Here is a 72,089-nt window from a genome sequence, read left to right on the forward strand (position 1 = left end):
TGCTCTGTGGCTGCTGGATTGGATCCAACTGACCTGGGGTCCCTTTTGGATCAGGTATCCTTCTATTGCAAGTTAATTTAAGCTTCTGGACCCTGTGTGTGACTGTTCATGTCATCCACAAATACTGTTTTTAACAGGGACAAAAAAGATTAAATAAATTTGAAGGTGAATTTACCCAAATTTTCATTCATTCGTTCATCCATCCATTCATTCACTGATTGGTTTATCGACAGAGTGAGCCATTGTTTTCAATAGACGATCTCTGCGCGAATCAGACAGCGTGCTTAACCGTGACCGAGAGAGAGAGAGGGGGGGGGGTGAGAGAGAGAGAGACAGAGAGAGATGGTGAGAGAGAGACAGAGAGAGGGAGAGGGGGGTGAGAGAGAGAGAGGGGGAGAGAAAGAGGGAGAGAGGGGGGTGAGCGAGAGAGAGACAGTGAGAGAGAGACAGAGAGAGAAGGAGAGGGGGTGAGACAGGGAGAGAGAGACAGAGAGAGATGGAGAGAGATGGAGAGGGGGGTGAGAGAGAGAGGGGGGGGGGATGCTGAGAGAAAGAGAGAGAGAGAGGCACACAGAGTAAGAGAGAGATAGAAAGAAGAGAGAGAGACACACACACACATAGAGAGAGAGAGACAGAGAGAGAGACAGAGAGAGAGAGGGAGGAAAAGGCGTTTCCATGCTCCAGCAGCCGGTGACAGAGCAGCGGACCGCCGAGCACACGGACACAGAGCGGAATCACGATCATCCTCAAGCCGCCACTTCTGGTCTCTTGTTCCCGGACACTGCCTGACAGGTGAACCCGCCCGTGTCCCCTTCACGGCCGCGTCTCCCCACGCCGATGAGACAGCCTCAAATCCACCAGTGAACGACTTAAAACCGCCAAAGTGAACCAAATCTGACCGAGTGGACTTTTTTTTCTTCTTCCTCTCCTGCGGCACGTCTCTCCTCTCTCGGGCCGAGATTCCCACGGAGCCGCTTCCTGCGAGACCCGGAGGAGCTCATCTTCCCGCAGACTCCCGCATCTCTCCGCGTCTGTAGCTGACTCATTTCGCCGCGCTCGGGGTGAGTACATCTCCGTTAAACGCACCGCTTTCTCCCTCACAGGCGGATATTTCTTTAGGACCGAACTCCTCCAGGGTGTAGTTGGTTAACCGGACCGCGCCGGGAGTCGGTCAGCCGCCTCCATTCATCGATGTGGATCATTTCCCCCTCGCATACCGCTACATGACGGCTGTGTGAGGGAGTCGCCTACTTCACAGGCTGCCTGTAAAATTAAGTTTTCCGGCTTGTTTGTGGCGTCAAATGGGCCAAATTGCGCAGAAGGGGGGAAAAGTTGAAGAAATGGGGCGTTCATGGTCCTTGTGGGTATATGAATTTGCATTAGCTGTAAGAGCGTAAAACCCAACTGCGGGTGAAACTCCTTCAAGCAGACTTTTTGGGACACCGGAAAGACCCTTTCTTACTGTTATTAATTAAGAATCTGATCAAAATAGCTGAAATTTAGCAAAAATAAGAAAAGCCAACACTTACTTTCTTTTTTTATCAGTAAAATGTGCTCTGAAGTAAAAAGTGAAAAGTGCAATGTCACGACTCACTCGTGAACTTGACAGTTAAGGGGCAGGTTGGGGAATTTCCCATTCTCAAGAGGGCATTTAACACCCCATTGATTAAACTAATTGGATTGGGTTTAGTGTCGCTGGAGGCATTCAAGTATCCCGTGTCCTTTTTCATTACTTCCCAGCCAAATATTCCCATGCAGGCTGGATTTCCTGATGTTAATAAATGTATTCCTATTGAATCAGAATAAGTTGCTTAATTGATACTTCAGGTTAAAAAGGTTTGTTCCCTAAGTTGCCTCAGATGTTAATTGGTGCATTAGTTCAGAGAAGAGGCGTTAGAAACGACTGGTGACCACCTATGTGTGTGTGTGTGTGTGTGTGTGTGTGTGTGTGTGTGTGTGTGTGAGCGGATGAGGAAAGGGTGGGTCTTTTATGAATGGATGTGTCTGGCCAGCCAGCACTGCTGTACATGTGTGTATGTGTGTGCTGTGAGAGGTGGGCGTGACCAGTATTCCTCTCTCTTGCCAATAGCTGGTTTATATCATCTAATATCCCCCTGTTGTCTGGTTGGACTCAATGTAGAATTTGTTAAAGGCAAAGCATTTTTTTTCCCTAAAAGTGCTGTACATAAGGAATATGCTACTAAACATAAACGAGCTGTGCATATGTTTAACCAACGTCCCTTTCTGGCATCTTGACCCCGTGTGACACACATGCACAGTGCATACACTACACACTGTACTCACAAACACTTCATAGCGTGCGACACTTGTACAGCATGACAGCTGTCAGTCCATTTCCTGTGAGGCTGCATTCCAGTCATATTATCCCCCCACAGTGTGCACTTTTTACGAGCTGTTAAAGAGTCCCAGTGCAGCAGAATAGTGAGGAGCTTTATTTTATTGCAAGAGTAACTGCAAGTTTCTGAACGAGTAGTAAATTCTATTCAAGATTACTCAAGATTAGAGTCTTTCAAGTGCTCGCAACAGTAAAACATCCCTGTAATCTGTGCATTAGATGTGTGTTTGTTCTTGCAGGTTTATGAGGACCTGTTTGTGAAGTCGGGACATTTTGACTTCCTCTTAAAGGCTGTTTGTGGGTTCAGACGTGGTTTTTGGGACAAGGTAACATTTAGTTGTAGGTTCACATCAGGGCAAGAGGGTTTAGTTGTGATAGGAGGGGGCTCGGGTCCTCACAACAATATGAATGTGTGTGTGTGTGTGTGTGCCTTGACTCAGCTTTTTGGGAGCCGGTCTCCTCTCCTCTCCGATCCACATCGATCTGTCTTCTCGGACGGAGGGGGGAAAAAAAAAAAGTGGGCAGCGCAGCAGAAATGTGCTTCCTCTCTCGGGTTCACTTCCTCTGTGTGTGTGTGTGTGTGTCGGTGGTGTCGGTTGTCCCCCCGCCGCCGCCAAGGGAATGTTTGTGGTTGACTGTTTGCAGGCGCTGAGTCAAACACAGTTTTCGGGAAGATCAGCGTTAAACTGGTGGAACTTGAAACAATGAAAACAAATGAAAAGCATGCCAGCCCTTTTTTTGGGGGGGTTTTGCATTGACTTTCACGTCTTTCTCCCAGCATGCTGTTCACTGTCACACATTCCAGCAACAGACAATAGAATAGATCAGACCATCACATCACCATAGCCACGAAAAACTATTTGTTGCTGCTTGTTGCTGCTGTCTTCAGCCTAACAACCAAACTGTTAAAAGCACGTGTTATTTTTAGAATGCGAGGAAGTGCATCTCGTCACCATAAACTGAAACCCATCATTCAAACCAAGTTTACCCACAATGAAAGTCTGGTGTTGAGTACGATCACTTCTGCAACCACAGGAAATGAGGAATGGAAAGTTTGTTCAGATGCAGCCGGACTCACCAACATCTGATCTATTTCCTCTGTCTTGGTTTCATTTGGTATGAAACATTACAGACTGGCTGTTGGAGAACACAGGCATGCTAGTGACTGACTTCATCTTGCAGAAATAGGCCTGTGCAATATGGCCTAAAATATGCAAAAAACAGATCATGATTCAAGGTTGAGTACAACACAATTGAAACATCATAGTTTTTTTAGACAGCTAAGCAACAATACTGAAAGACTAGCACAGCTGACAGCTCCATCTCTGTATGTATCATGGCAATCCGTCCAATAGTTATTGAGATATTTCAGTTTGGGCGAAAGTGATGGATCGACTGGCCAACAGACCTTCATTGCCATCCCTGGAGCCATGCCCACCTATGCTTCACAGCACAGGCATGCGATTTAATAATCCATTTCACCACAGATGAGAGTAGAAAGTCAAAATCTGCACACTAATTGGTCTTGCTGCTCATGTTTTTTGACATAGTTAGCATTAGCATGGCTAAACATTAGCTTATTTTGCACAATATTTCAGTAAACTGCAACAGGCCCGCGTTAAACTGTTCACCTGTCAGGTCAGCAAATGTAGCCCGCTGTCGTCGATGTTACTGTTTGACTGACACAGTGTTGACATTAAACACATCGTGCACAAACAAAAGTTTGAATGAATCCAATTAAATTGATATAGCACCTACATCTATGTGACCTCTTCCTGCGTTGTTTGTAATTTTCTTGTGAAGCAATTCAGGTTCAACCACTTTTAAGTTTTTCTTTTCATACCAACGTCGTGCAAAGAAATGCCCAAAATCTGAGGCATAGAGGAGAGTTTGAAAAGAGATGGTCCGTAGTGTGTTGAAAAAAATGGTGTATGTGTCAAAATCAGCGTGAACGCCCGATGCATTCGGCATTGGCCTTCATCTCGGGGCATCACAAAGCTTTCCAACAACTGCCAGTTAAGTGGACTGAAAGCTTTTTAAATTTTTGGTCTGGATACAGCCTTGGATTTGGTTTCACTCAAATGCAGCTTTCGCTATTCAGGGTTTTTCTTAAAATCGCTAAAATTTTGTCACACACTCTGTTATGCAGTGTTTTTATATATATTTTTTTTTAATCACTATTAGGATTGAGGGCCGTGTTGTTGGCAGTGTAGAAAAGTCCCTGAAAAAGCCTTTATATGATCATGAGACCCAGGCTAACCTCCACTGCATCAGTTGGGGATGACTCTGATATTTAATAAAGCCCAGCATCAGCCTGATCCGACAACACTGCATGTCAACACAGCGGACTGGACCGGATGATTAAAACTCACATCATGCTGAAAACCGACACTCGGAAAGGGTGAAAACAACCCGTGTTTTTCAGCACAGCAGCCTCGCCGTCGCCCTGAAAGGATCACTTCCTGCAGCAGTGGATCCCCTGGCATGCCTCCTGGTACGCAGAGAGAACAGATCTGTCACTGTCAGACCATCCCTGCCTTTTGTCCCCCCCGCTGTGCGTTTGTTTACTTCCACCATGTGTGTGCTGAGCGCTCAGGAAGCTATGAGCTACAGAAGGCCGGTGTCATTACGGCGAGTTACATCACCGCCGGTAATCTGCGCAAGGGCTGCTTGCTCGCATTGTCTTCTGCTGCCGCCCGCGTTCCTCAGCTCTGTTCTAGGGATCCATTTACAGATTAACCTTTCGAACTCAACAGGAAGATGTTGCTGAAAGTAAACAAACACGTGTTTGCGACATGCGGCGGGGGGCGGAACATGAGGTCAGAACACGCAGCTGAATTTGCATTTTATTCCTGCTGCCGGAACATATGCAAAGCTGGAGGTGATGCAGAGAACGATAAAGCGATGGAACAATCCTCTGACTGCTAACTTTCAGGCAGATAATATAGTAAGTATTGATCTAGTAGATTATTTGGTTCTTTTCTATTCATGTTCCTGTGTTTTTTTATTAAAAGGGTTAACAGAGCATTGCTGCCAAAGATCAAAGTGCCAACCTACCATCATAAATGAAGGTTAAAGACATAAATCCTTTATGTTTCATTGTCTAATTGTCTCAAAGGCTTTGCTCCTATTGACCCTAACTGTGATAAGAAAGGCTACCACCTAAACTTCAATGATGTGAATGATCAGTTGAGAACCCCCTGAGCTCCACCTCATTTGTTTAGCTGTGTCATTGTACACAGAGCCCTGCAGTGTTACAGCATTTTAAACTACCACATTGCGAGTCTTGTCTCAAAATGACCCAACTACCAAAACCAAAACGGAAACAGCAAGGAGCGATGCAAACGATGCAGGGCCGTGATGCTCAGCTCCGATGCCCAGTGCTAGCAAAGTCAGCTAAAAACTTTGGAAGGAGACCCTGGTGCAACCTCCGGTTGCGTGTCTGGCGGCTCCTCTGCTGGACTGCACCGTGGCATATTTGTTATAATCTTGCTGAAGGTGCATTGAAGAAAAACCCATCAGGAACAATGAATATCTATACGAATGAAAAAGATCTAAAGAGAAGAACAAGCAGGAACCACAAGCTCATGACACACTTCTGTTTCAGGTACGTCGCTAATACTCACAGCTGTATATCAGGTGAAACGGCAGGAAACTTTAGCCTCTCTGTCGCTGGGGTCACGGGGAGTGACAGGACGAAGTAGGATTGGGACCAGAGTGAAAGCAGCACCCGGAGCCAAGCTCGCCACCCCCACCGTTTTAAAAATGTCTATAACAAACACTGTTTATTGTGTCGTACTCAGCCGGAGCGCTGGATGCTCTGCTCTTGTGCAAACAGGAAGTAAAGCCTTATAGGGGAAGGCTGTATTTCCAGTTACATCACCAGCTATAATCATATATTCTAGATACATTACAGATGGTCCTGTTAGGTGTTTTTTCTTTTTTTTTAATCCAGCTCCACCCACAAGCCAACAGTGAAGATGTAACACTTCATTTGCAGGTTAATGTATTTGGCAAGAGGATTATGTCGATGTTTACTTGGAAATTAGTATAAGAAACCACGTATATGTTTTGTGGAAGAGGAAATGAGCAGCTCGTCACAATTTTAACCTGGAGGAGAGATTTACCTTGATGCAACGTTAATATATCTGAGGCATGTGCAATGATTTATTTTAAATTCCCCAGTGCCACAAAGGTTAAGCCTTTCTCTCTCAGGCTGCAGCCACATGGACACATTTTTTAAAAAAACAACAGATTAAGTCCCTCCAGCAACTGCTTGGTTGCGTGGACGGTCAGATTCTGTGCTACAAGTGACGCCTACACCAGCAAAAAGCTACTTTTCAATGCTTGCTTCCACTTTTCATGCTGTGTATCTGCTCCATGCTGTAATTGCATTCATTCGAATGCAACATGCTGCAGAGAGTTTTCAGGTTTCCCCTTTTGGGGTGGAGCAGCAACGCGTCAGCAGGCCGGTGGGGATGAGAGAAAGTGCGCCTTACTGTAATCGTGTGACGGGAATCGAGTGATTCTGTTGTTTTTACGGATGGAGGGAGTATCAGAGCGACGTCGCCTGCCTTAACACCGCTGTGGAAGTGTTTCATAAGCCCAATCTGTCTGACTGGCAGTGTTTCAGTGGCCAGAATAATGGATGCAATGAGCCGCACACGCATGCAGTACACCTAAGCCCGCACAGACGGGCAGGGCCACGCAAACGGCAACAGTGCAGATGGGCTGAAGCGCACACATGCACCAACACGTGGCCATGCACACACTCACACACACACTCTTTTCTCTGCTTCATGCGCACGCACAAGCGAACGGGCTTTGATTCATTCGCCTCCGTCCGTGTGCATAATCCACTCTGCTGCTCGGCTCCAAATGAAACGCCTCAGCGGGTCTGATTGGATTTGATAAGAGTTGATTCGATTGAGGCAGGAGTGGAGGGAGGTGAACACATTCTGCGCGTGTGTGTGTTTCAGGTGTTACAGGATTCCCTGCATCCAGCTGTTTTTCAGCCTCCGTCTTTCAGTCTGTGCATTGGTGTAAATTTGTGCTTGGCACTTCCGGAGCGTCAACGCGCTGTTTGATCAAAGTCGGGGTCGAGTAGAAAACATCATGCGACCAATTGCAGTGAAGTCAGCTGCTCAGCAGAGGCCCTCCAGTCCCTCTCGGTGCCGTCGAGCTGATGCATTTCACATATCTGCACAGTTCCTCACACTTGTGTACACACGCAAAAGTCATGATTACTTTACCATTTCAGTCAGTTTCCTGCGATTCCTTCGAGGCGGCCATTGGCTTCTAGTGATTTCAGTAAGCGGAGAACCTACATGGTGCATTCCAGTGCTTGAGGGAACATCCAAAATCTGGTATTTAAAGGATTTGTTTAAAAGTACAAAAACAATCAGTACTTTCACACTCATTTAGTGGCATTAATACAAAGGAAGTGAATGGAGTTTTGTTCATGGTGTTGAAAATACCATTGACAGTGTTCATTGGGACTATTTCTAGGGATTAGGGAATTAGACAAGAAGATTGACATCACCCTCATAGCCCTCTGCAAAATATGAAGCTGCATTCAGGAGGAAGTTAGTTAGCTTAGCATAAAGAGCGGTCACAGGGAGAAGCAGTTAGCCTCTGTCCGGGTAGATTTCACGGTTTGATTTTTGTACAGATTAAACATGTTATTTAGTGAGCATGACTAGCTCTGTTTTCCTGTGTCCAATGTTTGTGCTAAGTTAAGCTAATCATCGCCTGGCAACAGGTTGGCTTCATGTTTAACGTACAGACATGTGAGTGGTATAAGTCTTCTCATCTAACTTTCAGGAACAAAATGATCCCCAAAAAGTTGTACTACGATTGGCTGGTACTTGTTGCCTTCGTTGGTTGGGTTCATTAGGATTAGGCATGAAGAGTGATGATTGGTTAGGCTTATGGTGAGAATATCGGGGTAAGCCAATCAGAGGCAGAGTACCATGGGTCATCCCTTTGCCATAGGAGGGTTTGTGAATCTGCGCTCTCAACAGCCTTAAAATGCAAATTTACTAAAATTGAGAAAAGTTTAAATGGAAAACAACAACTCCCGAACTGCAATAACCCTGTTGTGTGTGTCTGTGTATGTGTGTGTGTGTGTGTGTGTGTGTGTGTGTGTGTGTGTGTGTGACACACACTTAACTTTTTGGCCAGTTTTTGTGTTTGTCATGCGACAGACGAGGACTCAGCCTGTGGCGCCGTGCAGAAGCTGGCCGTGCCCGTCGGGGGGGCCTGGTGTGTTTGCGCTTCTTCATCTGCTCCTTGGATGATGAAGGATATTTGTGTGAGTGTGTGTGTGTGTGAGAGATGAAGAAGCTCATGGCGTGGGTGGAAAGTACAGGTCTTCAACAGTTGCTCTGATGAGCCATGAGTGCCTTGATGAGACACTTTGTGTTGCTGAGGTGATTCAGAGCGATCGTTTTTTTCTGTTTATGCCACCCTGAATTAAACCAAATGTTGTCCTTATGCACTTCATGACAAACTGTTTTTGGTTGGTGCAGCCTTTTTCGACAACAACAGGCTGATGAAATGCACGCTGTAGCTTTAGCTTTTCGTTTAAAGCCCGTTTTCTGACATTTCCTGATGTTTGTTCACACAGCCGTCTCAACTACGAGCATCCATCCGCGTCATCCGTCTCGAAGAGGAAGTTTGCTTCCTGAACACATCAGTTAAAGCCCAGGACGTGTCTTTGCCTGCCTTAATGTTATTACCTCCATCCCCTTCTCCAGTGTGTGTGTGTGTGTGTGTGTGTTCAGGATTGTGTGTGCATGTTCATGTACTGTATGCGTGGTTGAAAAAGCCTCGGGAATCAGGTTAACCTCCTTGCCACAGAGATGAAAAATTCACAAAGTACATGCATGCGCACACGCACACGCACACGCGCACACACACACACACACACACACACACATGCACGTGTGCCTTCTCTCCGCTTCGACTCAACCTGATAAAATGCGATGCAGGCGTCAAACTTGCTTTGTGCGTGTTGTTTATGTAACCCTCTGGGGACCTGTGTACCCACCTAGTGCTTGAGGTATTGCAGCTTGCACTAATGCATTGTACCACTGCACAAAGGCCCGACTAGAAGCTTTAACGTAATACCTTTTCACAGAGTTTTTGGAAAAGCTAAGCCAACGAGCAGCCCACAAGCCACCTCTGCCCTTGTCATTGTTTCATATCGGTCTGGTCCCATCTCCGTAGCACTTAGCATTCAACGTGTGCAACATCTCACTGGTGAGTAAAATTGAGGCTGTGGCTATAAACAGCTTTAACCTACCAGCCTTTTCAAATGACACAATGTCTGCTTTTGTGAGTGTAGTGGTGTTCGGAAGATGAATATTCATCTCCCTGTCAGTCCTCTTCCTGAAAATAGAAAGCGTTTTTCGTTGCGTGTGTGCGTGCTTCAAATGATGAGCACTAATTTGTATCAGCCTTCAAACGGTGGCACTTAGCCTTTTATGTTTGATTACATGTGCTATCTGGTATAAACATCCCTAAATCTGATCTCAATCCGTTTCTGTCTCTCATGTTCACGTGGCACATCACACCCAGGAGAGAGGGGCGAAGCCACTATCTGGAAAAAATAGTTTGCGATTGGTGCATCTTTCAAATCTTTTTGACGGCATATGTTGTTGTTCATAGGAAAATGGGTGTTGTATTTGATTCGACCACTAGGGGGTGGTGAAGCATAAAATTTTCAAATTATACACTTTAATTTACCAAGAAAGTTAACTAACACAACACTAACACCATTAAAGATTTTGTTGATATTAGCTGTTAGCTGACCAGCTACGAACCTGATATTAGCTAGCTTAGCTGGCATTGTGTAAAATCGATTAAAAAAATGTCAGTTTATCAGTTTCCGGACAGAAATGATTAACACATCCAGTTTAATGTTTGTACCTCGTTCCTAACAGCTGACCTAGAACATGTGTTATGTCGTGAAGGCCTCCTCAATAGTATACTGTATGTGCACTCTATTATTACAGAAAAACCTCTTCGTCATCACAGCTGTGCACCTGTTTTCATATCTCTTGGTGGTGTTTTGGACAGTTTGGACAGAGGAAGCTGGAAATCCAATTTCACCTCGGCATTAGGTTCATGTTCCTTTTTAAAGTCCTCACACAGCAGCTAGTCTCACATCAGCAGGACAACAAAGATGTTTAGCAGAATAAATGTATTCCTAATGGCTGCCTTACATAAGCAGTAGTTGAATTCACACCAGTCTAGTGATGAAAGTTACATTTCAGCCTCATTGATAATTGTTGTAAGAAGACAGATGCGAGCTGTTTCGGTTGCTATGGTGAGTGGTTTGGTAAACAAGGAGCCAATTAGCAATCTTTCATAATGATATCCTACTACTGCTACATCTCTGAATAATTCCTAGTTAGTTGACATGTGGTGGTAATTATATGGTGAAAAATCAGTAATGTCCTTGAGGATTGTTCTTCACTGTAATCGTGTTACTGCTCTTTATGTAACATTATTATGGACCAAATACCTTTTTTGTTTTTAATGAAATTTCTCTGGATGGACTGACATTACATTATCTACAGACATCCATTGTTTCTTATCCCAGACTTTTCCTCCATCAACACCAGCATGTTGAGTGAAATGCCTTAACAGCTTGGATGGATTGCCATGAAATTTGGTGCAGATATTCATGTTACCTTCATGAATACTAGACTCTGGTGATCCTATTAAAATTATCAGGAAGTTATCATCAAAATTAAATTTCTCCGATAGTTTGCTTTATGACCAAGTAACCTGCTAAACTAATAACTAATCTGTACTTTGTGTTAAGCACTAATTAGCATGTGTTAGCATACAACAAAAACATTATAGGAAAATGTTATATCTACCAAACGTCAGTGTGTTAGCACTACAATTGTGAGAATTTTTATTTATTTTTATGCTACTTTTGTCTAACGGAGATAATGCACAATCATAGCCCATTTTTTAGAGCCAGAAGTGACAATATTTGAAAGGTGGAGAGGGTGGAGCTCACCTAACACTAGCACTAGTTAACTAGCTTGGCTAGCAACGTGCATCGGTACTTCAATTGAACTGTGATATTAATTGGGATGCTAGTGGAAAACAGGCTCAAACCTGGTGCCCGACCAGTAAAAATGAACACCTTAGAGTGCCTTTTAATACAACCAAACGCTGAACGACACAGTTTTTGACCACCTAAATGTTGCAATTACTGTTCATGAACTGAACTCTCGCTGCAAAAGGTTCAAAGCTCTAAAACGAATGCACAAATGACACAAATGACCCCCAAACAAGATCATAGCTATTAAATGTGCACAATGGATACACATTGCTATGTTTTTATTCTGATTGACAGCTCATTGTGACAGTGACTTGTCAATCACAACCACGCCCTAAAGCACAGCCTGCTTTATTGTCTATTTTACTCAAAAGGAGACCATAATCTTTAAATCGGACATCATGCTATTAAAGAACACTTGAAACTAGCGATTGTGATGTTTACTGAGGTAATAAATAAAGGGACAAGTAGGGTTATTTTCTCATAGACTTCTATACAATCTGACTTTTTTTTCGCCCCCTGCTGGCCATTAGAAGGAATGCAGGGTTAAAGCACTTCCATATTGGCTTCACTTCTCAGACCTGGAAGCTGTGTCCGCCTCTTTTATACAATCTCTGTGCACAAAACATTTATCACACCAGTTTAAAAGCCAATTTCCATCTTTAGTCTTGGGACGGAGACCACCAGCGATACATAAGTTGGCGAAAAAAGATAATAGTTGGTCTGCAGCCATGTTAGCTTTTCCATTTAGCTCATACACACTGCTTTAATTGAGCCCCACTGAAGCATGACTGTAGATTCTTAGTCTTGTTCAACAGAATGAGGTGCAGCTCTTCCCATTCATCAGCTAACAGGTTCCTAGCGCAACTTGGTCATAAATACGCTCATTTAACTCTGAGTTATTACCTCAATAATGTGGAGGAGAAATAGCAGGACTTCGCATCGAGTCCTGCAGTGAATCCATCTACTGTTGTGTTATTATAGAAATCCATAATGGAGCCGTAATGTGAAGAGGCGATGAAGGCAGGCAGGTAAAGTACGCCAGTTAGATGTCTAACATCCCCCCCGATGCAGGGTGATCGACTGAGTTTAATTTCCTCTGAATTGCACCTATCTTCCGCCCTGGTACCGGCGAGCTTAATCCACTAATGGAACAATAGAGAAGACGGAGCGATGGGAAGGGAGACGGAGGGAGCAATGGAGGAGGAGTTGAAATGTGAAAAGCGAGAGAGGCGAGGAGGAGGCAGACGAGCAGGCACGGCGATCTGAAATTTTGAGTCACGCCTGGAGTCTGAAACTGACTGAACAACTTGTTTAATCTCTAATGGACTGTTTGGGGACTCCGGCCCATTTATGTGTGTGTGTGTGTGTGTCAGAGAGGGGTCAATAGCTCTAATATAGACGGCCATTCCCCACAGTCCCTGACCATTTGACTCCACGTCCCCGTTAGTGAACGAGAAGGGGAGGCTGCCATTAAAGACTCTGTATGTGTGTGTGTGTGTGTGTGTGTGTGTGTGTGTGTGTGCGTGCGTGTGTGTGTGTGTGCATGCGTCCGTGCATGTGTGCACGCCTTGTCTCCTCTCCCCCTTCGGCTCAGATGATGGCTGTAACTGACGATGACTCAGGCTACACCCCACCCCTCCTTCCTCCTCTCCTTCCTCTTCCTCTCCCTCATCCTCCTCTCCTTCCTCCCTTTTCTTTTACCTCTTTCTCCCCCTGTCTTTTTTCTCTCTTGCATCCTCTTCCCTTATCGCTTATGTCTCCCTCCTCCCCAGTTTTTTTTTCATTTTTTTCTTGAGATTCATCACGGCAGCAGCTCTTGTGTTTCCAGTGGCAGTTACTGTAGATTAAGATTCAGGGTGTAGACACTCTCTCCACCCACGTCCTTTTATCTGCTCCTACATTGCTGACTGTTCAAGATCAAGAGTAATTCTTAATTCCGCAATTAAAACACCTTTTACAAGCTAATGCAAGACTTTCTTCATTGACGAAATAACCCTGTTTCATACTATTTTATGACACCTAACATTATAATGAAGATTATGTTGACATATCAGGATGTTCAGAAGCACTGCACCGAAGTTTTTTAATTTAAATTTGATTAATTTGTGCTCTTAAGCCAAACCAGTGACTCATTTTCATTTTTATTTTAGAATTACATCCTTTACTACTAATACTGAAATTCAAAAGCCCATATTGGTCAAATCCTCATTTCTCAGTCAGTATTAGCAGGTATGTCGACTGTGCAGCAGTGCAATATCCTGTTAGATAAGGAGGTTGTTAGTAGATTGAAGGCAAAATGCAAGTAACACTGTCTAAAAATATAAGTTATCGCTCTGCCTCGTACTTCGGAGTCCTGCAGAAAAACGAGACAAACAAAGAGGCACAGAATTGTTCTTATGTAAGCCAAGGTCTCAGATGTGAGCTTGTGTGCAGATGCCTTTTAGTGTGCGTGCTGGGCGTGTTTATGACCAGACGCTAGAAAAACCCATCAGAGCGACAGACGGACGAGCAGTTCCACGTCAAATCATTATGCAGCAGCATTTCATAAGTTTCGCAGCGATTCCATTGTTCGGCGCTGTGGAGGCAGAGCAGGCACACCTGACATGTAGTTGACGGCTGTATTGTTGAATGTGTTTTTGAGATAAACGGATTAAAGCCAGTTTGTCTGAAGATCTCAACTGAACTGTTTAATTATTGTGCAACAAGAACAAATTTTTTTTTTTAGCTATATAAATGTAATGCTCTACAAATGTGTGCAGTCGCTAGTAACGCTTAACCTCTGTTATGAAGAAATCCTGATTTAGTGGTTTCATTATCTCTAACGTAATTACCAGATCAAAGGTCTCTGTGTGTGTTTCACATCTTTTGCCTCATTACTGTTGCCTTCAGGAGAAATAAGCTGAGTAAACCCAATAATATTTTAGCTACGACGGGATCCCAAAAACAGTTTTATTATAGAAATATGATTTACCAGCAAAATTCAGTGTCTGAAAATATCAAGATATTACACAATAACTGTGATTAGAATCCATAGCAACTAGCAGAAGATGCTATTAGCTTCTGTAACTAAATAGTTTCAAGCTACATAAGAAATTGTGCTTTTCGGGCCTTATTCACGTATTAAGATGCGCTTAAAACCTCACACACAACATCACTGTTTTTTAAAAAGTTAACCAGTTTTATTATATACTGGTCACTCAGCAGCAATTAGTTTGAACAACAAGACTCCACTTTGTAGCTAGCCATGCTAGCTGCTCTGTGAGGCTGCGCTAAGGCAGTGCTTTCAGCTAAACGTTAGCATCACCTCTCTCCGGTTTAATCAAATGGTTTGTTTGTTGAATAAACAGAAAAACGTTGGAGTTAGCATGAGTGGCAGGAGCTGCCAAGGAAAAAGGGCAGAAAGTGAAACTTTCGCGACATAGCCTTGCTAGCAGCTTTGCGAGGCTGCATGTTGGCACAGTGTAGCTTTGAGGCAGCTAACGCCAGCACAGCAACATGCTCCCAATGGCTTACATACTGATGTTTAGCAAGTATAGTGTTTGCAGTGTTAACCATATTAATTTAGAGTGTTAGCATGCAAACAGTAGCTTGTTAGCCGTAAAAACAAAGTGCAGCTGTGGCTGATGGGTGAGTTTTGAAGGTACAGCATTTAGTAATAACCATATTTAAATTGCAACCTGTTTATGGCACTAGATGAAAAGTTAAGGGGTTTCAAACATGGAAATTTCATGGCAGTTCATCCAATAAATGTTGAGATAGTTCACTTGAAACCACAAATGTGAACCTTTTGATGGTGCAAAAGGAAAAGCCAGAGTCCTCGGATTCATCATCTGGAAACCGTGAACATCTGCACCACAGTTCATGCTTATCCATCCAATAGCTGTTGAGATATGTCAGTGTGCACCAGATTGGTGGACTGGCCAACGTTGCCATTCCTAAAGCCACACAGCCAGCGTGGCTAAAGCGATTCGCATCAGAGAAACAGCTGAAGGAAGAATCCAAATAACAACGTGACTTAGTTTTTGGAAAAATTGACTCCAAAAGTTAACACTGACTGCGTCGTGCAGATCTCGTTACGACCTCCATTTCGCCCCTGCTGTGCTTCCAAGGAAGTAAAGCAGCTCCGGTGCAGGACGGCGAAGACGAGGCTTTCTGGCTTCCTCGTCTAAACAGGTCAGAGCGGGGCGGAATAACATTATTACTTTTCAGCGACAAATCCCCTCACGCGGCGAGGCTCCTCTGCCTTTCTTGTCGCGAAGAGCCTGAAAATACAAAAGGCAGTGTCTCCTCCACCCACTCATCCGCCACTTCCAGCACTGCGCCACCTTTACTTTCTGCTCCTGTCAGACAGTGGAGCTGCGTGATTACAGCCGGCACTCCTTCTGAAGTGTACTTTATGCAAGGCCGTGTGTTAATGTGCGATGTCAGCGTGCCGCCGGGACCTGCTTCGTTTTGTTGTTGCGGTGAAAGTGGCGGCCGCTGCCCTGCAAGCGTGTTTCTGAGCACGCCCGTGTCTGTTTCTATGTGTCGTGAAGACATGTACAGTAGATATGCAGAGTGTGTCTGTTTTTTTCTGGAGATGCAAGCATTCATGTGGGTTGATGCAGGCGTGGGTGCTCTGGCCTGTTTATCCTCGTGCGTGTGTGTGTAAGTGTGTGTGTCTGCAGCTGTGGCTCTTGTCCACTGTGTGAGGCGAGGTTATGGCATCCTGTTCCTTTTCCTCGCTGCCTCTCCATCTGGAGCGCAGCCAGCCTCAGTGAACTGTGCATTACAGTGGGATACAGCCCCATTATCACTGTGGAGAATGCCGGCATCCGGACGCAGGCCTGCTGTGCAACTGGGTGCATGTGTGTGTGCAGGTTTGCAGCCGTGTGAAATGATCTTTGGACTGAATTTACTTGAATTGTTTAACCCGCTGCTTATCTCAATGGATGGATGGAAACAAGGACTCATTTGCATCATTTTTTGCAGACTTTCTCGAAATTCGGTTAAAATCTGCGACACATTTGGATGGAAACCCAGCTTGTGTGTGTGTTTATGTTCTTGTACTTCTGCCACAAATGAGATCATCTGTGAACCTGGTGGTTTAAAGCGACACTCCACCCAGAATGCACGTTTTAAATATCAAATACTTCCCATTTGTAGCCTTGAGGGTGTAAAAGTCTTTTCCTCACCGACAGAAGAGAGGCTGAGGTCAGTGGTGTCTACAGCTGAAATAATTAATGGGCATCAAATCTGGTCAAGTAATTTTTCAAGAAAAAAATGAAAAACATGCGCTTTTAGCTTCTTAAATGTGAAGATTAGTTTCTTTTTTTATTTCTAGGATGGTAACTTAATATATTTTTGATTGGATTTTTGACTGTTGGTCGGCTAAAACAAAGTCCACTTCCCGTCTGCGAGATTATAATGGCCATTTTTTACTATTTTCTGACATTGTATAGACAATAAATAGAAGTATGCAAAGTAAAAGTCCTTATGTTGCAGTAAAACATTCCCTGTCAGTGTTTTTCCATTATATCTGATGCTTGTGGATTAATATTCCTGCTGCATTAATGTTGCATTTTATTGCTGTAGATGTTCAAGGTTGAGCTCATTTGAACTACTTTATATACTGTTGGCTGGTTTAATCCACAGCAATGCATCATATTCTATAAGATCATCATGTGTGTGTAGCATTGGTGTCCTCTGAGAACCTCGTATCTCCGAAAAGTCAGCTTTTTCAGCTTTGTGACGATGCTTTTTCAGATAATCCAAGAGAAGTTTAAAATTTAGCCTTGGGAATAAAGGAACATTTCATCTTTTAGTAAAAGAGAAAACTTCAAATGCAAAATCACCAAATTTGCAGATACATGGTTTTCACTGGACAGGGGGGGCATGAAAAATTGTATTCTGAAAAGTAGCTGAAGCTTTTCAAATGTATAAAGCTGCATAAAATGGATACACTCATGTAAAGTACAAGTACCTGGGGTTTGTACTTGAGTGCAGTGTTTGTGTGAACGTCTCCACCGCTGTTATTTTCATCTCCTCCCTGACAGGCCAAACAGCAGCTGCCGTAAAGGCAGTGATAGGCAGGCTGAACGAACCCTGAGTCTCAGGCTAACACTCCTGCATATGCTTCACACTCGTAAATACCACGGGCCAACAATAGGGGAGAGAAACATGTTGTCGAAGGCACGGTGTTCACACGCTGATAACAGCTTGGGCAAGGTGGGAACGTGGGTTTGTGCAGGTGTCTGTCAAATACGCTGCGACAACATGCAGCGGACGAAGCGAAGGGCGGTAGCTGGAGAAAAAGACTCTCCTGTGTCTCGTTCGGAGCAAGGAGCTTCTTTTTTGCTGCGTCCCAAACTGCAGAAACAAACTTTCGGCAGTGCATCAGCCCATCGGCATGATGAGCAAACACGTGAGCGAGTGTTTTCTTTCTCGTCTCGTCCAAATGCTCCAGCAGCATTTTTCCATCTCGCCGTTCCTCCATCTGGGACCCTGCAGGAGCCAAGCAGGAACACTTTTTCCCTTCCCTTTTCTCTCTGTTTCGATCAGTCAGCGGCTAGAAGTTATTTATGCAAAGGTGCTGCTTGCAAAGTGAGTGGGAAACGAACCCTGCACCATCAAAGTCGGCGTGGGCATTTTATCGGCATTGCTTTGCACGTCTGCATGAGTGATTTTGACCCTGTGTGTGTGTCGCTTGGCCTCTTTACCTCTGTTTGCATATCGCTGAGAGAGGGAGCACACTGGACGTGCGGTGGAGGTGTTGGTGTTGTTTTCAGGGTAGAAAAGCCACGTCAGGGCCCAGGCTGTACTCTCCTTTATCTGCTGCAGTCCTCTAATGTTTTAAAGCCCTCAAACCCTGACTGTTTTTAACTCTTCGTGCTAAGCTAAACTCCCTGCAAGAAAGCAAATAAGCATATTATTAAGTGTGTGATTATTCCTTTAGCTCTAAGTTCAAGCTGTGTGTTTGGCATCAACAGCAGAAAATGCAGGAAGGGGTTTTTTTTTTGTGATTTGTCAGTTTTAGCGATTTTGGATCCCTGGGTTGAGTCTTGCGACATTTGCAAATAAATGCGAGGCCAAAGAAGGTTTTCATGGCCGTGAACCGTCACACAAATGAAAAAGGGCACATTGAAGAGCAGGGGAGGATGTTTTTTAAGGTGGAGCATATAAAAGGAATGACTCTGAAGGTGGAAAACATCCATGTTTCCTCCACATTTAGACCAAAACTATCGTAAGATCGTTCCACGGAGAGCTCGTGGTTGCGAGATAACAAGACGAAGAGGGCAGGAGACCCGGCTCACATGCAACAGGCTGGAAGATGTCGGAAGAGTCTCAGAAAGAGAAAGAATAGAATGTGTGAGATTACGTGAGCGGCGCGACGGGGAGAAGGAGAAATGTGATAATAGGAGCGAACGAGAGGGAAGGTTGGAGGTGGTGGAGATGTTCGGGGGGGTGAATGGAGCAAGTAAAGAAACAAGACACAGAGATGAAGAGAAGGTGTTGGAGACTGTGAGGATGTGAGAAAAGAAAATGAGACTTGAAGTCTGACGTCACCCGAAGTGTTGCATGTCTTTTTCTCTTCAAAGACAGAAGGGAATAGCCAGCTGAGAGGCCATCACGCCTGTTAATGGACTCATTTGAAATTTCTCTTACTCCGAGATTGATACCTCTCTCATGTCTGTGAGCTAAATGAAGCTACACTCGGCTGGCTAGCTTAGCATCAGGCCTCTCGTGTCATGTTTGTATCAGCAGCAACTAAATAAATTCTGTGTCTTTCGTCCAACTCAAACCCTTTCCGAGCAGCGTGCTGCCTTCACGTGCTCCTCGTAAACTCGCATTTACAGCTCATATGTTGTAATTAGGCGAGCGTTGGCATGTTTCAGTCGGCGGTAAACAAGCTTCAGTTTGGAGAGGAGCCACTGCATTATCACAGCATAACTTCACCAACAGTTTCCCTTCAATAGTCCAAAGCTTCAGAAAAGGAAGCCGGTTAACTGCTGATCACAGCTCTTCTAGACTCGACTTTTCAGAGACCATTGAAAGCTGCAAGATGCTGCAGTATCTCCACGATGACATAAATGTACTTTCAATGTGAATTCTGTTGTCGGATCCACTTACATGTATCAGATGTTATTAATATGTGGTGCTTCATGTATTTACTCAGATTATGGGTTTAGAGCAGCTAATTTCCTTCACCTCTTCTACTTCTGCCTAATTCAGGCTCCTGTGCTGTGGTTAAAATGAGGATCGAAGGAGGCTTTAAACGTCATAATCAGCTTTTTAGGTGGAAGTAAACGTCCCCGCTCTGCTTCCTGTCCACAGAGTATTAGCTCTCTTCACCTCTTTCACTCTTCGAATGATGAATTTCTTCTGTGAACTTCAACCCTGTGGAGGAAATGAGATGCCATTAGAGTGACTGCGCTGCCATCTGGCTCTCATCTTCCCATCGGGGGACGGCTCGTAAAAGCGCCTTAAACACAAGGCAGAGCTTGGCGTAACTTACAACAGGCGGCTCGACATCTCGTCCCTGTTCTGCTGCCTCTTCCTCGTCGTCGTGTCGCTCTTTCTCCCTCCTCTCCCTTAGGCCTTTTCCCTGCTTGTCTTTTTGATTCTGCACTCATACCCCTGCAACACGCACAGCCGGACACGTCAACAGCTGATCATCAGAAACCAGCCGGACCCCGATCTGATTTTCTTGATTACTGGACGGCCAATCAAAACATCTGACAGCGTTTCGCTGCAGGCCGACCGTGTCCGAACATCTTTCACTCTTTCTTTTGTTTTTCCACCTGTCAGTCAGCCTCTCTTACTCGTTTTCACATTTAGAGGCAACATTTTTTATTCATCAAGATTTTGCAACTTAAACAAGTCAGCTGAGAAACGTAGCTACAAATCACTGCTCAAAATCTCCACCTTTGGGCTCCTTCATGGCTTGAGAAAATCTTAATATTAAAGTGGCAATCTCGATTACTTCAGTCCTGGCTGGTTTGGTGACACCTGTCAACAACAAGCTATCATAATATTAATATAGAAGTCAGGCAATGTTTGGGCTGTTTCCATCACTCTGTGATCAACCTTGTTCTGATTTTTAAGCTTCACGCGGCGTGAGTCTGCAGACAGCAGGGCGCAGTGAAACTGAAAGTTTGTTACCTCGCTCAGAAGTTGGAGGTGTGCAGCCTGCAGCTCTTCATCTAACAGCTCACTGTGGCTGCTCTGTTTTGTTCCATGACTCCTTGCAATATTTCAAACTGATCCGCCTTTTTCCCTGCCATAATTTTCCCTAATGTATCTGAAATCAGTGCGATTTAGTGTAAAGGACTCAATTCAGTCGTTTATTCATTGTAAGAACAGGTCAGGAAGGTGTGCCAGTCTCACAACCTGTTGCTATCTGTGGTAAAATGGTCTTGGATGAGCCTGAAAGGCAGAGATGCATGAACACGTATTTAAGTTTGGTTTGAGGTGGCTGAAATGGCTTTGAATATATGTTGAGATGTGAACGATTTCAGATTCATTTTCCTACGTTTTTCGTTTTTTGGTCACCGACACACGTTTGCATGCACGGCTGCGTACGGGCTTACAAAAGCCCGCAGTGTGGTTTTGATGAAGGAGCGGCAGGAAGAGGTGAGGAAGAGCCGCCAAGTGAAGGAGGCTGAGGTAAGGAGGAGAGATATTTTTGACTTCACAGCAGGATGTCTGGAGAGGCTGACGTCAGCTCGCGATTTGCACCTTTTGTCACATTTTGCCTGGAAGTTTGCTCAGAACGATGTCATCGTGGCAGTCGCGCACCAGAAACACACACACACACACACACACACACAAAAAGCAACAAGAAAAACTCCTCACACACACACAGCCAGCCCCTCCCCTCCCCATCCTCTCTCCTCCCAGAGGCACAAAGATATTTTTATCTTCCATAGAGCCCAAACGCTAATGAAGCAGCGACGACACAAATACATTTCCATGATTTTTTCAAATCCGGCTCCGACCACCACTGCTGTGACACACTCTGTCTGCTGTCGTGAACTTGAACTGTCACAGTGCATGAGAGTCAAGATTACATTAGTCCTGTCAGGTGCATTTCAGTGAGAACTGTACTTTTCAAATGGTCATTTAATCGTGTCCTTAAAATCTCATTAGGTGAGCGAGGCAGAGAGGTGAGATGAATCCACTTATTTCCAGTCCATTTACTTGTTTCAGGCTTTTTTGAGCAGTTTAGAGCAAAATAAAACAAGACCCACAGCTCTTCCAACACAATATAACACTTTATTCAGGGGAATTCTTCACATGAATTTATTTGCATTGGAAATGAGCAAAAGTGATCAACACGGATGCCAGATTTTACTGTGTTTTAGGATGAGAGGATCTACAAAAACACGTGTGGCAAACTCAAGTTTTGCAATGAAAGAGCGCGATGTGCATAATTAGCTGCAGACATAAATGTTTACACAAGGAGTGCAATCAGGAAGCATCATCTCCCTTACGGCCGCGTCATAGGATTCAAAAACAAATGCCAGGTTGGACACATGATGAGACATCTGAACATGGACGCACCCAAACTCAGACATCGTGTTGTCGCTATCGAGGGATGTGCTTTCAGCCTGCGTGATGCAATAGATTGTCATCAAGCCTGGCGTTCGGAGGCGCTTTAACTTGTGTCCGAGCCGCTTCGCCTGCATCCTGCCGGCACATGATATCATTCCTCTTCAGCGCCATCAGATTAGTGCTGAGGCGATGTGATGTACCTGTTCCCTGGTTGTTTACCATTAGGATTTATTTCAGATAATCCTCTGCAGACATATAGGGTGCATGATGCGATGCTTCATGGCTAAATCAAGTGCGGGCGGCGGGTCTGCCAACACAGTTACTCTCTTTTGTTTGTGCCGTGTGTTCGTGGGCGTGTTCAGTCTGTTCATGCTGCGTGTGCCAATCAGTCGACGCTTCGCTCTGTCGTGTGCAGCATCTGACGACTGCTGCATGTGTTGGAGCACTTTGAACGGCTTGTAAAGGTTTGTTTTCCTGCTGGTGAACCGTTTCCAGACGTGGAATGTGGTGCAATTCTGCTTTTCTTAAATTACATCGTGATTTCTACTTGACTGCATTTCTGCAGCAGATAGTGTGATAGACAAGTTGGCTTCGGAAAAAATGTTCATTTAAGGATGCAGCCAATAACAGCAGTCTTTATTTGACATTATTAAATTGTGCATAGTTATTAGGTTATTTTCATTGTCATTATTTTCTTGACTAATCAATCAATCAATCAATAGTGAAAAGCACCCACTTTAATTTCAGTTGACTCATTCGAATCATTTGTTTTGTTCAACCACCAGCTTCCTCTCAGCTCAGCAGCACAGGAGCAACCTTGAGAAAAATGTTCCTGGAAGCTCCAGAAAATAACACCTGCATCATCGAAACAAAAGGAAATGACACTGGTAACAGGCAGCTTAAAACTACCTTGAAGCGTAAACAGCTTGTAATGCCTGTTGACTGTGTGACTTATCAGGTGCTGAAGGTTACTGACTTGCTTACGGTAGCTTAGCCGCATGGAAGCTGGATTTTAATGGATTAGGGTATTAAACCAGCATGGCGGGGGTGCGTTGCGTGACTGCACGCCGCCGCCGTCTCATTTTGGCCTAAGCGCTGTCACCGTGGGGTCACCGAGTCGTGAGGCTTGTCCCAGAATAAACAGAGCCGTGCTTTGGTTAAACGCAGCGCGGTGCATTGTGTATCTCTGCTTGTGTGTTTACACATGTGGGGGGCTCGATAAATCACTCCCAGTATTCCTGCACATTCTCCGACCCGTTTACCTTCATCCCCTCCTCGCCGGCCTTCTTTATTTCCCTTCCTTCCAGTATCTCTTCCTGCATCTCTGCACGCCACATCTGGTCTCTCGCGCGCTCGCTCTCTCTCCGGGTTTACTCGTGGCCATCTGGTCTTTTCCTGCAGCCACGATGAAGCGTTTGCCATTTAGAATTCAGATTAAGCAGAAGGCAGCTCCAGCGACAGGCCGTGGAGCAGCTCGCTATCTCCTCCCTCCATGTCGCTTGCTCGCGCCGCTGCACATGTGTGTGGCGCATGCAGCCATTCATATTCATACAGCTATTCATGCACACAGTTTGACATATTCAACCCTTGGACAGGCGTGCAGACCATGAGTGCCTCCTACAAGCTGTTGAGGTATCAGCTGCAAGACAAAAGGCTATGTAGGCTGCAGCAGGCTCGATATTCCTGTAAAAGCATCACCATCCTGTACAGAATTGCTGCCAGATACAGGCTCATTTGCAGCTGACATATGCATCTGTGGTTATGTTTGAAAGGAAAAGTCCTACAACGTAAACAAAGAGAGAGGCATCCTTCGCAAAAATTATGTATACGATCCTGCAGCCCTCATCATCAGGAGTCATATGCTTCAGGTCTAATTTACACAACTGTGGATGAAGACGGTGTTAGTACGTTACTTACACAGCTACCGCCAGCAGCTGGCTAGTTTAGCTTAGCATAAAGACTGGAAACAGGGGAAAGCAGGTAGCCTGCTCTACCTACCAGCAACTCTGAAGTTCTCTAATTAATACGTTGTGTATTGTTTGATTTATATGTAATATACATCCACAGCCTTTGTGCTAAGCTAAGCTAAGTGCTGGCTGTAGCTTCATATTGAGCCTTTTATCAAGCTTTTCACCTAACCTTCACCAAGAATGCAAGCAGGCATGGATGTGGAGACCAAAACAGAGCTAAAAGGGGAGCTAGCATTTGACTAAAATGCATTGGATTGCTATAACCACAGATCCAAATGAATGCTAATGTTGAATCTGCTAAATGTGTTCACCGTTTGCTAACATGTTTGTCATAGCAGCTTTTTAAAGTGATAACATGTCAGTGTGCACAGCTTGCTCCTGTCTTCATTCACAGTAAGATCGGAAATACATTAAAATGTGATCAATATGTCATGTGCATTCATAACCTTTATGTCTGTACAGTTCAAAGACACTATTCAAAGTCTAATATGCAGCCTGGATATGTTTGTTTGAGCATCTTCCGCACAAATTTTTGCAAACATGGTTCGACAAATGAGAGCCACTGTCTGCAAAATGTGTCTCCATAAAGCCCCGAGGGGAAGAGTTAGAGACAGGAGGAAGAGGGTCGTGGTGAACAATGCAGAAGGGATTAGCTCCGGTTTTAATTCCGATGCAGAGTCCAGCTGCTGTTTTTTTTTTTCCTTCTCTTCCTCCCTCCATCCTTTCTCAACCATCTCTATCCTCTCTCCTTTTCTGTCTCTCTCTCTCCCTTGGCGGCCGCTGTTTTTTCCGCTGCCCTAAACCCGGGGCCAGGAAGTGTGTCCATGGTGACGGCAGGAAGTACAGCCTCGGCTGGCCGATCTCAGCCAGGTCTCCACGGCACGAAACACGCTGTCTGAAGCCCCTTGAAATCTTGTTTTCTCTTTCATCGAAGCCCTCAGGTCTTAAATGTTGCATCTCTCACAGTTTTAATGTCTTTTCATGTAGAAGGCAATTAAATCCTGATTTAATCTGTTATTTTTTATTGCTTTTGTTATGAATCGCAGAGGAAAACCAGGTGAAGATGCACTCAGGCCGTCAAGTCAGTGTTCTGTATTCTGTGGCAGCGTCCAGTTTGACTAATGAATCAGCCCCCGTTTGTACAGAACGGAACATTTTGATCCACTGCTGGAACAACAAATCCAGGAAACCTTCTTCAATCTTGAACACGCATTCACCCTCACATTTTCGTGTTTTATGTTTATTCTAGTGTTCAGTCAGAAAAAAAAAAAAAACTCTTGGATTTAGTTGCTGAAAGTCTCCAGGGGTGTTTTTCTCCCTCTCTTTCGGTGACCTTTACCCTCTGGCTTTAAGCAAGCTTGTGCCAAAAAATAAGGGGTATCTGTATGCAGGACACATCCACACAGTGCCCACAGAGTGTGTGTGTGTGTGTGTGTGTGTGTGTGTGTGTGTGTGTGTGTGTGTGTGTGTGTCACTTGGGAGGATTGATTGCTGGCTCTGCCTACACAAACTCCTCACCGATGTTCTTGTATAGCTTTGAGAAAAATGAGAGGGCGGAAAATACCGACATACATTTAAACAGATAAATACACACAAGTAGCGGTAATTACATACTGCACGTGAATGCATCAAGGAAATAAAAAGACTGTCGAAGGCATTTGAATCCGAGACGGACTTGTGCACATGCACACAAAACTGCAATAATAAGTCAGCCTCATTAAGGAATAGATTTTTCTTAATTGGGATCCCCCATAAGCTTCCACAAAGTGGCTGCAAGTCTTCCTGAGACAAATAAAAGCAGTCAGCGTCGAAAAGTTCCAACCCAGATGATCAAAAGTGAACCAGCTTCTTCTTCGCTGCTTCAGTGATTGGGGAAGAGAAGGAAAACTAATTTAAAATGGTGTAAAATATGCCTTGATGTTTGGTTTACCGCAAAGACCAGGTTTAACAACAACCCTCCAGGGTCCATCATTAGCCCTGGTCAGGGAGCACAAAGTTTCAATCAGCTCTGCATTCAGCTTATAATCAAGTTTCATTCAGACTGAACGAGGGATTGTGTGAATGTTTGATTGACCAAACCAGAGTAATGAAAGCATTTATTCTATGAAGAATGCCTTAGATTACATTTTTTTCCCTTATTGTATATAAATTCCATGTTGGCTTCTGCACAGTGAAAATCTAATTGGCTGAAAGTAGAGACCAGTTGCATGGTAACAGTATCTGCTGAGGATTTAAAGGATAAGCCTGGCGTTGGTCCATATTATTTCTGACAAAAACAATCTCACCACAAGGTCCACTCCGCAGCTGTTTGCAGAATACACCGTATTCTCAGCACATAGTGTTACCAAGTTGTCGTGAAGATGTTGAAATTTACATTTTTTCTGTGCACTTTTTGAAGTTGAGATTTATTTTTCTTGATGTCAACAAATTCCGTCAAAAGGACAAAACCTACAACGTGTTTGTCCATCGCTTTCTTACTATTCTGTCTGTGCAAAACACAAGCCTGTAGTTTCATTTTTAAAAAAAAAAAAAAAACTCTGTAACATCCTGAAAAAGCCGAACATTACTCAAACACGTTACCAGTCGTGCATTTGCTGGGGACTATTTTTAGCCATGGATTAGTACACGTTTGGTGTTTTTAATAGTTTTTAGACAATGGAGCTCTGCCTAAGCTATATATCAGGCTTATTGGATTGATTGCCGTGAAAGTTTGTATAGACATTTCAACACATCTTCATCCTTAAAAAAAAATTAACGGGTCCCAAATAACTCGCAAAATACACATATCACAGTTGGAGAGTAGCAGCAACTGTACCTTCGTAGTACCGGACCCTCGTCCTCACGTGGTTAATGTTGTGAAATTTTTGCAGTTTGCTTAGGTTTCAATACCAAAGGTTAAGGAAAAGATCATGGGTTAAAAGGAGTATGTTACAGTTGCTTACTTGACGTAATTTAAGTAACTAACGCAACTGAAAATGGGTCCCTGTTGACTTACAGTCTCATACCTGTCCCATACGTCAGTTTATGGCTGAACACCAGCAAAACAAACATTTCCACCAGCCTCAGCTTGTACTTTGAGTTTAGTACAACAAACGTTAGCATGCTAGCACACTGAACTAAGATGGTGAACATGGCTAACATTATACCGGTTTAATATTAGGATGTTAGCCATTGTGAGCATGTTGCCATGCTGGCGTTAGCTGTCTCAAAGCTGCTAGCATGGCTGCAGTCTTGTTTTTTATGCCGCTAAAGTTTGAGCTTCTTTCTGTTTTCTTGGCCTCCTCCGCTTGGAAGCTATAGCCACTCATGCTAGCGCTGCTAACAAACCAGCATGTGTGAATCAGGTTTTTCCTGACAAAGGTCAACCTTAAAAGCAGCAAACAGAAGCGTTTTGAATGAACAGAAGAACAAATTCATTTCCCCGGAAATGTCACAAATGATTGCTGAAATGAAGGCGGCAAGTTTGGAAAAGGAGGAAGAGGAGGGAGAGGACACACCAAATGAGAGAGGAAAGAGTGGTTTCAGAAAATGAAAGACAAACTGATGGATTGTTCGAAACAGATGAAGATGTTTGAATCAGCTGCACTATTTTTACACGCAGCAAATCTTCTTTTCTCCTCAATGAAAAATGGGCCAGTGGCCTACATTCTCCGGCGCTTCGCTGCTTCTCCCCAGATTAGTGCTTCCTCCTCTTCTCCATATCTCCCCCTCCCTCGCTCTCCCGCTCTCTCTCGCTCTGGGCTTTTGAACTGATAAGTGCTGGCAGCGCTCGCTGCCTCATTGGACACGAGGCCGTCTGTAAGGAAAAGGGCCGAGCCTCCTCCTTCCCCTCCGCTCCGTCGTCTAACCTCCTCTCATCCCCCCCCCCCCCCATCCCATAATCCCATGCACAATATCACTCTCTCCGCTCTTCACTTCTGCATCCCTCTTTACGCCGTCCAGCCCTGTGGTGTGAACGGGACGGCGGCGGTGAGGGAACACGTCCGACCGGACGGGGGTTAATCCTGTGGTGATGGGAGGGGAAGCTCTTCCAAAGCATGCAAAAACAAACAGGGCACGCAAGAGAGGAACAGCAGGCGAGGGCGGCAGTTGAAGGAGGGCAGAGACCGGAGAGATGGTGTTACACAAGGTGTTTTATTTGGCAGGTGAACATAGGTGATGTTCTCAGCAAGAGAGACATCAAAGTAAGATTAATGGTCAGAAATCAGTTCCTGTGTTTCCCGGCAGCGGGATGCTCCTGTGATGACGGCGGCTCCATAGCCGGCCCTGCGTCTGCACCTTAAAGAGCACCGGGAGGCTGAAAAGAGCGTTTATGAAGAACGACAGCGAAAAGACACAGAGACGAGCTAGCTGAGAACGACGTGGACGAGGGGAGGGGGGTGGATGGCACAACCTGTGGAGCATCGTGTTTGACCTTTTAGTGGCAGGATTGTGTTTTAATTTGAGATGTCTGAGTGTGTGTGTGTGTGTGTGTGTGTGTACCAGATCGCAGTGAAAAGTGGCGTACTGCACAGGCGACGTAAATGTCATCTTCCTGTAACATCCACCTCACTTAAACTTGCGTTTTTTTCGCAAACATCTGCTCTTAATAGCCAGAAGTCTGACCGAGCGCTTAGTGGACAAACTTACCAGTTCGCTCATCACAGGTATGAATAAATCATAACATGTCCATTACTGAATCCACTTCACATTCTGAGAGACACGATTAGTGCAAATCGTGTCAGCAAAATTAGAATATTTACCGGCGTTGAAAGTGCATTACCAGAGTTGTAGACTGAAGAGGTGTACTTCAGTAAACTGTGAGTACCTCAGATCTGTACGTGAGTTTTTCCATTTCACGCCACTTTACGCTTCTACTCCACTACATTATTAGACAGCAAGAGTAAGTACATACTTAAAATGTTTAAGATTTTAAATAAAATGATGCATTGTTTGGATAAACTCATGTTAATGCATCAGTAATAAAAGTGTAGCACTCACAGGGGCCAGTTCTCTGCATTGAATACTTTGACTCTTGATACTTTCAGCACATTTTGTTCATAGTACTTATTTCTACATAATTAAGGTTTTTAATGCAGGACTTGTATTTGTAATGCAGTATTTTTAGAGTTTGTCTGTCTGGAGACTTGGCGAAATTCAATAACTTTCTGAGGACTTGAAGGTTTATAGTCATGATTCTAATATTTTTACTTCATGAGACTCAAGTTTTCAGTCGAGGGCATTCAGGGCCATCTGGAAACATCTCAGTCAGTGACTTCTACTTTTTTTTAACCCTGCAACCACGTCAGCTTGGAGGTAACACGGATGCATGGATGCATTCGCTCATAAATCACCCAATCACTTGAATTTTTGGGTGCACAGGTTTGATCTGACAGTGATTCACCTGCAGCCTCATGACTCAACATTTAAACTTTTCCAAGCAAGCAGCACACCAACAAGGCCAAATGGAGGGCAGCTACTAAGCACCTTGAAGGAGCACCAAGGTCAAGCATCAGGTGCTCTGATGCAAGTCTGCAGGTTGTGGACTGGAACTCTTCCCATGTAGCCTCAAAAGCGAATCACTTCTCTGCAGCTGCGACTGTCAAGACATTATTATTATTTAGACTGCATGTAGTATTTTCTAGATCCAAAAAAAAAAGTTTGGCCCAATCAAAAAAGTTTTTTCAGAGAGACCGAGACAACTGCCAGACCGCCAGAAACCGAACGGAAATCAAAATAAGCACAGGCGGAGAATCAAAACTCAAGCTGCCCCCAACCACGTCAGTAGAAATGAGAAAGGAGACGCAGCTGCGTGTTAACAGCACGGTGTCATTCTGCGGCCCGGCGGGATGCCGCGCTGCAGCAGCGGTGGATAAAGCTGTTGCGTGGCGGTGTGCAGCGAGGGCTTGTTGATCCCCGCGGTGACTGGACAGTGTTTCCCCCTCCTCGATCGCGTCTGTTTTGTTGTTTGCTATCAGAAGAGAAACCTGCAGAGAAGGCAGGTCGGGTCGCTTCAGCGCCTGAGGCTTCGAGCACCGATCAATGTCTGACTGCTGCTCGAGAGCCAGTCAGGTCCTGCAGTGGCTTTCACTGTGCTTCTGTATACACTCAAGTAAACAGAATAGAGACCATATAGATAAGTGACTTTTGATGTTTGATGACACGTCTCGTGTAATTACTGCCTAAACCCAGTGTAGAACTTCTATATATGAAACATTTGCAGGCTGCAGATTCTCCAGAAAAGGGATAACTTCTATGAACGAACAGCATGAGCTCAGGTGCGTTCACAGTCAGTAAATGTGTATGAAAAAAGGAAACTTCATAGTCTTTCATAACGATAGAAGCATCTCCTCCCTTCAGAAACCAATGGTTGACTCTTGTGCCAACCTCAAGAATCAATAGGAAGTTCTCATTTGGAGACCTGCAATTAAGAGAGATTGGTTCGGAACTGGTCTATGTAGTTATGCATTTATTATTTTACTTACGCTGTCATCTCACGACAACATTCAATTATCTTGACTCATGACACGTTTGACGGGACTCTTGCACAACATTTCCCATCCCTTTAAGAAACATGTGATTGTGTTTGTGAGAGGACGAGTCTTGTCACTGGCTCTGATAACGCCAGGAGTAATGGAAATGGAGTTCTTATGAAATCCGACATATTTAGCCAATTTCTGTAATTATAGCTGCTGTAGTGGCCAGCGACCACATGCAGCCCAGCGCTGCTGTTGAAACAGAACAGCTTCCGTGTTTGTACAAGGATAGCCTTTCATTACCTCATCTACAATTACTCACTTCAGCCAACCCCGCTGTTCAACCCAAAGCTCAATACTTCTGCAGGGTTGTGGAGATAACCACGCGGCACAGCGCAGCACAGCAGGGTTTTTGGAGCATTTGCACTTTGCATTTCAAAGCCAGGAGATATGCTCAAGTAAAACTACAATAACAGATTTTTAAGTTGATACGGTGACGTTATTAGCATACAGCCAAGTTTCCTGCCAAGTCCAATAATCTCTCTCCTTTTAGCTCAGTTTTGGGCTCCACTCTCTTCACCATCTCGTTGCTAGCTGTCTCCGTCTGCTGTTTGGTGCCGGCTTTGGGTTAGCCACGTGGTCACTTCATCCTTTGTTATTGCACAAATATTGATTACAGGTGCTTTAAAAAATTAGCGCTGAAACACGCATGTTTGCGCAGCATCTGCAGTGGATATGTTTGCCTTGAATGCTGAATACTGGACACATGGTGTGGATAAAATGAATAACACATGAAGATACCAGCACTCAGGTGTTATTTAGATAAGAATTGTAATGTAATGCATGTATTAGCATAATGGGAGATACCGGCTCTAAGTGATGATATACAGTTTGAAGAGATTTTCAAACTTATTAACAGTCTCTCACTGCAGGCACAGTGTAGATAAATGCATTAAAAGTGCCTGTAAACTCGGGGATGTTATCTGTGACTGCTGTTATCTCCTGCTATAATACGAGCTTACTGGTTGCTGGTAATGCATGCAGTCACCTGCAGCAGTCCAATAGCAACAGAAGGATGAGGAACAAACATAAATTCAGGCTAAACTTCACACCGGAAAGAGCTTCCAAGTGTCTTTAAAGACGGTTCAGAGTCATTTAAAATATTTACCCGCAGTGGCTTTCAACATGAGCAAAGCGGAGCGCGCCGGTTTGAGGCGAAACGCGTGAAAGAAAAAGGCAATTAGCCGCACGCTCAGAGATGCAGAGTCACATCTGTGGATGGGAAGGAGAGACCCCTGACCCGAGAGGTAGATTTCAGAGGGGGGCGTTTGCTAAAACCCGCGACTGCGAGCTCCTCCGCCTCCCACTCTCTATAATCCCTCACCTCCTGCTGCTCCTGCAAGGCTGAAGACGCATTCTGAGAGAAAGAGGAAGAAGGTCTCTTGCACTGCGAGTCAGACGTATAGATGGAAAGAGACGTGTTGAGAGAGAGAGAGATCTCAAACTGTGGCGCATTTTAAAGTAACACTGGCTGAATTACATGAGGTAATTACATAATATTCTGCTGCTTTTTTGTCATTTTTGGAATAAGAGCTATGCTGTGTTAGAATAGGGACCGCCATACATGGACAGCAGAACAGATTTTTGTAAAGTCGAGGTGAGTTCCATGGGAGATTTAAAGATGGAGAGTGGGTGGGACTCCTACACTCTGCCTTTTGGTCCATCTGAGTGAAAGAGAAAAATATACTAAGAGAGGGAGAGAGAGGATAGGAGGTTGTGAGATGTCAGAGTATATTTAATGAGGGATTTAATGAAGGAGATGGAGACTAACTGCTTGTACGCTCTGCTTCCCCGAGTGAAACACGAAGCGACGGGGCAGAAACAGACAGAGGGAGAATTAGAGGAGTAAGGAGGTAGAGAAGTTGGGCAATATTTAATAGTCTGAACCGCATTTATTTTGGCACTTCGGTGTGTTACAGCCTCTATTGGCCTCCATAGTATGTCAACAGTGTGATGCCCCTCTGTCAGGTTCATGAGGGACAGTTGTCTTTACTTTATTAATGGAGGACACACTCGGGTTTATGGGAAATGTGGTCTTCATGTGCATGCGCTGATGATACCAGTGCTCGTTTTGTGAGTGCGATTTGCTGCTTTTTCTTCACATGTTTGAACATGTTTGGGTCTTGCACAAGTGTTTGAAAAATAAACAGTTGCAAATAGTTTGAATGTGTCACTTTCAGCTCTGGAAAGATCGTGATGGGCCTTTTTTCATTGTTTTTGAGATTATTAGGCAATCAATCTGCAGCTTAATTGATGCTGCACATTTTGCACACATCAGGTATTTGTTGCAGCCCATATTAATCCTTGCTACATTGGAAAAATTGAGAAATCACATGTTATTTAGCTGCTAAAAAAGTAGTTTAATGACATATTTTACCCTTTTACTTGCAGTTTAGTCCAAAACTGTCAACACCAAAAGCATCAAGTGGTAGTGCCGCGATAAATCATGATTTCAAACAGCTAAAAGTAAGGACAGAGGGGTAATCTGAAGGAGGGATGGGGCTGAAGAGCAGTAAAAAGAGGAAAAACTAGAACGAGCTGGCGAAGACAAACCAGACACACAAAGACGTCTGGACGTACTGTATAGAAAACAGCGCGACACAGTCTGTTCCTCTCTCCAGATCTCTGTCAGACACATTTTTGAGCTGCTATCCTGGTGCTTTGGTTGCCATGGTAAAATCTAAAGGCTTGTCTCCATTACTGAAGTCCAGCACGGTTAGGGAGCGCTGTGTGTGTGTGTGTGTGTGTGTGTGTGCGTGCGTGCGTGTGTGTGCGTTTCTGTTTTTAAGCGTGGCTTTGATTAAAAAAAAGGAGGAGAAAGAGTTGCAGAGTGCAGGAGCTTGTGTATTAATCACATGACTGTCACGATGTTGCAGTCAGAAGATCAGATCCCTTGTATTGTCTTTTTGTACTGTGTGTGTGTGTGTGTGTGTAGTGTAGTGTTTTTGAACACTTTTTTTCTATACTGTATCACTATTTTGGTTTTTATGAACCAAAACTGCCTTATTTCCGTGTTACAAACAGAGTAATATTCCATGATAATTAAGATGAGGAAAGAAAATTATTGTTGTGTCATGTGTCACTCATCCTTATAGATTAGAATAAAATAAAATATTTTTATTTTCATTGCACAATGACTTTAAGTTTGCAGCCTCCATGCAAAACAGTAAATAAAATAAATTAGCAATCAAGTAGCAATACAGTAACAAACAGTATAAAGTGTGTCCGGCTGCAGACCAGCAACAAACACCAGGACAGTACTGGAATCCAGATATAGAGTCTTCATAAAAAACACAATGTGGATGAATGGGGGCGCTTTTATTTTGAAAGGGGTGGGGAGGGTGCGAGGTGAAGCGAGGAGGGGAGGGAGGACGGTTTCTGCCCTGTCGCTAGGTAACAGCCTTCAGGCCTAAAGGCAAAGCCAGGCCTGGTCTCCATGGCAACGTCATTGGTGTGGGGGGTGAATGGAGTTTTGTTGGTTGTAGTATATATGTATGTCTGCGTGCGTGAGTGCGTGTCTGTGTGTGTGTGTCTGGTGTGTGTGTTTGTGTGTGTGTGTGTGTGCGCTCCAGCACTCAACAAAGAGAAGCACTCAGCAGGTTGAGTATCAGTGGGATTGAAAATGGAAAGAGAACAGAGCAAGTGTTGGGAAATATGAGGCGTTTAATGGAAAATAAAATAATGGGTTTGATCTCTGTAAGCGTTCGACAGATATCGCAGCTTTCAGATCAAAGTCTTCTACGCTTGTGCTTGACATTGTCTTTACTAGTACGACACTGCCTCAGGACTGCGTTGTTGTACTTGATAGAGTATATCGATCGACTGCTGCTGTGTTTACTCGGAATACAAAGCATGTGCCTTCATTTCTTCACATTTGTGAAACCTCTTATCTTATACGGCGATGAAAACGGAGATGAGACAAAGGATCCGAGAGGACAAATTAGAAATAAAGGCTCAGAAAATGAGCTGTGTCTGCTCTGGACAGACAATGGCAGCATTGCACAATGTAAAGCAGACTGTGGTGGAAGTGGTGGTGGGGGGTTAACAGTTTAGTCACGGAGTGGGAGAAGACTGGCGTCCATGTATGCCGTGAGATGCTATGGAAGTCCATTAAGGACAAAAGAAGTGCAAAAATAACTCAAGCTGTAAACACTTGGAAGGGAATCCCTAAATGTTAAAAGTCTTGCACGCAGACATTTGCAGCAGAAAAGCACCTTAAACTGCAAATGTAATGGATTAAAATTCCATGATAATAAATAAATCTGCACACCTTAAATGTGTGTTTTTGTGTATGTCACATATGGGGGGCTTTTATTCTGAAAGGGTGCACACGGGGCTACATCCACTTGTGCTGGCAAGTTCATTCACTTTCTTGTTGAGAGTTAGGTGAGAAAACTCGTGAGAAACTCTCACATCTATATGCAGATGAGCCCAGGCATGATTAGCTTATCTTAGCATAATGATTGTAAACAGAGGGAACTGAACACAGTGACTTCCTGGTGTCTTGGTGAGCTTCAGATGTGGTCATAGGTGGCTTTCTATACCTTTGGAAGAAGCCAGGCTAGCTGTTTTCCCTTGTTTACAGTCTTTAAGCTAAGCTAAGTTATCTGCTGTGGGAGATATTAATCTCCTAATCTAACTTTATGCAAGTAAAGGTGGAGTAAAAGTATATTTTCTAAAATGTTCAACTATTCCTGGAACTGTTAAAGTACACAATATCAGTATTATTATTAAACAGCGTATTACCAACACGTCCTCATACCTAAATGACTGAATAGCTCGATTGCTAATGACTTGTTCCGGACATTCACCATCACGTGGTTAACGTTGTGATACAGTCTCAGTTTGCTTAGGTTTAAGCAACGAAACTACTTTGTTAGGTTTAGAAAAAGATCGTAGTTTGGGTTCAAAACGTCCCTGTTATGTACGTTACAACTCCGTTATGTAAGTTAACATTAGCCATACTTGGACTTTCGGTTTCAGACGGGACATGAACAGGAGTGAAAGTCCTGTGTTTGATGGCCCATCCATCCACTCCAACTCTTACATGATGTGGACTCCATTGCTCAGGTCAGACTTACTACGGCCACTAGAGGTCGCCGCCTAACAGTATGCGTAAATAATAATAAGTAATAACCTTCATGCATGCAGGGCTGGTATAACCCTGCTGAAGCATGTGTGCCAAAAGTTGTTGATAGGCCCCCTCAAATGCTTAAAATGGTCAAAACTGGAAGAGAAAACTGTGAAAGAAGAGCGACTTCAAACTGAGCATGAACACAGCTGTAAATCTTCCAACTTGATCACAATTTGCAGCTCTTCCATATTTAATCCAGCACACTTTAATGGGTTAATGGTATATAGATTTTTCTTGCTTTTTGTTTGCTTTGCCCTCAGACGCACACACGCACACACACACACACACAGCAGCAGCAGCAGCAGAGACAGAGGAACGAGCAGACAAAAGCATGTTTGTGTTCATGAGAATGTGAAGCACAGTGGGTCTCTATGTATGGAGGCAGTGTCAGGCTCGTCCCAGAGAGACTGGGGAGAGGGGGAGCGTTCGATTCAGATATCACAAACTCTTTTGCTTACAGCGTCGCTATAATGTTGCACAGGAATTTAAAAAGGCATATATACCTACTTTTGTAAGTCACAGAAATGACTGGGTTGCTTTCTGGAGCGTCTGACTCCCTTTATGATCACTTCTACAGTTTGTCATTATTGCTGATTAAGCAATACGCAGTGATTAAGCAGTACGTCTGCTTTTTTAGGCAACAGCAAAAGCATGAATACATTGATCTGAGCTGATCTGAATTATTGCTAAAGATGCAGCATGTTTGACCCATTAACACTCTGAGACTACTGACTGAAGAGCACCTGTAAAATATGGAAGCCTGTTTGTGCCCCCCCCAAAAAAGCTTATTTTTTTAAGTTTCTAGTAATTATGGGATCAACAAGTAGGCTAACCAGAAAACAAAGCGATGTTTAATAATCCCCATTTTTATTTTACAACTGCAGCAAAAAGACACAAGTGAGAAGAACTATTTATGTATAGAAGCCCAAATGTGCCAAAATACTAAATCATTATTACATTTTTTGTCAGTTGTCATAATTGTTTGTAATTGTGAGATTAAAAAAACACTAAATAAAGGACAATATTCAGTAATTCCTAAATTCTTACTGTCATCAACAGCAGCAGCAAAAAAGACCACCAACCACCTGTGGGACAACTTGTCCAATTTCCTTCTAATTACAACGAGCAATGCCATGATTCGTGAAAATATGTCAGAATTGTGATGTCATTATGTCATAATTAGGGCTGCAAGATTAATAGATTCATCTTTTAGTTGATCAGCTGTCAGAAAATAGTGACAAATGCCTCATCCTAAATTCCCGGAGACCAACTGAAACCCCAAAGACATTCAGTTACAGCGATATTAGAAGAGCATTTGAAAAGTTACAACCTTTGATTTTTTTTTTTAAAGACTGAAAACTTTTTCATGAATGATTTATCAATTATGAAAATTAGTTTCAGGATAATGTTCATGTACTTAATTGTTGTCATAACTGTGATAACGTTTGCCACATTTATCTCATATTAAAAAGCTGTATAAAGTGGATTTTCCTTTAATGTCCACAGCTGCATGCAAAATTAGCATTTAACTAAAGCATGGCCCGTACTGACAGTTTTAATAGAAACATCTTTTATTTGGGGGTTGTGAAAGAGTTAAAGGCGGCAGGGAGAGCGAGCGATGCGAGGGGAGGTGGTGGGAGAGAAACACTAAATGTGGCCACTCTATCCATTGTTGTTCTTTTTCCCCTTTCTCCTCTAAAAGTACACAAAAGCCGCGCCAGTCCATTGTGGTGCAAAACAGAGAGCAGGCAGGGCGACCTGGGCTGCACACACACACACACACACACACACACACACACACACACACATACACACACATACATTCAGTCTTTCAGTCTCTCTCCCCTCCATCTCACACACACACACACACACGATTCACGAGTTTGTGAGCTGAAGCATTCAAACACACATTCACTTGCATGCAGACACATGCAAACATGCACACGCACACACTTCTCAAACTTGCATTTCAAGGCAGGACGCACACACACACACACACACACACACACACACACACTCACAGAGTATTCAGAGCCTTGTTGCATTCACTGGCCCTAAGGTGCATATCCCTGCTCTCTCCCACACAGCACTTTGTGTTGATTGAGCAAGTTGCTCTGGTTAGAGAGGAGACGAATGTGACATTTAAGACTGAAATAACACACACACACACATGCACAGCAAAAAAGCGCCCTGTCATCACTGTGCTCCCGCCCCGAGGCTTAGATCGTGGATCAGACGAACCGAGCCAAATGCCACCATTAGCCATTAGAGAACAGACAAACAAATGTGACCTTAAATCAGCCCTGTGGGAGCGTTACATTCGGCCTCATCCGCCGTGGGACGCTGCAGCAGCACATGCATCCCGTGCTGACTTTAAAGCCACAGCTGGTCGCTGCAGCGTCTAGAGCAGCTCATCTAGTAGCTGTGGCGGATATGAATGAATGAGTCCGTCACTGGTGTCTAACGTCTTCTCACGTGGAGCTGATGACAAGCTCTGGTTCTCCTGCTCAGCTATAAAGCATCACCTCCTATCAGTACGAGCATGCTGAAGGCCATCAAGCAAAGACAGCAGACAGCAAAGTGGGGCGCTCCACGGCGAATGGGGGCCCTCTGCTGGTAGCTGCCAGTAACGGCGGCTCTGTATATAGGTCACACCACTCATCACAGAGCTCTTCTGGGCTTCCTGTACGGCCTGTTTATCTGTGATGTGACTGAGGGGATCAGAGGCAGACAGAGCTTCGTGCCAGTGCCCATGATGCACTGCACTGAGCAGCAGCCTCTCGCCAGATGCATGGATGCCAGGGACTGGGGAGGGTGGAGGGGCTGCGGTGTGCAACACAGAAAGAGCTGCATGTGTTCAGATGCATGTTTTTTGGAGCAGCTTACGTTGCACAGCAGAAGAGACGGATAGAAGGGAGGCGGTCCCGCTGCAACTTACATCCCTCCTCAAAGTTGCCAAAGCGTCCCCGAGCAAGACACCGGATCCCGTTCAGCTCGAATGCAGCTGTTTTTAGGTGACCTTAATCATTTCCACACAGCCAAACTGGGGCCTGGGGAGAATCTCACTAAAATACCGGGGTACTGGAAATCCTGAGGTGGACATTTGATTGGATGTGAGGTTGAAAACATTGGAAACGGCACCTCAGGTTCACTGTAGCATGATTTCAGCCAATTTCTGTTTTTACCTGTTCGAGACAACTACAGATGTATCTGTCATCATTTCTCATAATAGGCTGGATTATTAAGACTTTCAGTGTTTGCATCCAAATTCATGTCAATACTCTTAATATATCAATACATTTTTTGAGCTGAAATGATAAATCGCTTAGTCAATCAGCATAAAAAAATATCTGCAACTATTCTGACTAACTAACTGACCAAAATGAGATCAATATTCTCTGATTAAAGCTTCTCTAATGAGAGGATTTGCTGCTTTTCTTTGACATATATGATATCAAACTGATTTGGGGGGTTTTGGACTGTTAGCTGGACAAAACAAGACATCTGAAGACGTTTTTGAGGGGCTTTGTTTTCACTATTTTTGAGGTTTTGTAGGCAGAATGGTCAAAACAGAATCAGCAGATTAATTAATAATGAAAAGAATCGTTAGTTTGCACCCTAATTACTTATTCTGTCGCATGTTAGGGAAAAAATCCACAGGGCAAAACCCAATGATCAGTAATTAACAAGCATTTTAAATACCACCTCCACAAAATACAGCAGTTTCTGTTCCTCTGCAACTCTCCACATTGTGCAAATGTAATCATAATACTGACAGAAACACGCATGGACGTATCCCATCATCTGGATATGAAGATGCATGCAAATAGCTTGACCCAAATATGTTAATAAGCGAGATGTGAGCTGCAGTCTGAGCCTCCGTGTGGCTGAACTGTACGAGCCTGCGTCGCTTTCCTCCTGATCTATTTTCTTTGCTTCTTCTAAACAGACACAGCTGAGGCGAGCAGACGGCCTCGCAACACGTCTGAATCACTCTGTCTGTTTTTCTGTCTCTTTTTTTTCCTGTTTCTGAACAACACACAGAGAAAGAAGGTATAGCTGAAACTCTGGGATCTTGACATCATTCTGCAGCAGTAGGCTGATGTGTAACCACCGCATGCCTACGTCCTGAATCCTTTGACCACTGCTCTCACTGCAGGTCTGAAAACCAGCCAGTGATCAATTAAAACTATTTTCTCTGGCATTAAAAGATCTGGTGTGTACAAAACTTGTGGAAATCCTCTCTAATGCAGGGTCCTGAGCTTTGACGTATGAGTCTTGGCCAAAAGTGGGTCTTAAACCTGAACTTGGCTCCCCCCTCTGGCAGTGAGAGTCATTACGCCGTACTCTGCTATATTCTTAGCTTCTGTAGACAACACCGGCGATACTGTTGCTATGTCACAGCATGCAAGAGGAGAGCGTACACAAGATATTTCACTTGTAGTCATGTTTATACTGTCAATATACTGTCGCTCATATCTTGTAATATGTTCATTATACTTGATATTGTTTCAAAAAATCAAGACGGATGTAGTAACCATTTAATCATGTAGTCATTTTTAATTTGTCACTTCTGTGCTTTATTTATTCTTTTTCTTTCTCCCACAATTCTTGTATTTTACAGCTGTTATGAGTGAATATTTAATTGTTTTCATGCTGATTCCATCATGTCGTTATGCACAGCATATACAAACCTCTATATATATCTATATATTGCATGCATGCAATATTACATTCCTTTTTCCTTAAATAGAATAGAATACTGATATTATATTTTTCCCAAAGTCAAAATCTCTATACCTCATGATCTGAGATAAAAATTAATGTCAGGTAACAAAGACAAAATTAATGTAACTGACACAAATAATGCAAAGACCTGCTTCTGAGTCTACAGCAGCACATTCATGTTCTTCATCAGTCAGTCCACTAGAGGGAGACAGAGAGCCACAGGATTTTTTTCATTAGCGCTTGATTTGATGGAAATTAACTAATGACTCGTGTTTTTTCCCCTCTTTGCCCACTTTTAGGACGCTTTCTAATGTTTGTGCATGGCCCAGAGTTTAAAAGATAAGACTGAATGTTAATTGAGACAGTTATTCGTCCCTTTCTGTCCTGTCCTGTCATCTCAGCCAGTCTCCTCTTTTAGCTGTTTGCCAAAAAACAAAATGATCTCTCAAAGGCAGAAGATAGACCTGTCCGATGCGTCTTCCTGCTTTTTCCATCCCACTCTGACAGTGTGCTATAGTCATTAGCAAAGACGTCCTAACTGTTTCCATCCTGGAGTCTGGGAAGTAGGTGGGCTGTTTGCAGACTGAGCAATTTAACCGCATTAGGATATTTTGAGTTCTTTGTTTCTGTCTCCTCTTTCATTTCTGTTGCCTTGCTCCAACGACCTCGGCATGATTTTATTCAGTATTTGTAACTCTCTGTCTTCTCTCTGCCTCTGAACAGACCATGGCGGAGTACAGCTCCCTGCTCAGCGACCTGTCTGAAAACATCACCAACGAAGACTTGGAGCAGCTCAAGTCGGCCTGCAAGGAGGACATCCCCGAGGACCAGAGCAACAACATCACCTCCTCCAAGGAGTGGTTCAGCTACCTGGAGAAGAACGACAAGCTGGCCCAAGGTGAGAGATCAGATCATCAGTTTTCAGTCTCTTAGTTCCACATCCAGCAGGCCTCAGCTGATGACTGAGACACCTTTGAGGTGACTGAGGCGTTTGCCCGCTAACACCACTTCTCGTGCAGATAATCTGTCGTACATCGAGCACATCTTCGAGATTTCGCGGCGACCGGACCTGCTGACGAGGGTGATCGAGTACCGCACCACCGTGCTGAAGATCTCTGAGGACGACGAGATCGACACCAAGCTCACGCGCATCCCCTCAGCCAAGAAATACAAAGGTAACACACTCTATGGGCTCAATATCTACAACATGTAGACAAAGGGTCAGTTTTAAGCGGCAGTTTCGTAGAATATCAGGCCAGTTTTAGCCCGTTTTGGACATCACTGTCTTTGACTTGGAAGAAGTTAATCTGATTGGCTGCCAGACCCAGTCAACACACCTGTCGTAACATCGTCAGGTTGCAAACATGCATACATGGCTATATGTGCAGCCTGCGGTCAGGGCTTTGTTTGAAGGTTAACAACTGCTCCAAGTCTCTATCTTATCCTAAAAAGTTGTGACACAAACTTTGGTAAGAAGTAGAAACATTTGGATTAGTCCTAAAAACTGAGTCACTGGTAAGAAGGCCTCTCAAAGTCCCCCACTTCATCTATTCAAATGATTCATCGAATGGAGAGTGAACTGTTCTATCAGTTAAGGCTGTTTAGTGGATTTATGTCTGCAGTAGTTTTAGTTTTAGTTAGTCAAACCAATTAAATGTGATTTTAAAGCACGTTTGCCAGTATTATCATTTAGTTTTCTTCACTGAAATAACAGGAAAAGGTGATTATATGACTCAAAAATCTAAAAAAAAAGTCAATAATTAATGAATATATTAAAAAACAGAGACAAAAACATATAAACAAATGAAAGAAACCCTATTTCGTGTTCTATGAGAGTTAAAAAAAAACTAAAAATAATTTAAAAAATGGCAAATATTCACCATTAGCTTGTTCCTTGCAAGCATGCTTATTAAATGCATATTGGTTCCTCATTAGTCATAATGAAGCACTAATTAATACCTTATTCGGGGGGGTCATGATTAAGATCATAATTCATGTACAACAACTTCCTTACTGACTATCAATAAGCATCAGGATTGATACATTAATAAGTGATTTATAATAATAAAGAGCCACAGTGCTGCTAATACGCATGTTAATAAGCAACTAGCTAATGGTGAATATGGTGCGATGACCAATTAAAAAATATGAATTCCTCTGCTATTAAAAACGTTTAAATGTCTGTTTGGCTCACGTCTGTTCAGGTAGCATCATTTGTATGACGTGTACACGTTTTTGGCTTTTGGTTTTTATATAAAGTTTTTATGACTTCTTTTTTAAATTTTTCCTGCTACGTCATGGTAATATTTGTTTTCTGGTCAGTGGCTACTGTTTTAAGGCTGCTTGTGCTTGTTCTTAATCCAAAGATCAAAGATTTATATACACACGTGTACAACACATAGCAAAACACTAATAACACCTTTGTCTCAAATTAATCTTTTCTTTATTAAATTTATTACAGCAATAATAATAGTAAATCTGACTTCATGCATCAGCGCAAGGGGTTTCCCCTGCAACAGCAGTGGCACAGTAGTTAGTTTCTCTCACAGCTCACTGTGGCTGCTCCTTCTTGTTCCATTACTCTCTGCAGTTAAAACTGAGTTTAAAACTGATCCACTGATTTAAAAACGCCAAAACTGATTCTTTGTTTTGTTTTGTAGATGCATTTTTGATCCTTTTTGTGTGATCTCAGACGGTGTTTCCTCTGACTGCTTCACAATAAAAGCCACCCCATGTTTTTTTCCAGTTGAGTGCTTTTAATGTGAAGCATGTATGGAGCTAGAGCAGTGACTTTAAATTTTGGTATTGAAAAAGTAAACCTCAATGAAACACTGAAATAAGTATTGGCACTGCAAAATATTCCAATGAAAAATAAAACACAAACATGAAAAATTCTTTCATTTTATTTTGATGTGTTTTTATTTTGATGTGTTTTTTTCAATGTCAAATTTCATTTTCAGTGCCAACATTTAAAGTCACTGTTCTGGCCCCTTAAAACTGCTTTATTAGATCTAATGGTAACAGTGAAATCATCTCCTGTGAATCCCTCGTGCTTTTGTCGTTAACTTGAATCCTGTGCAGGAATGGCGGAGTCCGCCACGAACAAATGGATTTACTATATAGAGAGGCAAATACAGTATGTAAATACAAGTGGCTATTGCTGAAAAAATGTTTTTTGTTTTGATAAAATGAAATTCTTAAGGATTGAAACTTTAAATTGCACATTGGATATATATTATTAATATATATTTTTGTTGTTTTAGTCCACACAGCTTTGGCACATATGAGAAAATAGATTTTGTAATCTACAATATACTCTTCATTTATAGTTTTGGTTACAAATGTATGTGTTTAAAGTATAGGTTTCTTATGATTTCTCTCTTTCTCTATCCTCTTTTTCCAACCCCTCCCCCCAAAAGACATCATCCGCCAGCCCTCTGAAGATGAGATCATCAAGTTGGCCCCTCCCCCTAAAAAAGTGTGAGGTCACGATCCCCAGCCCTGATCTTTGCACCTTGATTTCTTCACTCCCGGCACTCCAATCAACCGACCAACCGTCTCCGACCAGTCCCATCACTCCCCCACCTCACCCCCTTTACACACACACATACACACACACACAACCACCAAACACGCCACCCTCCTTGCACTAACACATGCCGTGACACAGAACAACGCAGGCAGCCAACTACAAAGCAACCAATCAGATCGTAGCGATGCAGCCTCTTCCCAAGCTGAGGGGAGACGGGAAACTGTGGGGGGGGGGGAAGGCATTAGAAGAAGAAATCCGGCGACGGACCGACAGTGTATGTGTGTGAGGAGAGAGCCAAAGTCAACCCTCGAGTCAAACGCTGAGTGGGTCAGTTCAGAATGAGTGTAATCTGTAAACACTGTTCAATCTGTGATGCTGTGTTTATGCAACCGTCTCTGTGTGTGTGTGTTTGTGTATGTGTGTGTGTGTGTGTCAGCCAAGTTTGTTAGAGATGAAACATCCACCCAAGAAGAAAACTACAAACCCCGCCTTCAAGACTTAACAAAATGAAATTGTTTATTAAAATAAAGTTTTATTTTTCAGTAATTCTGAAAATGCCGAAAGCCAATACTTAACCATAGAAACACTGAAGCTGTGTACAGATTGTATGTACAATGATACGTAACTGTGGCTAACATAATGCAGCAGTGCTTAAATGTTGTTTTAATTCACCTTGAATATGCAAAAGTAGCCAAAATGCCAAAACTGGCAGACTGACAACTACTATCTAGAGATGAAATGAAACTAAAACATGTAAATACACAGTTTACATGATCGAAAACCTGCAGATAAACTTAGCTAGCTAAGATAATCTTAATCTCACTCTTTTGACATCATTTCTGAGTGATTGTTTTAGTGTGTAGCTGCATTAATTGTCCAGGCGTGTTTGTAATGTGAATGTTCAGCATTCTGGGAATATGAAGCCACCAGCAGGTTAGCTTAGCTTAGCATAAAGACCGGAAACATGGAGAAACAGCTAGCCTGGTCACTTTATTATTGTGTTAGTGAAGTTTAGAGGTGCTGGTTTGGCAGATTTCTTTTACTTTCGGACAGAGCGAGGCTAGCAGTTTCTCCCACTTTCCTGGCTTTGTGCTAAGCTAAGCTAGCTGGCTCAGCTAGCCACTTTATATGACAGTGGTATCAATCTTCTCAGCTAAGTCTCAGCAAAAAGGCTAATGAAAGGGTTTCACAAATTGTCAGACCATTCCTTTAAAGGCTGTGTAATTCATTTAAAAAAAAATACAGTTATCAATTTGCCATATTATCGCCTCTTTTGGCCACATTACCGCAAGGTCGCTGTATTTGAAACAAAACTTTAAGTCAAACTTAAAGGACAGGACGGTCACTGTTCCTCAGCTAGAGGTTCTGTATGCATTCCCTTTACTCTTACACAGATAATTATATCATGTTTTAAGAGCAAAAAAAAAGTCTAATATTTTAGAAGATATTTAAAGTTGATTTTCATAGGAAAAGCCAATATTTGCCTTTAGCTTTTGAGTCATAGCAAGAGTTATTTAGAGAAAATATTTAGACGGGAAAGTTATAGCAATTATTTCTATACTGGATGTTCCCTGTCCATAGGTTCTCCGTTCATCAAGGGGACCAAGTTAGCATGAAAGTCCGTTGTATGAGCTGGCTAGAGATGTAAATATACAAATAATATATTACCAGAAAATATAGCAGAAATAATATATTGGCCCGCAGCGTGTTGTCCATAGAGGACACAGTTTAAATTTCCACTGTAAGTTTGGTTTCACCATATCATTTCGTCTAATCTGAACCTGTAGTGTCTCTCCGTGACAAACACTTAGCGAGCACTAGCAGCACATGGACTCTGGACCGCATCGGAAAGTATATTTTGAAAGAGCGTATTGGATATTATATTTACTGCGTGGAAACGTGTTGCGTGACACGCAGAGAGGCAAACACTTCACTTCCTTTCGCCCCGCGTCGTCATGTCATTTTTTTGCACCGAAAAATAACCAGCTTGTGATTTTTCACTGACTGACTGAAAGAGGACAAACTTGCGCCTCTGGAAATAAAAACAAGTGAAAGAAAGAAAGAAAAACGTGGCATGTGATAACAAAACATGTCCTTTAATAAACTGTACATAAAGCAGATTGTGACGAGGATCTCTAACGAACACAACGGCTCCGCTGACTATGCCATTCCCGCCATGCACCGACATAATAGCTAGCAAGACTGTTGAAACTAAACTATAATAACTGCTCTTTTGAACACTGTGTCTCTTTTTTCCCCGCGTTGAAGCCTTAGCGGACTTTGTGTTTACCCCGAAATTTTTTTCAAAACTGTGAGAGGTCGTGTGCGCGAAGCAGAGACGGACACCGCTGCCGCACGCGTCACATTAATCAAGACGGCTCTCGCTTTTAAAGAGAGCGATGCTACTTTTATTCTGAAATTTGCTAAGGACTTCAGCGTCGGCGTGTACAGAATATCTGTGGGTCTGTTTCTGCCCCGTGTTTGTTGTGATCAAAGCTGTAGGATAAAAAAAAAACAAAAAACGAACCAACACCTTAAAAATCTATCAGTGTCAGTAAGATTAGTCATTCTTCCCTCCCTGCTTCCTCTTCCTCGCCACCAAACTCCAACCCCTGTGCCAACAAACCGAGGCTTTTATTTTGATCACAGCCTCTGTGATCGGTTTTTGTTTTCTTTTTGTATTGCTCGCCGTATATCGTAGTGTTGGACTGATTTGTATCCTATGCATTTACGTCTGTAGGAAATCTCTGCACTGTAACATATCCTCCCAGCAAATGACATAATCTAAACAACTGAACTCTTTAATTGTGACAAGCCAGCGTGTTTGACGAGATTCTGATATTTTTGTGCTGAGCGGCACCTGATAAGAGGAAGTGAGAGTGTGCAGCTTCGGGAAAGAAAATAAATGCTTGTTACTCAATATTTATTGTTTGAAACTGGAAACTGGAAAAAAAACAAACTTGTTAGACCAACTATACTGTACAACTTTCATTCTAGTCTTTTGCAAGAGAAGTAACATTCAGTAGTCCTTTAATGCCTGCATATGTATGGCGAGGGTTGATAGTTTACAAACAGCGGACATGCTTCTTTGCCTAAAACATCCGGATCAAGCTTTTTAATACTGTTGTTAAAGGAAAAATCCACCCTTAAATACTTTAACACTGTTAACAATGTAGATGGCATTGTGGATGGTAATGTTGGTCTGTGCAGATTGAAAGAGCTGAACAGCTTATGGGCGACTGATTGACCTCGGTGATACCTGATTTTTCCTCTAGCGCCACCAACAGGTTGACATTTATGGCTCTGGTTCCGACATACATGGCCCACTTAGAATGAACTTCACCTAGCGCCATCATCAGGCCAATTTGTGCGATACTCTGTTTTATGACTTGCAAAATTAAAGAAAGCCTCAGCCGTTATTTGTGTGTGCTAATTAGCAAATGCTAGCATGCTAACATGCTAAAATGAGATGGTGAACATGGTAAACCGTGATGCTAAACATCAGCATGTTAGCACTGACATTGTTAGCATGTTAGCATGCTGACATTAGCATTTAGCTCAAAGCACCACCACCAAGCTGAAGTGCAGCTTCGCTGAGCCACTCTCAGAGTCCCGGGGCTTGTCAGACTGATAAAAAAATAACAGTGTCAGAGGATTTCTGGGTGGATTTTGCCTCCGGTGTCCAGACCAGCCCCCTGCTAGGCCTGACCCCAAGCGAAGCGGTAACTGCCTTCCTGCAGCTTGAGCCAAGTGAACACAAAGTGGGACAACTGTATTTATTGCAGAGCTTTTTGTCAGGCAGAGGGAGGTGGTTGTACTTACTGCTATGACCTGTGGGTAATGGTCTCCCCCAGCGTTAAAATGGATGTAATTATTTGCCATAAATGCTTGATTGCCACTCGCCATTGTCAGTGAAGAGCTTTGGTAAATTTACAATTTACAAACCAAAAGGGAGGTTTTTCTTTCCAGATCTTAGCATGCATTTCCATTATCGTACAAAATATCAGTAAGGGAGGATTTGGGCCACTGTATTTTCTTTTTTCTCTCTCTCTTCTTTTTGAATAGCAACTTGTGAATTTAGATGTATGTGACCAAGTGACTTCTTTTATTATTATTTTTTTTCTCACTCTCAGAATTTCAGTAGGCAATGGACTCTAGAAATTGTGTGGTAGTTTGTAAGTAGTTTGTCCATGCAATATTCGTAAGCATCAAAAAAAAGAAGAAAAAAAATCCAGCTCTGTGAAGCTCCAGATGCTCCTGGTTGAAGTCTAACTTAAAACATTTACACGTATTCACTGGACTGTTTAGATTTCTGTCAGCATCAAAATGTGGCTGCGCCGCACCCCCATTTTTTAATGTTTTCCACATCCACTTCCTGTTTCCTTCTCCTCTAAAACAAAGCTCCATCAGTATCACCATGGCAACCAAGGCGCAGCCCCTTTTGACTTCATCACCAGGCAGAATTTATGTTTGGCATTGCTTAGCGTTTTCCTCTGTAGCCAATCGGCACATAATATATCAACATATCAGTCACAGATGATGTCAGATTTGGATTTCCATGTACCGAGTACATATCAACTTAGTAAATGCTGCAAAAGGATAAACCTAATAAAATATATATGTATTTATGGTGAATACCTGATTGTAACAACACACATGAAGTAGGAAACGGAGAGGCCAATATTGATATATGTGAAGGTATTCAATATGTAATGCCAACAGTCAATTAAAATTAATTCAGACAAGTGTCATTTTCCCTTAAGGATAAGACTGTATTTTTTTTTTTCATTTTATTTGGTTGTAAATATGTATTTTGGATATATACCACTGTGTTTGTTTTGAAATTGATTAATTTATTTAATGCCTATATATTGTTGTTTTTACGTATCCTGATTTTGTTTTACTAACTGGAAACAAATCATGGGGATGAAAACGTGTTGCTTATCTAATGTAAAGCAGACCATGCATCCACTCTTTTATAATTCATGTTATTCTCTTCATTTATGTTTTGCTGTTTTTCGGCTGTTTTTGGGTGATGATTTTCTAGGGGGGAAAAAAAGTGATATTCATTTCATTGTATTTACTGATATGTAACATATTATGTTTTACTGTGTCGTATTTGATCAGATGTGTTGTGGTCACCGCTTGTAAAAATGATTTTATTCAGAGAGTTTCCAAATCATGACAAAAGACAAAAGCAGTCATAATCTGCCGTTTTGTTCGTGTGAGACATTACACCAAGAGCGGGAAATTCAGAGCGTTTAGCCTGCAGTGTCTTAAAATGTTGGGCTAGGCTCATGTAGAAAGCAACGTTGATGCCTGATTTGTAGGTTGTAGTCTTATGCGAATAATCCAAACAAATTTTTAGCATCATCTGAGTTCAGCTCTTTTATTACCGCATCTTTAACAGTGTTTCCATGAAAAGTATTTTCTTGATCTACTCACCCAAAAATAAAGAAGATAGCTCTATGAAACAGGCAACTGACAACCCTCATCTGAACAATAAGCAGTCGCTCACTGTTTTGTATGGTACCGCAAAGTGTTGACTATTGTAGAAATAAATAGTCATGAATGAATTTTGTAAAATAATCAACTGAACCAGTTGTTCTTAAGCTAACAAGCAACAAGATGCTAACATTTAATTTAGTTTAACAAGGTTGCAAATGCTACCTGCCTAGCCAGCTAACTCGCTAGACGAACAAACTGTCCAACAGTAGCTAGCTCGAACTGCTAAACAACTAGCAGCTAGCTCCTGTCCTAGCTAGTTGGTTAGCTCACACAGCTCTGCTAAGCTAAACTAAAAGCAATGTTAAACACTTATTCACAGCAACAGCTTCTAGTTAGTTGAATCAGAATAACTTCTGTACTGTTTTTCCTCTAGGTAACAAGAGCTAACTGGCGAAATGTGATAGCAGCCGTTAGCTTAGAAGAGGCTGGGGCCGCATGATTGGCTGACAGGGCCTTTTGAAAGAAAAATCTCTTAATGAAATAGAAATATGTAAAGATATGACATAAGATTGTTTAATTAACATTGGATAATCATGAAGTTGTGCTTTAACGATTTCTTTAACCTCACAATTTATTGGTTCATTTAGCCTTGGCTATATATTTTACACAATTGATTCATATCATTATTTATTTTATAATGTCCAACACTTGGGTCCACAGTTTTATTTGATATTATTATTTTCAAAGTACGGTGTCAGTGAATGGTTAAAGGATGGATGAAGTGATAGCGTGAAAAGGTAGCTAGTAGCCAATCAGTGCTGAGTAGAGTAGTGAAAGTAGTGAGCAATAGTTTTGGGGGTTTGAGCTGTTAGAAATAAAAGCGGAGGGGTGTGGCGAGAGAAATTTGTCGGTTCACACTTTGGGAAACACCTCCGGTGTGTGTGTAGATGTTACACCTCTGTATCTAGTTAGCATCATTTTGAATGTGACAGGTATTGCACAAGAATGCTGTACAATGGTGAGATGTAATTTGTGGTAACTAGATGTGTTAATGGAGTGCTGAATGTCTGGTCAGTCACGCGGGATGAAGTTGTGCGGCATTGTTTTCCTGTTTGCTTTGCACCTTTTAACTGTCATAGCAGGAGTGAGATACATTAAGTTGGGCTTTCCTAAATATTGTGCACAAGCTGCTTAACCGCACCTACTTGCATTTCTTTAGAGCTGCACAGCAAAAAAATAAAGAATAAAAAATTATTTTAATTTTAACGAATAAAGTTTACATACATGCACAAAAAAAGGCAAGCTTTCACATCATGGGTATAAGTGCCAACTTGATTCAGTTGCATACTGCTGGCGTGGATGGACTTGAAATCATGACGTGCTTGACATTTAGCAATTTCTCATGATGTTAGTGAACAATCTTGATTTCAGATGATCACATTAATGTTTGCTGGCTTGATCAGAGATTTTCTTAAGTGTGTGCATTTTGCAGTAGTGGACAATAGAGGATATTTTGACGTGTTGTGCTTTCAACACTTATGTGATGTTTGTAAGGGGAGGCTATAAGGCTGAAAACATTCCTGTGGTGTGGTTTAGGTTTTACAGACGTCTAACAGTTTGACTCAGCATGAAGGAGTTGTAGGTTAGAGGAGGCTTTTGCAGAGGTGTCTGACAGGTTTTGAAAAGTCTGATTATGTGTTGGTGTTATACGAATTGTCACAATACCTTTGACTGTGGACACATCTCTGATTTGAAACACTAACCCCCAAGTGGCAGAGAATTTCCCCAAATGCATCTGCAGGGTTTTGAATTGAAAATCTTCACTTACTTGACTTTCGACAGTTTTGTTCCATTAGTGCAGATGGGCATCAGAACAAACTCGAAGAACATCAGCAAATGTTCGAACTGTACATTTAAACGTTTCGATTTCAGTAACGTTGCTGAAACCAGTTCAGAGTTGCCCTGCATGTCACTGCCTTGAGAGCGAGTCCGTGGGATGTCTTTTCTCGTATTCTGCCTGTTATTTTGTAACGTGCTTCATTCTCAAATGGAGTCTTTTTGTTTCAGAGTCAATCCAGTCCATTATATTAGTCAAGACTTATTGCTCTCTAACAGATGTGATCATTTAAATTCACGGCTTTTAGATAATGTTCACACAGTTGAATACAGTTTGAGACAACGAAGCGATTCAGTTCTGCGCCAGCGACAAAGAAACTGGCGTGATTTTATCAATGCAGAGAAGATCGGCGTTCCATCCCTCTCGACAGTATCACATACAGCTCATAACGTGACCCTGTTGGATGCCATGGGCTCAATGCTGTTAGAAACTTTTGCTAAGGTTTTCTCCCCATGGGGCAAGAAGTACTTCAGGATTTATTTTGCAATGACTGCAACAAAACATGATATGAGGTATTATTCAAGTAAATATTAAGGTGTGGCTTTTTGTCATGATTTAAATGAGACTGAACTGAAATTATGCCATTTTGTCATTGTGCTAAAATGAATATAAATATTATATATTAAAATATATTTGCTAACCTATACTGTGTTGCCTGATATTGCTTTCTATCAGAGATGGCTGAGATTAAAACCAAAGATTCCATATATAGTTCATGGTGAAATCTAACTATGTGCATTTACTCAAGTAATGTACTGACAAATTTGAGGTATTTGTACTTCAGAATTTTCTTTTTGTGCCACTTTATACTTCTGCTACGCCTCATTTAAGAGGTGAGGATTGTATAAAACTAATGCTTTTTATTAGCGTACATCATTGTGGACAGACTCCTAAAAACATGGAAAATGCAAAATGATTACTGGATACTTAACATGAAAATGCTCTCAGACCTGCACCACAAGCTGAGGGGTTCGATGGTGGGTCCACAGAGTAGAGAGGACGGAGCTGGAGAATAATCTGCTCCGGTAGAACTGTGAACTGTGAATAATGAATGAAACAGCCTTTTTGCCTGAGGTTGGCAAGCTAATCAACAATCACTTCCACTGGGCCTCTTCCACTGGTAAGTAATTCAAGCTTCTTTTAAAAACATTGAGCAAGCTAGCTTCCCTGATATCTGTAGGCAGAGACGTCCTCTGAATGCCTTGGGTGGGGTGAGATTTTCTGCCTATGTTTACTGTCTTCGGCGCCTATCTGCGCACTTTTGTTTTGGTACAGCATCCCGAGATCACGGGGCACCAAGCAGTCTGCAACCAGTGATGTTTGGATGTATCCCATCAGGCTTAAAGCGGTCTTTATGGTTCCAAAAGATGTTGAAATTATCAGTAAAACAGATGATGTGATATCAAAAAGACATAATTCATCGCAATTCCTTGAAGGAGAATTACCTGGGCACAGCCTCAGATGGTTAACAGTCCAGCCAGCACCCCTGGATCCATTCCTACTTAAAATAGTTAAAAATTAGCTCCACCTCAACCAGCGGCAACAGCAAATGCTGTTTACATGTTCATGCATGGGAAACAATGATCTAATGATAATGCAAAATATATGATGATATAAATCACGGGTGGAAAAAGTACATTTTCCTAATTATACTGCAAAGTCTCATGTCAGCAACAGAGTTAATTTAAACACAAGATACTTGTGCTCAAAAAGAGGATTCATTCTCAGTGAAGAACCTTGGAGCTCTAATCTGCCTCTATACCTGCCAAAGAGCAGTGATTCCTAACACGTCTCTGGGGGTCATCAGGTGGAAACCTCCCTTCAACAGTGTTTCGCCTACTTAGTCCCACTACACCTCCAGGAGGTTAGGCAGTGAACTCCGGCGTCCCAGAGTCACCCCCCCTAGTGCCAGTTCACACTGCTCCTACACAATCCAAACAGCACCGCCACGTTCAACTGACCCAGAGATGCTCCAGGTAGTGGCCAGTACCGATGCTACCATTTAACTATTGCTAATGCTACTGCTAACCGCTAGGAAGAACAGAAGAAGACAATACAGTTCCGATGCTACCATTTAGCTAATGTTATGTGCTAACCGCTACCTGCTAAGAGGAACAGAAGAAGACAATAACGCTAGATTCACCTATACTGTTAATGTTAATTGCTAGCCACCAATACTAACTGCTAAGATACTATCATACTCTCACCGCTTTAGCTATTGTTAGCTGCTACAATGCTACCACAGGCCTAGATGCCACATGTAATTGCCGATTGCCACACTACCATCATCTACCCCTGCCTCTCACCAACTGCACCAAGAAAAAGCGGGGTGGGAATACAAACCCTGGTTCGGGTAGGGGATAGAAAATAAAGAGGTAGAGTCAAAAGATGAAAGTAGGGATTGGATACAGACCCTTGTTCGGGTAGGGGGTGGAAAATTTAGAAGGTGCTGAAGGTGGAGGCCTAAACCACAGACTAGATTTAACAGCCTCTTCTAACATTTCCTTCAAGAAGCAGCAAACCCTACCATTTCCTTCAAAAAGCAAACAGAGCAGGATAACAAACCCTAACATTTCCTTCAAGAAGCAGACAAAACAGGAAAACAACCAAAAAGATCAAAAAACAAGCCAACTCTGTGTCTTACCACGCAAACTCACCTGAACAGGCCGCATGGTCCCAAAGAGAGACTCTAGCTGGCCACACCCCCACCTTATCTAAACTTCCTGGTTCTCTTCCTATTGGCAGAGCGAGAAGATGGGGCGGGGAAAGCAGAGCAGAGGAGAGGTGTCTTGTTCAGACTTTAACCTCTTCTCTTGCCGGGTTAGGCATGCATGTCCTCTGCCTGCCCCCCCACTGTCCCTATTTCACCCCCCAACTACTATTATTTCTCCTGATCCATATCCACTGACTAGACCTAGCAGCCTCATCTGACATCTCCCTCACTGTCTTTCTTAAATTTTGCCCATGCACTCCCAGCTCCCTCAACAGTGAAACAGCTGACCCTGCAACAAAACCTCTACACCCCACTTCAACCGGACAGACCCTGGTCTTCCATCCCCTCTGCTCAGATTCTGTCTTTAAATCTGCATACTTAGTCTTCTTCCTTTCATAAGCTGCCTCCACTGAATTTTCCCAAGGGACTGTTAACTCAATAAAATACACAGTCTTTTTACTCATGGACCATAAGACAATGTCTGGCCTCAGATTACTATAAACTATTTCCTGGGGCACAACTAGCTGTCCTCCCAAGTCGACCTGCATTTGCCAATCATCAGCCCCTACCAGGCAGCCACCTCCCTGCTTTCTCCCTGACTTAGCAGCTCTATTTTTCTCCCCCTCTCGAACAAACTGCACATCTAACCTCTCCTTTCTAGAACTTCCAGAATTCACCTGCTTCCTTCTCTCCTCAATGCCTGCGGCTAAGCTTCTCAGCACCTGATTATGCCGCCATGTATACCGGCCTTGTGATAAGCTAATTCTACAACCTGACAAAATGTGCTTTAAACTTGCTGTACCTGAGCAGAGTGGGCACGATTGATCGCCCTGTACCCAGAGACTTAGGTTCTGCGGGGTTGGCAACACATCGTATGTCGCCCCTATCAGAAATTTAATACGGCCTTCCTCCATATTCCACAGGTCCCTCCAACTAAGTTTCCTCTTCTCAACACCTTCCCAATTCAACCATTGTCCCTGTTTGGCTTGACCAACTGCTTTTGCCCCTCTTAACAACTCCTCCTGCCTACGCACCTGTTCCACTACAAGCTTTCTTTTCTCCTTTAGACCTGCTTTATTCCACACTGGTTTGCCTGGGCCAAGCCCCAAGCCTCCCCGGCCAAATTGAACATTTCCTACTATTTCTGCATGCCTAAGAGCTGCCTCTGCCTCCTGCACTGCTGCCCTTGGGTTCCATTTCCTCCCCCCAGAAGGATTCGGAACCACATTGCTAACTAACATGTCCTTACTCCCAGATAATAAAAGTTCTGTCCTAACCTTAGTGCATTTAAACTCCTCTGTTAGACTGGATACTGGCAGCTGAAGCATTCCTTTCCCATACAAAGCTACATTGCTTAAGCACCTGGGAGCACCCAACCATTTTCTAATATAAGAGCTAACTAGCCTTTCCATTCTCTCTGCTACAGATAATGGGACTTCATATACTGACATTGGCCACATTAACCTAGGATACAAGCCAAACTGCAAGCACCACAACCTCAGTTTTCCTGGGAGCCCTGATTTATCTATTCTCTCCAGCCCTTCTGCAACATCCTTTCTAAATTGCACAACCTGTTCAACATCATTCAGGTCCACATTGTACCACCGTCCTAGACTCTTAACTGATTTCTCCCTAATTGTTGGGATTTCCTCACCATCTATAGCAAACTTTCTATCACTTACTTTCCCTCTGTATATTGAAATACTCCTTGACTTACTAGGCTTAATCTTCATACTAGCCCACTTGAGATTCTGATTGACTTTATCTAACAACCTCCTTGTACATGGCACTGTTGAAGTTAGCAGTGTCATATCATCCATATAAGCCCTAATTGGTGGAAGACGCATTCCATTCTGCCGTCTCTCTCCACCTACGACCCACTTGGAAGCCCTAATAATTACCTCCATAGCCATTGTGAAAGCTAGCGGGGACACTGTACATCCTGCCATAATACCAACCTCCAATCTTTGCCAGCCTGTTGTGAGCTCTGCGATACTTGCACACAGTCTGATGTCTTGGAAATATGCTTTCACCAAGTTAACAACTATCTCCGGCACTTTAAAGTAGTCAAAGGAACTCCAAATAAGGTTATGTGGCACTGACCCAAACGCATTAGCCAGATCTAAAAATACAACATTCAAGTCTCTTTTCTCCCTCTTAGCTGTCTGAATCTGATGCCAAATCATGCTAGTATGCTCTAAGCATCCCGCAAATCCTGGTATCCCTGCTTTTTGCACTGTCGTATCTATCATACCATTCCTTTCTAAGTATTTAGCCAGCCTCTGTGCTACGATACTAAAGAAAATCTTTCCCTCAACATTTAGGAGAGAAATCATCCGAAACTGGCTAAGGTCCGATGACTCCTTCTCCTTAGGGATGAAGACACCTCCTGCCCTGCGCCATGCTCTTGGAATACTTTGTTTCTCCCAAACTATTCTCAGGTATCTCCATAGTGTCCTTAAGATGCCAGGTGCACTCTTATAGACATGGTAGGGGACTCCATTAGGCCCTGGGGCCGAAGAAGCCTTTGCACGCCTAACCACCTCCACCACTTCTCTCCACCTAGGTGGGCTCACATCCATCTCCTGCTCCACTTCCCCTAATGGTGGCATGTCAGGTGGAAGACCTATGTTCCTATTCTCCTTTGAATCTGAATACGTCGACTTCAAATACTGTTCAATCTCTGATTTCGTTGCCTTAAGTTGCCCTCCTTTTTCTTGATTAAACAAGCCTTTCACAAAATTAAAGGGGTTCCTAAAAAATGCTGACCTTGCACGTTCCTTCTTCTTTCTCTTCTCCCTAAGGTGTTCTGCCCTTCTGAGTACTGCTAACCTGCTTCTCAGTTCCTCCTGCAACACCTTAATTCCCTCCCTTTCTTCTTCTGTCGCCTTCCTCCACTGCTTTCTTAACTGCCTCCTTTCCTTTACTAACTTCTCTATTTCTCTTTGCCGCCTAGACTTGCCGACCTGCACCCTCTCGCCTTTCCTTTTGACAAGCACCCCAAATCTCTCTCGACCATAGGAGTAGATCACATCTCCAATTTTATCCAATTTCTCCACTACATCTCCTCTAAGCCTGCTTAATATGACTGATAAATCTCTATCAACTGCCTCCCACTCTTTGCTATCATTAGCCCTCGGCCACTTAACTCTAGCTTTCTGCTCCATGCTTCTCTCCTTGGCTGGCCTGTTGCCCTCAACACCAACTGCATCCCCTCTCCGTACCTCCTCCTCTCCAGGGATAGTGTTACTGATATCCTACGAACTGTGGTTTTCTACCTGTCGCTGGACTTCATCCGACTGATTCGACTGACTTCTCAAGAAATACTGGTCGATGCGGCCACTCTGCCCTTCCACCGCTAAACACTTCCTCCTTCCCTGATGAGTTCTAAGGCCTCGGATTGATGTTATTTTCTGCCAGCCACATGGGCAAACTTGAAGCTTCTTATCCTCTGCTGCACAACTTTTGCTCTCCTTAGTTGCCTTCCCTGTCACCTGAGTACTGCTACCTCTGGCCCTAAGAGATGGGTCCGTGCCCCCATCCCTCACTGAGTCATGTATCCAAGGCATAGTCATATCCGTTATCCTGTTCGTTACCATGCAATCCACCTGTGAGTCATCTTCCACCCCTGCTCTCGCTGACTCTTGGGGTATTTTCCTTATATTGGTTGTAGCTAAGTCTGGTTGTAGCAAGGTTAAGGCTTGCCACTGCTGCCATGGGTTGCTAGCCCATACCAGCACCTGTGGGGTCTTTTCCCTCCTGTCAGCTGTCTTTCCAAGCAGTCACATGGTCTTTCCCATGTTGTCAGCTGCTCTATTCACAACAGTCACTAGCCAAGCTAGTTGTGAGTTAATTTAAACACAAGATACTTGTGCTCAAAAAGAGGATTCATTCTCAGTGAAGAACCTTGGAGCTCTAATCTGCCTCTATACCTGCCAAAGAGCAGTGATTCCTAACACGTCTCTGGGGGTCATCAGGTGGAAACCTCCCTTCAACAGTGTTTCGCCTACTTACAGTGTTTCGCCTACTTAGATTTATTTAAACTCTACACCTGACGAACAGGTTTAAGCAACCACAGGAATAAACTGTCAGTGAAGGAATGCATTGTTAGATTTCCTCATGAGGACCACAGAAACCCGAAAGTGCTTCGTATCAACCGTTAACACTGTGGTTTGTTGTGGAAACAGGTTTGTCTCATTCCATCATAAGGCGTATATGGCTTTGGTTCACCCCCACCCTTTAATGAAAATCCAATAAGCATTTCCAGTAAAATGTTAGTGCTGCAAAACAAGTAACACATCAATCGTGCATCGCACATCCCATCTTTTCTACTGGTCTGACGGTCAAATCTGCAAGATTTCACTCACAATTTTCCATTTCCAGTCTCCACCTGATTTGGTGAAATGTTGACTATTTTTGAAAAGTAAAAAAAAAAGTTTCCTCCTATGATGATCTGCTCTTCATGCTTGCAGCATTCATCAATTATAGCTATCTAAAAGTTTGACTCAGCATGCTGGAGTTGTAGGTTCTGTGCCAGCGTCACAGAAACTGGTGGTGGTTTTAGAGGGTGTGATATTTTGCTGAAGTGAAGAGGAACGAGGAAGGAAAATATTTTTACACGTCTTGAGGATAAAAGTAAACTTAAAATGCATTATGATAACAACCATTAAAATTGTGGTTTATTTCATTTAGTATAAGGCTTCCTTGGCTTTTGACTTTTTTTTACTGTTTAGACGATTAAGTTTCAGTGATAAGAGATGGCAAATTATTGCATGATGATCACATTTCAAGGATCAAGGATCAGAAACTTACCCCATCCTTTAATGACGATCTATGTCAGCATTTCCAGTAAAACGAAACTACTACTAACGTTTCTTAACATCCTGAAATGACCTTGAATGAGTTATTACCTTGTTTGGCAAACACAGTCTGTCATTACGCCCACCTACGCTGGGTGTGGCATGTGACTATATTAACTCCAGTCACAAATATTAAATACATGACATGTTAGTGAGACTTCAGAGGCCTCAGCATCGTTTGAGAAAAGGTAAGTCATTACAAATCTGTACTCATGTGCGCTGTGTATTTGTATATACGTTATTGGTGAACTGAAAATTAGCATTAAAAAATGTCTCTATAGTAAAAGCACAGAAATATTAGCAGCAAAAGTATCAAAAGTAAAATTACTCATTAGGCAGCAGAGTGCTCCCTTTCAGTGTTATATTACTGACCATTACTGACTGATCAACTCGAGCAGCATGTAGACCTCATAACCGCTTGAATTAGTGCTCATGTAACCTAGTGCATATGCTGTTTGATATTTTAATTTGAGCAACATAACCCGACTATAAACTGATCTGTTTTGTATGTAAAATCATAATCTACAAAGATTCTGATTTAAGATCTGTGTTGTTTATCATTGCCTGGCAGCAGTACAAGATTCAAACCTTCAACTTCAGTTTTCTTTTCTTTTTTTTTATTAAGGTAAAAACTTTAAAGTCGGAGATGGCAAATGGACCCGCGCTGTCCACTGGCAGAGGTGGGCAAGTTTTCGTTGGAAGCGAAATCAGAGATTCCTTCTCACTGTTGGATGTTCTCTATGCAAATCAGTTCGAAGGAGAGTCTTTTGATCAAAATCTTTTTGAGCAGACGGAGGAAAACTTTTACAGGGGGGCCCCACCCCAGTGGTTAAACTTTCACATCAGTGAACAGGCAGTGTCAGCTGGCACTGGAACTCCTTTCATTAAACGAGATGGATATGACACACTTGTGGAACAAGTTAAAAGAAAACACTTTGGAATGTCAGTGTCTGTTAAGCTGTTCCACAAGCCAGGATGTGGAGGAACCACACTGGCCATGCAGGTTTTGTGGGACTTGCGGAAAACCTTCAGGTGCGCCGTTTTAACAGGCTCAACCTCAGACATCCCAAATGCAGCAAAGGAAGTGGTGCAGCTCTTCACAGCAGGCAGCCGAGACTACCAGAACACTGTGCTGCTGTTACTGAATGATGAGCAGATTTTGGAAGATCTGCAAGAAAGCATAATGATGGAGATGGCCGGGCGGAAGGTAGTCGCTCATATGCCCGTGGTGACTTTGCTCAGCTGTGTGAGAAAGGATGCAGTTCAAGATGGCGACCATGTCGTCCTACAAGCGTTCCTTTCTGACGCAGAGAAGCAAAAATTTAATGCGAAAAAGGAGGAGCTGAGCAGAAGGTACAGCGATAAACATGAACGATTCCACGGCTTTAACATAATGCACACTGATTTCTCTCAAGATTACATCAAACAAGCATGCACAGTATTCAGTACAGTCCGAAAGGACTGCAGACCGCTGAAGACCCAGCTTGCTGCCTACCTATCCCTGCTGAATGCTTATGTTCCAGGCTCCTATCTCCTGGAGTCTCAGTGCCTCCACTTTGTCAAGTGCAAAGATGGAGACAAACCACTGGAGGACAGAATGAAGCCCTTTAGTCATCTCATCGTCACCTTTCAACAGGATGGGATAAGATCAGGAAAAAAAGTCTGCATGGCTCACCCTATGATAGCACAGTGTTGTACTAAATTGATGGCTGAGGTAGATGTGACCAGAAGCGACACAGCAAGAAACCTCTTGACCCGTTTGTGCATAGATGTGGTTCCTCCATTTTTGTTTGGTTTTGTCAAAGACATGCTAACCAAAAGAAAAGCAAAACCAGAAGACACAAAAAAAGAAGAGAACACAGTGGATCATACAGAAGTTAAAGTGGAAAAGTTTTCTAAACTGATTCAAGATATTCAAAACATGGAGGACAAGGCAGAATGTGTGTCAGTTTTAAAGGTGGCGTCGTGGGTATTTGCTCAGAATCCATTTTTTCCACAAGCACTTGCTCGTTTTTATTACATAGAACTAAAAGACTACAAGAAAGCAGAAATGTGGGCAAACACAGCAAAGCAAAGAGATCCCCGCAATTCATTTGTTGCTGACACACTGGGCCACGTCCATAAGAACCATTTGAAGAACGTAGAGTCTCCTGACCAACCACGAGAAGTTTTGCAGCTGGCCAAAAAGGCCATTGAAGCTTTCAAACACGAAGAACAACTCGCCGAAAACGAACAAGGGACAGGCATGAAAGACGATGGCAACACCAAAGTCTCGCGTGTTTTTAACACCAGAGGGCTGTTTGGTTACCTGCAGGTGTGCAACCTTGTGTATGACCTACTTGTCAGGCAGAACGAAACCTGGCAAAGAGTTCTCACAGGGAACGTGTCCAAGGGCTCTGTCCTGGAATTACTTAGGAACAACAGGCTCTTTAAATTTTACGATCTAATAAGCAGCCTGAGACCTGAGGTTGAGAAAAAATGTGCATTTTTTGAGAAATATCTGACTTACTCAAAAGTTGACAGGAAGAAAGATGATCCCCAGTACATTTCCAAAGACACATCAGAATGCTACAGGAAGTACGTCAGAGACCCCGAGTCCAAACAGTTTGAACAAAACAGGGCTGGTTTCATCCAGAAGCTTAAACAAAACCTGGCTGACACCTCTGCTGGAGAGCTCTCGTGTCTTGGAAGAGAATACACTGAATCAGAGCTTAAAGACATAACTACACAGTGGGAAGAAATCTTTCTACAATCCTTTTGCGAATCTTTAACTGCAATTAGACGGAAAATGCCCCTGAGCTCCAGCGACGCACCTGAGCTGCACCTGGTAACCCTCCTCCTGCGCTGGCCTTCAGACGGTGACGACAAATGTGCCTTTGACCTTGGTCAATTGATCCAGTGCATGCAACACTCTTACGAACATGCATATGAGACATACTTTCGCTCAAGGCACCTCCGCCCTCTTTTTTTCATTGGAAAAGGGCGAGGCCTGAGCAAAATTGTTCACAGAAATGTCCTCGAGACGTTGTTTCTTGGGCAAAACAGCGGACAGATACAAGACTGGAGCGATGAGAAGGTTTTTCACAATCCCAGGGTCCGAGAACGCCTTCTCAAAGTTGAAGGGGTGGTGCAAAACTACAGAGTGTGTGCGACTATTGGTGGCAAAGCGATCAAGGTTGATGCAAACCTGCGAAACAGCCTCCGGAAACCACGCCAAGTTTTGTTTTACCTTGGGTTTACCATCAGAGGTCCTGTCGCCTTTGGCATTGAGACAAAAACTTCAGACAAGGGTAAGAAGGGTAACACACTAATGCATAGTTAAATACCTACTGCAGAACAGAAGCTCAGACATGGTCTAAACATCTTTTTTCATAGTTGCTCTGTGACTGAACTTGATCCGTTCTGGATGAAAATACAGAACATTTACTTTTTGTATATTGTTACTACAATGCACAACCTTCACAACTGTGAGCCTCACATATTCGTAAAATTTGACACATGGTGATCCTTTCTGTCATCTTCTCGTCGAGGGTCTGGGATTTTCCATCCGGGTTTTTGGTAAATGATTCAGTCACAACATGGCTGTAACATATCCCAAACACCTACATGGCAGACCTGTCCACTTTTATAGCTCTTGACTCTGAACTATTGAATTGTGAATTAATATAAATATGTTTAATGTATTTTAATCTGATTATTTCGTTTGTCCCTGTTACCAACTGACATCCTCTTAGTGAAACAGGATCAGCTAAAGTTGTTGAAATATTGCATTTTAAACACTCCAGCATTAGAAAATGGTCTGTGGGTTATCAGACATATCCAAGCCATTGTTTTTGGGGAGTCACATAGTTGCTGAATTTTCAAAATGTAATTTTTTATTGCTGTTTCTAATACTATTGTTGGCCTCTGTGTTGACATTTTACAGTCTTGTGTTGTAGAATGTGAACTTAATTTTGCTTTCCTCTTCCATGCCAGCCTGCGTGGATCGCCAGCGGGTCAGCTCTGACTGACAGGGCGAGCGCTACGGGAGCTCACGATGAGGCGATTGATCTCAAATGCAGCCTATTATGCTGCGAGAGCTTGAAAAACCACACAAGACCAGACGGACATCGTCGAGTTTGTGACGAAGATGATCCAGACGCTGTCTGTGAAAACTTGACAGGGATGAAGTACATGAGGCCTCACGTTTCCCAGCCTGAGGGGCTGTGGTGAAGGACACACACAATGTGAAGTGATTTTTTTTTCATCACGTGTCACAATTTTTTTTATCTTTTTTCCATATGAAACTCGTGTCTGGGTGCATATTTTGAATTTTGGCAGTTTCAGCTCGCCATACAAAACAAATCTATGGCATTTGTAGTTGTACAGCTTATTAAATTCACTTTCTTTTCTACAGATTTGTTACATATTTGTGTGAAACAGGAAATGCTTTACTACATTTCCTTCCTCATGAAGGGTATTTGTTGTTTTAAATAGAACTATTTTGTAATGTTCCCACTTTTTTCTTTGAGTTTGTTTCTTTGAGTGATGGTCATTTTGTTGCATCAGTTTGTATAAGATGTGTTACATAAGCAAATAATCATGAATACTACATCTCATAATTGTTTAACTTCGTATTTTTGGACTCTGTCAGAATGTACACTCAAAAAGGGGAATCTGGCTGGCTGTTACATTTACATATATCATGTATTTTGTACAATATAAGTTGAGTGTGATTAAATCATGTAGAATTTGCTTAAAATTTAACAACATAAAACTGATTAGATTAAATCATTTTGAGATAAACTGATCCAATCTGACTGAGTCTAGCTTTTAGCAGGATGTGCCGTTTCTTCGCGTAACCAGAAAAATCACGGTAGTCATCGCGAGAAGTAGGTGAAAGCTCAGTTGTTGCGTGTATATGGAAAGGTAAGCAGAAAGACATTATCATCCACCCAAATGCAAATGAAATGCTGTGTATAAATATAATCAGCGGTTCGTCCATGATTTTCAACGATATATAAATGGCCACGATAGTTTATTTGTTATTTAGTGGTATTTTTAATTAGACTTAAAAAGCCGACACCATGTCCATGGCTAATTGTGGCGCGTAAGCTAACGCTAACCGAGTGGTGCCTATTGTCGGCCAGCTGACGTTAGCTAAGCCAGCTAGTATCTCCTCTAGAGAGCGCAGAAAAGGTTTGTTAGCTAATAAATGTTAGCGTCAACTAGCTAGCTAACCTTAGTTTTAGTTGGTAATTAGTACCGGGGGAGCGATGTAAACATCGGCTCAAATTCATTAGCAGTTAGACTAATAACGGGCTCAGCGAGGGGGTATATTGAGGGATATGATGGCATGCAGTGCGAACAGTGTTTGCATGTGCAGTTTGTTTACATACAGGTGTTATCTGACCGGTACTATTTAGAGCTTCTTACTAAACCGTAGGCTAGCTAGCTAGTTGACGCCAACATCTACGGCTGCTAACGTTAGTTGTTTGCTGGTTCACAACACCAATTAGGCTACATTCTTCTGGTGGAAGTATGATGTAAAACGACCTAAGTGGCCTGACATGGCGATGTTATGCTACATGAGCGCTTTCCATGTGTAGTTTCACATTATGTTGCGTAGCACTCAGCCAAGCCAACCAACCCTTTAATGAGTACACACAGAGGGATTCACGTTAGCTGCTCTCCTCAGGTAAAGCTAAGTGATGATAAATCTCCTGTTGTGCATCATTAAATATGTTTGAGTTCTGAACGTTTGATAAGTAATTTAGCTAGTTAGCTAATTTATAATCCTAGGTTGTCTATCAGAATTATATAGCTAGCTTGTAAACTAGCATTAGTATCAAATGCAGCACATGGGATAAGTTTGCCTTCGGGGCTTTTTGCCAGAAATCCACGGTTTAGGTTACCCTAAGCCCTGAAGGGTTTCTGGCAAAAAGCCCGAAGGCAAACTTCTCTCATGTGCTTAAATGCCACATCACTTAATTTAGCAAGCAATAATTTCTCAAACATATTGTATGATGCACAACACTCTACTACACCACTCCCACCAGACATTCACCCTGATTTTTGTACGTGTATTTACAACATTTTTTTTGTGCATTCAAAATATTAATGTGAATTGACTCATTTATATATAAATCCCCAAATACATTTGTGTATCCGTCTGTGTGCATTCATTAATATTGAGACGGACTCCATAAGCTACCCTCTTGAAAATCATCTGCTGCCCCCTGCTGGCTTTTTCAGTAACATTGACTGGCAGTGCAGTTCATCTTGGGACATTAGCTAACACTCCGTAACAAATGTCTGCTTCTTTAAAAATGTATTTGCCTAGTGTAAAATGTGGCCGGGAGCAGGATGTCAATTATTACTTGCTAACTTGACCTTCATGGATGTTAATTGATTGAGCTCTCTCTATTTATCACAGCAATTTGTGACTGCAAAAGTTTCCTGTGTCTGCCATCCGACTGCAAGAGTGTCCTGTCTGACCACACCGACTGCAGCTGTGTCTGCCATCCAACCGCATCAGGGACTGCAGGTTAAAGGGGGTGCTCTTGCCGGATCTGGAGGTGGTTGGCCTGAAACGGTTAATGGGTTAACTGACACACTTTTGTTTGGGTGGGGGGGGTGTGGACATGTAAGGAGTGTGGTGTGTCTCTATCTGGTAGATATGAGCTCCCGAAAGATTTCAGACTACAGCATGGGCACATAAACCGCCCATGTACTTTTAAGACATGATGCTTTGCACATTCATTTAAGTAGAGTGCATCTCAAACAAAACTCTCAGGAAATGCTGAATTTGTCAACATTCAGTTGTCATTTGTGCACTTGTAGCAATCTTGCTAGAGAGAAAGATTATTTTGTACACATTGGCACTCATTTGAAGAGTAATGAAGCTGTTACTTGTATGTTTGGGGGTTGCAGTTTTCAAACAAATACACTACCAGTCAAAAGATACACCTTCTCACTCAATGGTTTTTCTTTATTTTTATTACTTTATTATATTGTATTACTTTGTAAATTGTAAATTCATAGTGAAGACCGCAAGCAAAATCCCTCCAAGCAAATACAAGAGATTAAATAGTCAACTCTAGGAAAGGTTTACTTGAAGTGGTAGGCGGCAGTAGTTGCTGGATCCCAACGGTTCACATACTAATGCACACACATGGTTAATCATTGTATTTAGTAAATAATCCAAATCTATTCAAACTATTTGTGTTTTCATTTAATTGTATCATGCTTATAAAGAAAATGTATCTTATATGAAGATATAATAAAGATTTTATGTCTGAAGTAAAAAAAAAAAAAGGCTTCACATACTTTAGAGATTAGAGCAGTCGTGTAAACCGTGGTTCTTTAAACGCTTTTGATGTCGTGAGTGCCTGTGAATCTAGTTAAAAGTTGAATCAGGTGTCAAAACCTCTGCTGGTTGGTTGAGATGTTTTTCTAATGTTTTATTTTTTTGTGTATATTCTCTCTGATCTGCATACTTGGACTGACAGCGTTGACGTCAGGCGGGAATGCATCCTCAAAGGTCTTTGTGTCGACTTGAATGAAGATCCAGAGAAGCTGGTGAGGGAGCACGTGGTATGTTAATTTACCTTCATCTTCACTAAGGGGATGATCACTGTTGGAATTGATGGGGTTTCCTCTGGGTTCTCATTAGCTTTAAAATATGGAAAAGATAAGGCTTTAAAGCTTTTGTGAAATTTACCTACTCGCCTACATTTGTGAAGAAACTGGGCGTGTACTTACAAATTGACCTCTGCACATAATAAGAATATGAAAGAGTCCAAAAGTAACATTAAGTAGTCCACATATATTAAAGTGTTTAAATATATATTCAAGTGTTCTGATAAGATAAGATAAGATAGACTTTGTTAATCCCCAGCTGGGGAAATTAGGGTATTACAAGCAGCAGGTAATGGCAGTTGGCAGAGAAGAAATATGTAAAAAATGTATATTGCTGCAAAGAACTTTATGAAAAACTACTATAAAAATATACTGCCAAAAAGTCTGTAGAATTTCACAGACTATACACAGATTGCACATGGAATGGATAAAGTCACTACAGCATTAATGCTATGGCACAGACATAAATATGTATATGTCACAGTAGAATACTTTAATGTACTGATATGTAGAGTACTCACTGAGAGTGGAAAAAAAGCAATATTGCAAGGTAACAGGTGAATGACAGATCACACATCAGTGCAAACAACAGTCTGAATATGGAAACCAGTGCTAAATTAAGCAACTCTGGAGTTGAACACTCTGACAGTTGTTGGGATGAAGGACCTGGTGTAGTGTTCCCTCTTGCAGAGTGGATGCAGCAGTAGTAGTAGCAGTAGTAGTAGTAGTAGTCCTGTTGTGCAAAGAGCAGAGTGTTAAAACGAATAATAAAGGCAAGTTTAGACCACAAGTAGATAAGTGGCAGCAGGCCAGGCAAAGGCAGATAAATGGTAGAGTCTGATAGCATCCGGTAGGAACGACCTCCTGTATCGCTCCTTTAACCTTTACATACCAGGGTAGAATGAGTCTGTTGATAAAGTGTGAACTTAATTCACATGTTAACTGTGTGATTTATGTTGGTGTCCCAGTGGTGATGGTTTTACAGTACTTCTGTAAAAATAAAAATGACGTGCTATAAAAATGAGATGTACTGCACATCATTGCCCATGTTATTTGTTTTGTCACAGGATATTGATGTTGAAAGCAGCTGAGCAGCCATGGCAGGACGATCTTTGGAATCTTTGTCATTCGAAAAGAAGGCGGAGAGCCCGCTGATGACCCCGAGAAGGTTGGAATCATTCTGGAGGGGGTGGAAGTGCTGGACCAGTTGGGTAGTGTACCTTTAGCGATGGCGATGTTGCTTGCAGTTGTATATTCTCTGAACCTGAGCTGCCCTTCAGAATTCAAGTATACCTTGAAAGCTCTGCAGAAGATCATTATGGAATTAGATGGAAACAAACCATCAACTTCATTGAGAATCATTGCCACCGCAAAAGCTCTGTAACCCAACTCATTCTCACCTGGGGAAGAAACACCTGTACCTAGTGATTGCTTCATAGAGCTGACGTATAATCAGTCCTTAAAGACCCTGTGAAAGACTCCGAGCATTACAACTGCTAAGACCGTGCCTGTGAACTGCTAAGACCATATAAACTGAATCTGTGTATACTGAAATGTGAGTTAAAACTTTTAGAATGCCTTTTTTTTTTTTTTTACTGATTAAGTACAGTACTAGGATCCAGCTTGTTGGCACTTTTGGCAAAAAAACAAGGGCGGTAGTGTGCTGTATTTTATCGGTTTCTCATAAAACATTGAGACAAACTATTTTTTAATGTTTGTGTTGTTTGCAAGCAGATGTCAGTGTGCACACAATCATTGCCTTTTGTGTCCCGTTTGTCTTGTGTTATGTTTCCACCCTTGACACCAGCTAGGCTGTAGATGTTCACTGTAAACATACTCAATATGTTTGCACTCATAGGTTATTCTTTGAATTAACTTAAGTAGATCATGGAAAGTATTTTCATGTGATTAAACAGCTTTCTTTAAGCATTAAGCAATTCTGTTGGGCCAACTTAATTAGCTTGGGTTGCATCAACGTTAGTGTAGTTTTACTACTGTAAACTCAGTTGGACCAACCTTATTAAGTCAGACCCAACCGTAGTCAATAAGTTGAATCAACCTTAATTAATTTGACCCAACACAAGCAAATTAAGCTGGACCAACAGAATTGCTTAATGCTGAAAGAAAGCCATGAAATCACGTGGAAATACTTTCCATGATTTACTTAAGTTTATTCAAAGAGTTTTTTTTTTTTTTTTGGAGTGTATAAGCATGTATGTGTATTTCTTGTGCACAACATTTATTTTAAAGGAACAGAACTGAAGCATTAAACATGACAGTGTCTTGAGTTGGAAACAACAAGCAGGGTTTTATTTTCCAGAGCTCGTCAAATATGAATGTGTACAGTTATTTTAATGCAAATGATCACCTTTGACAGCATTCAGTCAAGGAATGCCAAGGAATAAATACACAGAATCAAACAGGTATTCCTAGCTGGCGAGGTTTAACGTCTATGGTCCACGTGGTCCTACTGGTTAATCTGAGCCATGATCTCCTCCACCTCTGGGCGGGCCTTGAACCGAGCGTGGTAATCGGCTTCAGTGTGCTGAGAGGAAACCGGGGAGAGGAGGAGAGATCATTACTTATGTGTTAAAACACCGCTGAAATAAAACAATCACGAAGACGATTCTGGACTCTGAAGCCCATTCTGTGTTGCAGTCTTCAAAGGATAACTTTCGTTTTTTACAACCTGGACCTTATTTGTAGCATTAAATACGACCATTTACTCACCCAGACAACTTTGGTGGCATTTGGAGTCATTTTGAAGAAATTAGCCCCAGAGGAGCGGCGCGTATATCCGTATAATGCGAGTACTCGGGGCATCCATGCGCAGCCTCTATATAACGCATAATCTGCGGCGAAACTCGTTCATATTCCAATATTTTGTTATGCTGGTGCTATTCCCCTCTGAGCCGGCGGTCAGCTTGTTTAGCTGTAGTTTGGCACAGCTATGGTTCGGCAGAGTCAGCCGTGTTGTGGCTGGCTGCTCGCAGCGCGCAGCGTTCGGTAATGACATCATCCACGTCAGAGGTAGTTGTCTGGAGACGCCAGGTGTTGATAACATGCCACCACGGGCTCAGAGGGGAATAGCACCAGCATATCATAACAAAATATTAGAATATGAACGAGTTTCGCCGCAGATTATGCGTTATATAGAGGCTGCGCAAGGATACCCCGAGTACTCGCATTATACGGATATACGCGCCGCTCCTCTGGGGCTAATTTCTTCAAAACCACTCCAAATGACACCAAAGTTGTCTGGGTGAGTAAATGGTTGTATTTAATGCTACAAATAAGGTCCAGGTTGTAAAAAACGAAAGTTATCCTTTAAGAACTCCAGGTTATTCAGATGTCTGATTTTCCACATTCTTTTCCTGGTCAAAACAACACAGACTGTGCTTCTTTATAATGCCGCAGAGCTGCAATCATGCTGACTCACCTCGCTCAGAGACAGCTGAACTCCCTCTGGTTGATTGCTTAGAAGAACTTCCATGAAAACGGGACACAACGCGGTGCTCAGGTTGCTCAGCTAGACAAACAGATAAATAACAAGGCTCAGTAGTCAGGTCTGCAAATGTCCTCAGGAGACTCGGCCGGCGAGAAGGAGACTGAAAGCAGGTGAGCGTTACCTGGATGACCCGCTCATGAGTCTTGAGGATGGAATCAACATACATCTTGGTGCCTTTCTCTTGCATTAGCATGACCTCTGTGGCCTTGGTTGGCAGAGCATAGCTGCAAGTGGAAAACAGGGATAAAATACCAGATCTCAGATGAAAAGAAGCTAAATTTTGAACTTTTCATAATAAAAAAAAAAAAACCTTCTTTCTTGTCCGCCTGGTTTCTTCCATGTAAAGTAACCGATTTAATGACTGAGCTACAGTCCCAGTTATTTCATGTCTTACGGTCCAGTCTTTCTAAACACGCTCACCTTTCTTGCACGTTGATGCCCAGCCGGTTGCAGAGGTTGTGGATGTGCTGGGTGTAGTGCTCCACCACTGTCATGTCATAACCCGACGCCTTCACATTCAGAGTCCCGTACGCCGTGTTGCTCGCTGGGATGATCGGTTTCATCTGGTGTCTGTCTCTCCTTCTCTTTGGCTATTAAAGAAGAAGAAAAAAAAAAAAACGAGTCGCTTGACAACAGTCATTTATAAGACCAGAAATGTAACATCTTTTGTTCGAGAGACTTCTTATTTCTAAATGGGAATAAATATAAATACTTGACCTGTTCAAATTCAAAATTTCAAGTCTAAATCTAGTGTGTGTGGATTTTTGGTATGAGGTCACATCACCATCAGCTAGAAACAAAATGAGACAATCTCATGAATCAACATTTCTAAAATAACCACAAACACAACCTTTTATGTCCCATTAGGCTTGTTTGCACTTTATACTTAACCAGAAATACTGCAAGATTCAAGATTTTTTTTATTGTCATTGAGCATGACATGTCAATGAAATTTGCATTGCAACCCCCATGTTAGAAACAAAATAATAAGATAAAGATAAATAAAATTAAGATACTACAATAAAATAAACCAACATGCAATAAAAATATTCTTAAATGCAATAAAAATATACCAGTGAAACGTACCGACAGCAGCTGAAATATACTAAAATGTATATAATTTACTTAAGTGTGTGTGTGTGTTTAAATGTTAAGTACACAGGAGGTGGAGGTAAAGGTGTAAAAGTGCAGTGTGCAGTGGCTCATAGTTCTGCAGTCTCCATTCTAAAAAGTAGGACGTTTGAGTGGGTACTTGCTTTTTGCTGTTTTAATCAATAACTTTCTGGAAATTTCTTCTCATTTTTCAGGATAAATTACACCTTGCAGCTTGAACACTGACTTTGCAGTTGTAGACTTCACAAACAGGCAATCAGTTATTAGAAGTTACAGCAGGAAGTAGGGCCATCTGGTAACCGAGTCCTCTAAAGTGATAATTCCTCATCTCAGCCACACAACTGCAACTCATTAAGAAGCTGGATTTGCATGTGAAATATGTGATCTGGTTTTAGAGTCTTACCGCTTCTTTAGGTAAAAGATATTTCCACCTCCCAATCCCGTGGGTTGGCATGCTTCTGTACTGTCTTTCATTTACAGAAGCTGTGTACGAAGAGGAAAATTGTCCAGTTAAATACATGTGCCACACATCTCGAATTTAAAGTTTATCTGACAGCAGGAACACACAAATACAGTATTTTACATGCATTTTTTTTATACGTTCACAGACTTTAACTACGTACCCCAAACAGGATGCTGGATGGATGCAGTGGCCCTGTAAATACAACAGCATCATTGTTAGAAAGAGACAATTAGTTCCAGTTTAGTACAACTTGGCTCCTACTTTAATAGTGTTTTTCCATCTCTCATATAACGTTAAGCTCAGTCTGTGAACTGCTGAAATCTGGAAATGATTTCTGCAAAAAAAAAAAAAAAGGCAGGAAAATGTTTAAGTAGAACATATTTTACACAAACTATACTAATCCTACTGTACTTACTGTAGATGTGTGAACAGTTTTTTATTTGTGCAGTGAGGTATCATTAGTTTTCAGGTGCTCTCAGGTTCTGTTTTACTGCCATATAAAAAGGTTTAAGTCATGTGGATCAGCACATTTCTTGCCCTGTCGGACTCCGTTGTAGCAACGTTTCCAATCTCAGCAGTTACTTTGATGCATTAAAATGAAATCACAAGCAGGAA

At 42.6% G+C, this 72,089-nt stretch overlaps 3 protein-coding genes across 3 annotated transcripts in view; 2 read left to right on the plus strand and 1 right to left on the minus strand.

Moving 5' to 3' along the window:
* The first annotated feature begins 715 nt into the window (after positions 1 to 715).
* LOC121626746 (astrocytic phosphoprotein PEA-15) lies at positions 716 to 43,954 on the plus strand. The gene is made up of 4 exons (XM_041965416.1): positions 716 to 1,061; positions 41,045 to 41,219; positions 41,341 to 41,496; positions 43,741 to 43,954. Exons 2-4 carry the CDS (start codon positions 41,048 to 41,050, stop codon positions 43,803 to 43,805), a joined length of 393 nt encoding a protein of 130 aa, XP_041821350.1. The 5' UTR covers positions 716 to 1,061; positions 41,045 to 41,047; the 3' UTR covers positions 43,806 to 43,954.
* Positions 43,955 to 58,921: 14,967 nt separating this feature from the next.
* On the plus strand, positions 58,922 to 64,773 carry sb:cb1081 (sterile alpha motif domain-containing protein 9-like). The gene is made up of 3 exons (XM_041965404.1): positions 58,922 to 58,958; positions 59,396 to 62,060; positions 62,746 to 64,773. Exons 2-3 carry the CDS (start codon positions 59,417 to 59,419, stop codon positions 62,778 to 62,780), a joined length of 2,679 nt encoding a protein of 892 aa, XP_041821338.1. The 5' UTR covers positions 58,922 to 58,958; positions 59,396 to 59,416; the 3' UTR covers positions 62,781 to 64,773.
* A 3,905-nt stretch (positions 64,774 to 68,678) lies between these two features.
* mrpl48 (mitochondrial ribosomal protein L48) overlaps positions 68,679 to 72,089 on the minus strand; it is a 4,803-nt gene continuing 1,392 nt past the window's right edge. The window contains exons 3-8 of the mRNA XM_041965405.1: positions 71,635 to 71,666; positions 71,415 to 71,494; positions 70,319 to 70,488; positions 70,020 to 70,122; positions 69,830 to 69,919; positions 68,679 to 68,935 (exon numbers count right to left, since the gene is read on the minus strand). Of these exons, the coding sequence (XP_041821339.1) occupies positions 68,858 to 68,935; positions 69,830 to 69,919; positions 70,020 to 70,122; positions 70,319 to 70,488; positions 71,415 to 71,494; positions 71,635 to 71,666 (553 nt within the window). The 3' untranslated portion in view covers positions 68,679 to 68,857. The remainder of the gene's footprint in view (positions 68,936 to 69,829; positions 69,920 to 70,019; positions 70,123 to 70,318; positions 70,489 to 71,414; positions 71,495 to 71,634; positions 71,667 to 72,089) is intronic.

The sequence above is a fragment of the Chelmon rostratus genome, chromosome 23 (assembly GCF_017976325.1).
Source record: "Chelmon rostratus isolate fCheRos1 chromosome 23, fCheRos1.pri, whole genome shotgun sequence".
Classification (NCBI taxonomy): Eukaryota; Metazoa; Chordata; class Actinopteri; order Chaetodontiformes; family Chaetodontidae; genus Chelmon; species Chelmon rostratus.

Excerpts from the sequence above, each read along its gene's own strand:
- LOC121626746 (XM_041965416.1), top strand. The coding sequence starts at position 41,048 with ATGGCGGAGTACAGCTCCCTGCTCAGCGACCTGTCTGAAAACATCACC. Across the intron at positions 41,220-41,340 it reads GAACGACAAGCTGGCCCAAG|ATAATCTGTCGTACATCGAG; the intron begins GTGAGAGATCAG and ends CTTCTCGTGCAG. Across the intron at positions 41,497-43,740 it reads CTCAGCCAAGAAATACAAAG|ACATCATCCGCCAGCCCTCT; the intron begins GTAACACACTCT and ends TCCCCCCAAAAG.
- sb:cb1081 (XM_041965404.1), top strand. The coding sequence starts at position 59,417 with ATGGCAAATGGACCCGCGCTGTCCACTGGCAGAGGTGGGCAAGTTTTC. Across the intron at positions 62,061-62,745 it reads GACAAAAACTTCAGACAAGG|CCTGCGTGGATCGCCAGCGG; the intron begins GTAAGAAGGGTA and ends CTTCCATGCCAG.